Source organism: Physella acuta, unplaced genomic scaffold, assembly GCF_028476545.2.
Source record: "Physella acuta isolate Inbredline_101_S28 unplaced genomic scaffold, ASM2847654v3 ptg001368l, whole genome shotgun sequence".
Lineage (NCBI taxonomy): Eukaryota > Metazoa > Mollusca > Gastropoda > Physidae > Physella > Physella acuta.
In genome coordinates, this window is record NW_026732883.1 from 4,824 (window position 1) to 76,912 (window position 72,089).

At 35.7% G+C, this 72,089-nt stretch overlaps 5 protein-coding genes across 7 annotated transcripts in view; 1 reads left to right on the plus strand and 4 right to left on the minus strand.

Moving 5' to 3' along the window:
* The window catches only part of LOC131927059 (selenoprotein Pb-like), a 7,077-nt gene extending 3,189 nt beyond the window's left edge, over positions 1-3,888 (minus strand). Inside the window, exons 1-3 of the mRNA XM_059282717.1 lie at positions 3,737-3,888; positions 915-1,137; positions 1-99 (exon numbers count right to left, since the gene is read on the minus strand). The exon at positions 1-99 is cut by the window's left edge and continues 108 nt beyond it. Coding sequence (XP_059138700.1) covers positions 1-99; positions 915-1,111 — 296 coding nt within the window. The 5' untranslated portion in view covers positions 1,112-1,137; positions 3,737-3,888. The remainder of the gene's footprint in view (positions 100-914; positions 1,138-3,736) is intronic.
* Positions 3,889-5,226: 1,338 nt separating this feature from the next.
* Positions 5,227-9,074, minus strand: LOC131927051 (trafficking protein particle complex subunit 5). Its single transcript, XM_059282707.1, has 7 exons — positions 8,969-9,074; positions 7,405-7,493; positions 7,042-7,168; positions 6,661-6,718; positions 6,195-6,254; positions 5,941-6,005; positions 5,227-5,679 (listed from the first exon to the last, which is right to left on the minus strand). The coding sequence occupies exons 1-7, from the start codon at positions 9,032-9,034 to the stop codon at positions 5,581-5,583; spliced, it is 564 nt and encodes a 187-aa protein (XP_059138690.1). The 5' UTR covers positions 9,035-9,074; the 3' UTR covers positions 5,227-5,580.
* A 226-nt stretch (positions 9,075-9,300) lies between these two features.
* LOC131927052 (protein EFR3 homolog B) lies at positions 9,301-28,264 on the plus strand. Of its 3 annotated transcripts, none has more exons than XM_059282708.1 (23): positions 9,301-9,426; positions 11,365-11,441; positions 11,614-11,744; positions 12,063-12,213; positions 12,664-12,785; positions 15,729-15,866; positions 16,271-16,408; positions 16,923-17,001; positions 17,657-17,792; positions 18,450-18,578; positions 18,759-18,855; positions 19,192-19,240; positions 19,350-19,522; positions 19,693-19,768; positions 19,991-20,152; positions 21,319-21,444; positions 21,805-21,881; positions 22,891-22,917; positions 25,099-25,235; positions 25,651-25,739; positions 26,381-26,426; positions 27,138-27,241; positions 27,413-28,264. In XM_059282708.1, the coding sequence occupies exons 1-23, from the start codon at positions 9,420-9,422 to the stop codon at positions 27,521-27,523; spliced, it is 2,382 nt and encodes a 793-aa protein (XP_059138691.1). In that variant the 5' UTR covers positions 9,301-9,419; the 3' UTR covers positions 27,524-28,264. The 3 variants fall into 3 exon arrangements, with proteins under 3 accessions (XP_059138691.1, XP_059138692.1, XP_059138693.1); XM_059282709.1 differs by having other exon boundaries at positions 25,654-25,739; XM_059282710.1 differs by lacking the exon at positions 22,891-22,917.
* A 1,851-nt stretch (positions 28,265-30,115) lies between these two features.
* On the minus strand, positions 30,116-37,390 carry LOC131927038 (ornithine decarboxylase). The gene is made up of 11 exons (XM_059282695.1): positions 37,229-37,390; positions 35,106-35,240; positions 34,823-34,990; positions 34,441-34,537; positions 32,635-32,711; positions 32,348-32,520; positions 31,926-32,229; positions 31,657-31,816; positions 31,429-31,571; positions 31,105-31,310; positions 30,116-30,888 (listed from the first exon to the last, which is right to left on the minus strand). Exons 3-11 carry the CDS (start codon positions 34,925-34,927, stop codon positions 30,726-30,728), a joined length of 1,428 nt encoding a protein of 475 aa, XP_059138678.1. The 5' UTR covers positions 34,928-34,990; positions 35,106-35,240; positions 37,229-37,390; the 3' UTR covers positions 30,116-30,725.
* Positions 37,391-69,949: 32,559 nt separating this feature from the next.
* Positions 69,950-72,089, minus strand: part of LOC131927058 (ornithine decarboxylase-like) — a 16,851-nt gene continuing 14,711 nt past the window's right edge. Inside the window, exons 10-11 of the mRNA XM_059282716.1 lie at positions 70,839-71,074; positions 69,950-70,381 (exon numbers count right to left, since the gene is read on the minus strand). Of these exons, the coding sequence (XP_059138699.1) occupies positions 70,129-70,381; positions 70,839-71,074 (489 nt within the window). The 3' untranslated portion in view covers positions 69,950-70,128. The remainder of the gene's footprint in view (positions 70,382-70,838; positions 71,075-72,089) is intronic.

Below are 72,089 nucleotides of genomic sequence, written 5' to 3' on the forward strand. Positions count from 1 at the left end.
GAGATCTGGCTGCGGGAGATCTCCTCCCCCCCGTTCACGATGTACATGGCAATGTCCGGCATGTTGATGCTGGCCAGACGGGTTTTTAGAGCCTCCAGTCTAGGGGAAAAAAACACGAAACGTTTGTATACAACCAGTGTTTCTTTCAGGTATCTTTTCAAAGGGCTACAGCTAAATTGCCAACCCCCCCCCCCCTCCATCCCAAAGCACTTTACCACACCCCTCCCCCGAAAGAAATGTATTTAGAAAATATTTACTTTAACCGGTTTCGTCGTCGTCGTCCCCCCCCCCCCCCACACACACACTGAAAGTTTCAAGTCCTCCCCCCCCCCTCCTTCCGCCTTTTTCGGAGAAAAATATATGAAAAAAAACTACAAATTTCCACCCTCACATAACTATACAACATCACTAAACAAAAAATTACGATCGAGCCAAAAGTTTTTTTTTTAATCAGGGATACCAAAACATGACATGGAAGTTAAAGGATAAAAACAATATCATGACCTGTGATGTAGAGTGTATATGAAAATGTAGTTACTGTCCTGTTCTCAATAGAGTTGAGATTTTAAAGGATCCAACAAAGAAAAGTTTTTTTAGTACATTAAAACGCTAAGTGTTCATTAAAATTTGAGCAAAAATAGACACTAAAAATTTGGTTTGAACCATATCTTCGACCTAGGGGAGGTTACACGCTTTCATCATTAGTTTTTTTAGTACATTAAAACGCTAAGTGTTCATTGAAATTTGAGCAAAAATAGACACTAAAAATTTGGTTTGAACCATCTCTTCGACTTAGGGGAGGTTACACGCTTTCATCATTAGAGTGACACGCTTTCATCATTAGAGTTACACGCTTTCATCATTAGACGATCTTGTAGTCGTCTTTTATTATGGCTACTAACACATCCACTTACTTTCTGGCCTGGCTGACGCAGTAGCTACAGTAGCCTTTCATCAGGGCTACCAGCACAACCTTGCCCCTGTTGGCAGCCACGGGGTTCTCCCCCAGCCCCTCGCCCTGCCAGGTTGGAGGGCTACATCTTTGGGACCAGGCTACCGGTGCCAGGAGCGTCAACCCCAGGCAAAGCCAAGCCAAGAGGCCAGCCGCCATCTTCAAATTTGGTTGTTAAACGAGATCTGAAAGGAAGAAAAGGCAGTTGTCTTTACATCTTGGGCTAAGACATAATCCCCGGACATTACACCCTGTCATTCTCCCTTGAGAATGCATACTATACCCTTGACAATCGTTAATGTAATATTCAGTTCAGTCCCGCTATTCCTAACCCTATACGTATCTATTCCCCCTAACCAGATTCTTAGCCCTATCCCTAACGTATCCTTAACCTATCCTTAACCATTCTTAACGTAACCCTTAACCAAATCGTAAACTTATCCATCATAACAGTTATCTATATTATATAAAGGCAGTGTTTCTTCCAGACTTTTTTCTCCGGGGGGGGGGGGGGGGGGGGGGGCACTTGAAACTTTCGGAGGGGGGGGGGGGGTGGGGGGGGGGGGGTGGCGGTAGACTTTCTACGGAGGGGGGGGGGCTGTGCCCCCCCCCCCCCCCCCCCCCCGAAGAGATGCCTAGAAGAAACTCTATATAAAGGGTCGATTAGTAATGTACAAACTACACCACACACACACACACACACACATATATATATATATATATATATATATATATATATATATATATATATATATATATATATTCACATTACATTCATAATTTGATAGTTTGGATTGTTTTCCCCCGCATAACTTCCAAATGCCCTGTGGCAGACCTCGATGCCCTTGTGTGGTACGCATCCAGACGGTCCACTCAGATGCCTAGGACGACATCCACCGATAACCGACTGACTACAACGGTCCGCTTACAATCAGCTGACTGGAGGTCAGGCCAGGACGTCACCGGATGGCTTGTCAACACGGTCAGCTGACACCAGTGACGGCGGCCATTGTTGTTTATCAGCCGTTGACCTGACCGGAGATAAACGGGCCTGTCTCCGTGTCCTGACATCGTTTCACGGCGTTAGTACAGGAGGTGGAGTCACACATTGGCGCGACACTAGAGTTTCTTTTAGGCATCTATCTCTTCTGCCGCCCCCCCCCCCCCCCCCCCGATTGAAATAGAATGTATATAGAAAATAAATACCTTTATTGGTGTCCGTCGTCCCCCCCCCCTCCGGAAAATTACCCCCCCTATCGAAAGTTTCAAGTGCCCCCCCCCCCCCCAATTATATCCCTAGTTAATATATACCCCCGTCCTCCCGCTATCACCCACATTCCAATGTGCCAAGGACTGTCTAAGCTCCCCCCCCCCTCCACACACACACAATTTCTCCCCCCCCCCCACCCCCTCCCCCATCGTGTTAAACTATTTTGAAACGCGTGATTTAATTAACAAAAATATTCAGCTTCACAATTAATACATTAGGGCTCATTAAGGGTCCATAAATATTTGTTGCACATCTATGGTATGAGGAAGTTTAGACTAAAAGCGAGTAGGGGGTGGGTGACTAATGAAAAGAGAATAATTGTTTGTTTTGATTGTGTGTGTGTGTGTGTTTTTTTAAAGAACAATAAACCGGGAGTGATCTCCCCTAAACTTTCTCGAATATTTTTATATAAAATAACACAACAGGGGATGGGAATTCGGGCTATAGACATGATTTTTAATCCATTTTAAATAAAGTTTTAAAAATAGAATAAAATCTCGTAGACAAAAGAATTGCACACCAAGTGAACGCTAAATAAAAAAGTGCATAATAGTGCGCAATATTATTAGTACTTTAAAAATTTACATTACTTTTTTGAGAAATCGGAAGTAGCGTAAATTACTACTTCCGGTCAACGGAAATGACTCAAAATTTAACAAAAGGTAGAGAATTAGATCTTTTACTTACATGTGAAATTTCGTTTATCTATCTGAAATAGTACTCAAGTTATAGGCTTTTGAAAATTTCAAAGTAGGAAAAGTACCACTTCCGGTTATCGGAAATCGCTCAAAAGTTGATACGGATCTACGATTTTGATAAAATACTTATATATGAAATTTCATCAACCTAGCTGTAACGGTACTCAAGTTATCGTGTTTACACACACACACACACACACACAGACATACGGACATACGGACAGAATTGCAAAGTCCAGTTTTTCAGACTGGATTACGCATAAAACCTCTTAACTTTGATAAATCTGGATTGATAATTTTTGCCCGATTAAAATAAGTCCTTTATACATCGGATGTGATGAAGGACTGAGGTGTAATACGGTGAAAATTGTTAAAATTTCAAGTGATTTTTGTGCACGATTACAATACTTTCTCTATTCTTCGTATATACGAGAAAGTAAAAAATGAAAAACTTGTTAAAAACGAAGAGTTAAAATATGTAAATAATGTAAGACATTTGGGGTTGATGAAACTTTGAGAAGAAAAGTCAACGGGGGATTTTTAGTCATATGAAACAATATCCTTGTTTAGTGTGTAGGGGGGGGGGGGGGTCCTACTAAAATAGCGAGCAAAATTATTTATGGTCTTTACGGCCTTTAGACTAATTCATACGATAACCACGAAGACCGAGCTTGGAGAGAAAACGATGTAAAAATAAACACAAGAGTTTATAACACAAATATAATTAATGTGTTAATACTAATTAAAACATTAATTGTTCTATTAAACTTTTGTTTTTTGGTGTGAGTTGTTACAATTTAAAAAAAAAAAACTCACCAGATTATCTGATCTTTCGCTTGCACTTCAAAACGTTTACCTTCTATTTGAGTCGACGACTAGCAAGAACGTCCATTAAATACTATCAGCTGTACTGTAGACATCTTAAAAATGCGTGCTTTGTTTTGCTTTTTGGAATGCATGTTCTACATGATAACAAGGTGACGGGCTATAAATAGGTTAAACGTGTAACAGCTTATTATTTTTAGCATTTTTATATTATTATACAAATTAGATCATGGACAGATCAATTGTTTTCCCTCTTTATTATTTATCATCATTGACTAGAATTTTTTTTTTAAGTAAAAAATAAATTAGGTTTTGGTGCAGTCTTACTAAAGCTACATGCTGGTACGACTAAAGATAAAAGTCGAGGCGCTCAGTAATGATGAAACTTGGTCTTATGTTATGTTACTCATCGTAAACCTATCAATGAACATGTGTTGGGATAGGATTGAAGAGAATGTTTTTGTTTTCTCTCTTTTTGGGTTATGTGATTTGAAATCAACGTATGTGAGTGCACCAACACTTTGTATTATTCCTGAACATCGGAGACACTAGGCTAATCCGCCACTGCATTTTCCGAGGCAGCTCATTTTTTGGTTAGCCTTGAACCTATATCATTCAAAAGAACAAGTGTCGAATGTTTGTTGTTATATATTCCAGCTTATTTTAAAAATAGCTCGGTTGTTTCCCTCTAACAAAGGGAAATAACAAGCAGTTGCGGTTTTCTGGTTAGGCTGTTTTTACTGAAGACACCGCTAATAACCACTATTTAATACAGAGAATGTTAGCGGGTTCGAGTCAGTATTCGGTACACGCATCAATTAGTATTACAAGTTCACCCAGATCAGATAGGCACTTGATATATACGGAAACCATGGCGGCTGGGCATTGTGCTGACCCCACTATCCTTCTGTATGCGGTGGTCGTTGAAATAGATAAACTCTAGATCTGCCAGTGTCTTGGGCACGAAAAATATTATAAAAGACTAAATCAAAGATTGTATCTGTATTGCTCTAGTTCTGTCCAGGCGTGCAGTGCCCCGCCCCCCACTCCCCCGTTTATAATGTTTTATGAACTTTTCACAGAGTTCTTTAATTTTACTCAGTAGCAAATAAACTACATTGCAAATCATGTGTCAATCTAAGAGTGGCTACCACATATTTGTATGCATAAATTCAGTCTACAACACAACACATCAGCCTAGAATTGTCACTAAGTAAGATCATCAGTGTGAAATATGGTCCTTTTATAGGAACAAAAATGTATGAATCAGAATCTTGTTTAGATACAAAAAAAAAATATTTAGCTGGTATGTTTCAGGATGGATTTGGAATGATCTTTTAACTTAAATTTTAAGTAAATTAAGGAATTTTTCAAATAAGTTACAAAATAAAATAGGAATAGTGCAATAATTTTATAAAAAACAAATGCACAGAAAATCAATTCATTTATATAATTAAAATAAATCATCAGAACCAAATAAACTGTTTGTGAAATTTGTGAGTATTTAATAACAAACGAAATGTGATTTCACACATAATTTTACAATAAATAATACAATAAAATGTATATTGTTCAAACTCACACACCAACCTACATGAGTTTATATTAAACAAATAATTTGATAGTTAACAAAATGTCTTTTCAAACAAGGGAAACAATGAGACCTTCAAATCATGTCACTTAATCATATCGATGAATGCTTTTATCATCACAATAACTGAATTTTTTTTAAACACATGTTGATTCAACAAAAAAATGTAATTCATTGCACATACATACATAATGATAATGTAAACAAAACAACATTCATAAAGTGAAGAAAAAATGCCAAGCACTCATCGACTGTCAACAGTTTTATCCCTTGAGATGACTGACTCATCAAACTTGATCATGAATGTTGTCCCCTTGTGCCAGTGGACAGTTACTTTAGCAGGCTGAAACAAGAGCTCAACAATAAAACAATCATTCACCCCTTATCTAACACATTTTTATTTTAATTAAGTGCATTTTAATTTGATTTAAATTAATTACACTGGTGACCTTATACTTTTGCCTATTTGTGATAACATTTGCAGCACTTAGGAACTACTATAAAGATTGTGAGAGAACTATTACATAAACTGTGTAATGAAATGAACATCAGCACTGATTAAACACACAACTGTGAAACTAATAAATTTACATGTGCTACTTACAAAGTTAGAACCATTAAGAACAGATTCCAAGATACCAGCTGTGAATGCTGCACAATTTAAGCTTCCTGCAACAAATGATATACCCAAATTTTAACAAATTCAAGTGCAACTTTTAAGAACAATTTAACACTGCACTCAAAAATCAAAAGTAACATGTAATGATGTACTTTTAAAGCTGCATCTTAATATTAAAAGCAATGTTATTGATGCTAATAGTTATGAATGTGTATGAATGTGTCACATGAGAAACCTACCTTTGTCTTTAGGAACAGAGATAAATTTATTTACAAGGGGCTCTTTTTCAATGATGTAATCTTTGGGTTTAGTTAAGAGATTTAATCACACACAAACAAAGAATTTTTTATTTAAAAACATTTAGTGCAACTTGAATGACAACACCTGCACTCTGTCACTTGCTCACTCGCCTATAATTTTTCCTGCAGGTTTATTCAGCATAACAAAAAGATCTTAAGCCCACTCAAATCAAAGGTGTATATGGTTGGATATATTTCACATAACATTTCAAGCTTGCAGAGAGAATAGCAAGGTGAAATGAAAAAGTTGTTAGTACTAATTTAATTAGCAGATAATACTAGCATGAATGTTCTGAAACTAAAAAAAAAAACTGGCTGAAACAGTCCCAGAAAGGTGGAAATATTGAACTGGGCAGTGGTGAATTAGACAACTCTCACAAGATGGAGGTACCAAAACAAAGGATACAAGTTCTATCATCATCATTTGCCTGCTCAAGTTTATCTGCTTCTTTACCAAAGACAATCTGCAAATAAGAACATACATTTTACATTTAAAAAACCCATTTACTTCTTCATTCTTAATTGTAATGTTGGAAGAGATTTCTTCCAACACAAGTATTTTGTGTAAACTGACTCTAATTTCAGCCTGCTTTTCTCTCTGGATTTGCTTCCATAGCTTTTGTCTAACCAAAAACAAACTGCAAGTCGTCCCCAGTTATTGAGCCTTATCAGCCCGAGGGTTCGAACTCTGGATTGTTTGGCTCAGCAACCACTAATTTTATTGACTCGACCACGCCCAACCCAACACATCTAATACATGATACATTGATATTTATAATAAATGTACCTTCCAGAAAGTAGACTTTATGAAAATCAGCATGCTTAGTAATTTAATCTCTCTTTTGTATCCCTTCTCTCTGAGGAACAAGACATCCAGCATGTGAGATCCAACATGTTGACCAAGTTCAGATAATCTGAAACAGAGGAAAAACTAACTTTACAAAATGGTGGGGAAAAAAGAAACATGCATAATGCAAGATAAATTTAGTTTTATGTTCCATAATGGTAACAGAGTAGAAATTTACATTCTACTCATAGTAAAATAAGGTAACATAAATATAAAGAAAACCATATTTTCGCTAATTAACCTAATGAATTCTTGCTAATTACAACAAAACAAAATTTTATTAGGATAGAGCTTGTCACTTACTTGTTTTGCAATTCAGGTACTGTGTGTACTCGATTTTGACAATATTGCACAATTTCAGAGAAAAGCAAGGCAAAAGTTGCTATATTTACCTACAAAAAAAGAAAGATTTTGTATTTATTTTGAAATGGAAAAAGTCAAAATAAAACATTGAACAAAAAGTGTATAACTATACAGTTGTATTTAGTAAAAAAAAATGAATGTATAATTTAAAAACTAAAGCCAATGACCTCACTGAGTGTTAAAAACTGACAGCGAGAAATCAACTACTTAGTTCATTATTGCTAATGAAAATAATAAAGATAGTTTAGCTTATAAATTGTTTATTACTTTGTTTTAAGGCCGGCATGACACACAATACTATTTGTGCGTGTGTGGTATGTGGCCTGACCTATTAAAATGAGATTGTTTATATTATTGTTTTGAGTTTATAATTAACTCAATGCAACAAACTCCACTTTGCTAGGGATACAAAGCGTAGACCTTGAATTGCAACCAAACATAAAAACTTCTTATCCACCTCTAGGGTAAGGGTTAAAGGTACCAAAATACAGACCTTATCATGCAAATTAAATAGAAATTATTAATAATTTAATGAAATGTCCTAATTCCCCCCCCCCCCCCTTCTATAAAATCTAAAAGTAAAAGTTTATTTAAGTTTCATAGATCTTAAAAGTCTCTTTTTTTAGAAACATTTTCAGATGATTCTTCTACTTCTAGATATTAGCCCTAAAGGTTATCTATCGTACAGGTACATGAACGAAACCTTGAAACATTTTTGTAACTTTCAAAACCTAAATAAATCCTCTTGATAATGCAAAATAATTACTAAAATTTAGGCCCTCATGAGTCACCTTTTTTAACATTACTAGTCTGGGCCTATTTTACGTACCTAAAATGATAGATTACCGCCCTAAAATATTTAATTAAAAATTTCTTAATTATTTTCAGGCTTTAGAAGTTAAGAGATGTTTCTTTTCCTCCGTTTGTATTTTTTACAGACTGTTTGATAGTAGGCCTAGATCTATAATCTATAGGCTAATCTAAAAATTTAAAATAGACACGAATATTGTCGAATATTAATATGTCAACAATATTATTATTAGATCTAGATTCGGATGATAAAAGATACCTGTGTCCGATAATGGAATCTTCTTTAAAAAAATGGGTGTTGGGTTGTTACTAGTTAGATCTAGTAGTATTGTTACACATTGTAATCTCGACTAATTTCATGGTTAGAAATTAGGGCAATTAGAGGGTTAGGCGTATCACGTGGTAGGACCAGGGTTGGGGTTAGGGATAGGGTTAGCATTGACATTTGCCAGCCATGTGTGTATTTACTAACTTAATTATTTTAATTAATAGGCCTAACCTAACGACAGAACACCCCTTTTTTAAAGAAGATTCCATTCGTATTGAAAAATCACAACCCTCCCAGAACCTGTCTTGTGCTTTCTTAAATTTCAAATCTTTTGTTAAGAAAACTTTATCAACATAGATCTAAATGGTTCGAAAGTTTTAATGCTTTTATCAAAATGAAGGCTTTGTGATTTGCCGACTTAAGTACCTCAGGTTTCCCCTTTCCAAGTGACTTTTCTAGATTTGATGATTTTTGTTTACCCAGAGAAGACATTTTGATATTCCAAAAAACTATCTATTGTGTGCCATTTAAGCACAGAAACATTTGTTTATGGAAATGATCATTAAAATCATTTTCCAAATCAACATACAAAATAACACTAAAAGATTCTTATTGCAAATAGATAAAAACTATTTAAAATTAGTTTGTACAAATTTGGTTTCCTAAAAATAAACTAATTGATATTATTGATAGATCAGGCTGGCTAAAAGAAATCTTATTTTTATTTTAAGTAAAGTTAGAAATCTGGCCAGATAATAAAAAAATATAGTAGCTTATAAATTTGGGAAATGGCAAATAGATTCACAACAAGAGTAATCATGTTTGCGATGAAATAGTGTTTTCATAAGAGATAAACGCGAATTTACGCGTTTACAGAATGGCAGGTATGTCAAGTACACCCCCCAACTAGTCTACATCCAATTGAAATCATATTATTTATTAATAATTAATGATGTGATAGACTAGATCTAGATTCCAGGCGTATTAAAAAAACATGATCAACCCATCTTTTCAATTTTGTTCTGATCGGTGTATTCGGTGTAAGTTACAAATCAGGAACGAAACTATTTTTTATATCCTGAGTAAATAGATATCTTAATACATCTTTAATCTTTAAATTGTTAAACGACACGGGTTCTAGGGGGAATATTGATACTCTATGAATGAATGAGAATAATAATTAATATTAATTAATAATTAAAAATAATTATTTAAGCTAGTCGAATGCTTTGCATTCCACTCTTCACAGATTTCTGCTTTGCTTCAACTCAAGAGAATCTTTTGATTGACAGTTTTGACACCACATCTTACATCTAATAGATAGGCCTACTTACTTGATATAGAATCCTCAATCAAGATCTAAAATAGCTAGGCAATTTACGTCTACCCAATTCAATTAGGCCTAGACCTATATATTTAAATAATAGATCTAGTAGGCTAGGCCTAATAATTAAATAATACAATGATTAGTTATTATGAGGTCCTAGGCCTACAAAGATTAGCCTATATTATTAAGGTCCAGATACTAGATCTAATTGTGTGGTCAAATGTAAAATACTTAATTCTTAAAATCGGGGTCTATGGCATGGTCACACCCATCATTTATTCTAATCTTAGAATCTAGTTCAAATAGTTAACTCCACCTCATACCCACATAACTAATGATTTATTGATACTTCCAATTTAAAGAATAATTTGTCATGCCTACAGGGCCTATATGTTATTAAATATTTTTCACCTACCATGCCCTATAAAATGGCTTATTAAATTTGTCTGAAAAATAAGTTGCAAAGTTTTAACAAGCCGTTGATGTATTTGTATTCATCCAATCATTCAAAATACCGACATTTTGCAAATAAAGTATAGGACACAATAACAATGATACTCCCCCCCCCCCCCCCGTTGTACATAATAAATTAAATCAAAGGGCTGTCCTTGAATTGTGTTAAATACATGTGGTAATTTTTATTTTAATGGTGGTAAACTATGTTGAGGATCATCACTTAATTTTTGGACAATCCCCAATAAAATAAACCGGGATTGATCTCCCCTAAACTTTCTCGAATATTCTTATATAACACAACGTGGGATGGCAACTCGGAATATAGACATGATTTTTAATTACTTAAACTTTTGAAAATAGAATAAAATCGCATAGAAAAAAAGAATTGCGCACCAAGCGTACGCCAAATAAAGATGTTCATAATAGTGTGCAATATTATTAGTACTTTATAAATTTACATGCATTTTCTTTTAGAAATCGGAAATAGCGTAAATTACTACTTCTATTCAACAGAAATTACTCAAAATTTGGTAGAAGGTAGAGGATTTAATCTTTTACTTACATGTGAAACTTCATTTATCTATCTGAAATAGTACTCAAGTTATAGGCTTTTGAAAAATTCAAAGTAGAAAAAGTACCACTTCCGGTTATCGGAAATTGCTCAAAAGTTGTACGGATCTACGATTTTGATAAAATACTTATATATGAAATTTCAACAACCTAGCTGTAACGGTACTCAAGTTATCGTGTTTACACACACACACAGACATACGGACAAGATTGCAAAATTATGTTTTTCCGTATCAGTGCGGAGTAAAACATTGAGATTTGTAAAAATCTCGAATTTTTTTTTTTTGCACAATTACAAGACTTTCTCTATACTTTGTATATACGAGAAAGTAAAAAGGAAGTTGTAATGTTTTTATTGTTTCATTAAAAAGCAAGATTTAGTAACTTGTATTTCAGTGGTAATTTAATTATTGCTATTTTATTATTTGATAAAATATAAAAACTCTTCCCTATTGAAACAATATTTTAGGCTTTTGTGTGTGTTGTACTGCATTGAAGCCTCGGTACAAAAGATTAGTGGATAACATTTTCCCTGCTAATCCTAATGTAAGTATTGCTGTGTTATTTATACCTTTTCATACCTATTCTTTAAATTATTCTTACTACTTTGAGTTTCAGTTAGTGAAGTATTTTACTTATAAGCTAATTTTGTTTATCAACATAGCATTCTTTCACCTTTAATTTTAACCAATTTTATTAAACTGTTACTTCCCAACAGGATGGGCTTGTCAAAAGTAATATGGAGAAGCTGACCTTTTATGCATTGTCTTCAAGGCCAGAGAAGCTGGATAGGATTGGTCAGTATTTGGAAAGAAAATTGAGCGCAGATATCAATCGTCATAGATCGCAGTAAGTATTGGATAGATGGGCTTCAATTTCATATTAATGCTTTTATTTTATGTCATATCATAAAATACTGGTTAGAAGCATATTTGGATATAATACAATGAGTACAACTTATGTTATACGGTAAAGCCAAAAAAAATATTGGCTTTGTGATTTAAATTGCATTAAATTTTGTGGATTGAAAAGTATCATTCAGAGACAAGCAGTAGATCTGGTCCTAGCATTATAATCTTCATTTGCTGTAAAAACTCTCATTCATTTGTCCTTTTAACAACTTTAATGAATGACAGCTTATAGTATCATCTTTTTCTTCAAATGCAGATATGTTTTTATATCGATGGAAATACTGGACCAACTGCTCGTTTCCTGCCATGCTCACTCACTAAACTTGTTTGTTGAAAGTTTTCTGAAAATGGTGCAAAAATTACTTGAATGTGGTGATCCGAAAATGCAAATAAGAGCAACACAATCGGTTAGATACATTTTTTTAAAGGCTTTTGTTGTTGTCTAAATAATTTCATTCTAACCATTTTTATAAAATACAAGTCTAGTTAAAAACAAAGGGTACATCTTAACTAAAGCTGGAGATACATCAAGACATTAACTTTGCTGAATGAAACAGGTACCATAGTATTTAAGTCAGAGAAAGTAAAAGCAGATGGGAGTTGTTCTAGTATCCAAATACATTTTTTTTTCTGACAAGATTCCTATTAAACCAGAGGTATATTTGTTGTTTGCTTTTTAAATTGATGATTTCATGCTTTAAACATGATCTATACTCATATACTCAAATTTTCTGTCATAAGTACTAACTTTATAAATGGATATTTTGTTAAAAACATGTAATGGCTCTGTAGTTCTCTTTTTTTTTTCTTTAAACTTTTGCAAATGTCAACTCATTCTAGTCTGTTTTACTGTTCAGTTTGTGAAATTTGCCAATGTTGAAGAAGATGCCCCATCCTACCACAGACGATACGACTTCTTTGTTTCCAAGTTCAGCTCTCTCTGTCATAATAATAACAGCGACCCACCAACTAGAAGAAAGTAAGTTCAAAATGAACATAAACTGTTTTATTTTAAACGCATTGAAATTTCTAACAAACAGCTGGTCCTGCGATAATTCAGTCACCTTTTTGTATAAGTTTACATAACATTTAAATATTTTGTAATTTAACAGTTAAAAAAAGACATTCCTGCCCTAAAAATGTTTTAACTAAATTTACTTTTTGATTGGTTGACATGATTTTTATGAAGCAAGTCTTAAAAAAATATTTCTGATTTACTATTAAGAAAGGTTACACAAAATTTTATGATAATTAGTGTCTTGCAGATAAGTGAATTAATCATACCTAAAAAATAGGTTCTGGGGTATAGTGTATTTACATTACAGGTAGTTTTATTTTTATGTGACATTTAAAATGCTAAATTTTACAAATGTAATTTCTGTTTAGATATAATTTTATTATATTATTAAAATTTGTCTGGCAATCTATAGATAACCTGTGCATTTATAAATTTATGGTTTTTTTTTTTTACATAACACATACAATAGTTATTAGCAAGAATAGGTTATCTAGCTAATGTTCCAAACCCATTTACTAGATGCAGCCTATTGATTTAAAAAAAGTTAAATTTAGAAAAAGAGGGAAGGTCATAGCTTTGTGTTTGTTGTATCTAAAGTAGAGCTGACTATTGATTGAGGCTTAAAAATAGAGTATCAATAAGTCAATTCTTTTATGAGTCACACACAGCTCATTAATGTTATTTATGAACTAATTGAGTGGTTCAGTATTTACTTGCGTAATGTCAGTCCTTAATAGTCTTGGAATTATTTTCTTGTAAAATTTAATTGGAATAATTATAACTAACAAGTTCTAGTATGAAGTCTTATTTTTTTACTTTAGTTTGTCAAGTTCCATTTTCCCACAAATTACAAGTAAATCTTGACATGACAGCAGCTGAAAAATGTTTTACAGCTTTTTCTTATTAGGCCTATTACATGTTTTTCATTCTGCCTTTTAGAAGGGTTTTTGTTTTACCTGATCATAAAAGGTTGAGCTATTCTGTCTACCTATGTTTTTTATTGCTGGTTGTGGTGTTTTCACTGAATGTTTCCCCTACCACCTGTTGCCCCAATACAAGCATCTCCTACACAAAGTTTGTCAATCAAAAAGCCCATCTGTAACCTTGAGTTTTGATTAACATTACTGCTCATACAAATGACTTTTATGTACTTGTTTTTTTTTGTTACGGTGTCTTAACAGTAGTTTAGTATACTCTTTATGTATACCCTCAACTTTTAATCCATATAGTTTGAAATGTTTTGTTAGGTCACCAAAATAAAATAAGCTAAAATGTATTCAAGTACCTCATGCAAATGATTACATTTTAATTAGAAATTATTCTTCTGTTTCCATTATAAGTAATGAAATAAGAAAATAAATTTATAAATATATTCTCTAGTGTTAAATCTATTTAATTGATACTGTAGGTTTGATGACCCTATCTTTTCATTATTTTTGACATTTTATGAAGTAAATTTGACCTATTATATCGACAAGTATTGCACTTATTTCTTTTTGACTTTATGATTGCAATTGATTTCTCTTCAGCAGAGCTGTCAGAAATGTCTTATAAAAATGTAATGTTAATGGTAGGCCTGTACAGTTTGAGAAAATGGTTGTCCTTGTTAACCTTAAAGCTTACTTCACAAGAATTTAGATTTTCCTGTTGTTGTTTTTTTGTTTTTTTCACCTTCTCATATATAATCTCTTGCCCGGGTATTTTATCTTCAGCTGTCTTGTTCATGCTAAGACTATGTTAGGGAGGGGAGGGGGCTGGGAGTGATCAATAAAATCAATGAGGTACTTGCTGTGTCTAGAAAAACTGGCTTGCAGGCATTGTGAGTGAGAGGTGACCACCAGTGGAGAATCATGTTGTTTGTGATGGGTTTCTCTTGCTTTTGTTTAATGTGTTGTTGGCTCCTATTGGTGCACAGATTGTTATTAATAAGTGCAGTTAATATTTACATAGTATTCTATCTTACTGAAGTGTGCTGTTATTTACAGTGTACTCTATCTTATTGACTTGTGCATTATTTACTTGGGATTAGAACCTATTGAAGTATTCCATTTTTTTTTTGGCATTAGGTCTTATTGAAAGATACAGATTTCTGTTTAGCATTAGTACTTATTAAGTGTGCATTTATTGATTTGGCATTAGATCTAGCTCTTTTTGCCGGGTTTAGTTATTTACTCTTAATTCATCTAGGTGTTTAAGTTATTTTTAGTTACATGGATTGTGTTCAAGGGTTAAAACAGTAATTTAAAAAAAAAATGATAATTTTGAATCTAAGTCATAGTGATAATTGTTCTTTTATTTAATCTAATACCTTACTGTAGGGTAGTAAATTTAATTATATTATATCTGATATTAGAAGTTTTACCTGATTTAGCATAAACAATTAATCTACAAATTAAAATATACTTTGTTTTAAATAAAAATACAGTTATTTGCGGCTTGCTAGAGACATGTTAACGATTACAAGAGATAGAATCCTATTGGTGTTTGGGATTATTGATTAGAAGATTAAATTTTAATCCTCTAAGGTATTCGTTGTGTGATTCAACTTTTGCTGGCCAAAAGATTGATTAGATGTTTTTGTACAACTGATCTAAAGTGTTAATACTAAGCTTGGTTCTATAGAAATAGTTTTCACTTGTGAATATGTTCTTGGCTTTATGTAACAGTTACTTTTGTAAAATGGAGACTAAAAACTGAAACAAGTTTCAAAAACAGAAAAATAACTTTTCAGGATGACAAAAGGGATATTTTTATATATTAAGAAAGAATATATTCAAGTAGGCCCCTAGGTTTAAAAAAAAACAAAACAAGAAATTGGATCTAGGGGTTAAGTGTTAAGATGGTTGTCACAAAGAAAGCTACCATTGTGGAGAAAGTATTAAGTGCATTTTGCTGTCGCCGCAGACTCCGCCAGGCTGGACTGAAGGGTCTACAAGGTGTTGTCAGGAAGACCATTAGTGATGACTTGCAGGTCAACATCTGGGAGGCCGTGCACATGGACAAAATTGTTCCCTCACTTCTGTACAACATGCAAGAACACGGGTTAGTATTTTTAGTTTAGTTGATGCAAAATGCTTTTATTCACCGTTTAGAAACTTAGTAGCTTGATATTTATTCACCCATATTTTAATTGATTTTCTACTTTATTCTTTAAATAATTAAAACTCATGTTAATATTAATTCTGTACTTTATCATTCATATAATTAAAATTCATCTATTTTTTTTAATATATAACCTAACTGTTTCCATTGGAATTTTTTTTTAAGTGGATCAATCCCAATGTAATTTAAATAACTTTAAGTACATCCTTTGTAATCATGGATTAATTTTTCATATTCATCAAAGTAGGTAGCACTATTTTATTTGAAGTCAATGTAAATAGGGTATGTCTAATCTGTTATTTCGGTGTAGAAAGTCATTTTAAATCCCTGTCTCCTGTGGTCAGACCAGCAGATGAAGATGGAGACGCTGAAAGTCCTAGAGAAGAAGATAACCCAGCCCATCTAGCCGAGGTCGTGTTCCGAGATCTTATTTGCCGTGCTTCCTATGGAAACATCAAGTCTGTTTTATCACCAGTATTAATGTAAGTACAGCATCATACCTTCTCAGAAGAACTAATTAATCTTGTAAGCATTAATTTTTTATATAATGATAAAATAATTAAAGCATTTTTGTCTGAATCAGTTAAGAACATCATCCTTCACATTCTTTCTTAAATGTAACATAGGAGGAGGGTAATAAAACATGTCCAACGTTGCTGAAGAACAAGCAGTGGTTTTGCAATCAGCAATCCTTTCTACACAAAATTTCTTTCAGTGGTGTTCTTTGGGGGCAGAGTCTAGATCCTTGTCTGTTGGTGCAAAATGCTTTCTTGTCGCACATATTCCATATTATCAGAAGCCAACCACAAGAGTATTTTGCTAGAACCAACTTCATGTTCCAGAAACATAATGTTGCCGTACCTATTGTATGGCTTGTCTGAGGTTTACTCATTGTTCCTTTCCCTCGAGAGAACAAATTGCAGTATTTGATGTATTATTTATTCAATCAACATTTTAAGTATCAGTTGTTGTTAGGAGCATTATTTTTATATACAGTCACCTAGACAACCATAACCTGTGGGTACCAAATGACTTTGCCATTCGAGTCTTCAAGATCATCATGTTCTCTGTACAGGTTGGTACAGCTTTTTTTTTCTCAATGTCTCTATACAGTGAAATGTATCATAAATACAGAAGCCACAAAAAATTTAAGCTAAACATTTGAAGCTGGATTATTCTTTATATTAATGTCTCATCAGCCTGAAGTCTTGTGTGTCACAAATTTGATTTAAACTGTAGGAATATACCATTTTGAGGACTTGGCAATCCATAAGCAGAGTTTGTGTGACCTCTTAAAATTCCAAGAGAACCTGGAGTTCTCATGACATTAAAATAATTGTTAAAACCTGTAATTTTCCTGAAATAAAAAAAAAATCTAAAATTGTATGAACTCCGCAAATCTGACTGAAATTTTTTTTTTGTTCCATTTTTTTGGCAAGTTATACTTAGATCTAGAAATATGTTTCTGTTACTACATCATATATAAATCTAGGGATTGTGTGGCATGTACATTACCCAGCCCTCTTTGCTCTCTCTGTCTTAAGTTAGGCAATTAGTGTAATTTGAACCCAATACTTATCAAGTATTCAATCATGTCATACCCTTAAAATTTGTTCTTGATTATTGGTAGTTTGTGTTGTTTGTAATTTAGTGTTTAGCAATTTGAACTAGGAAAAATACTTTGCAGTATTCAAAGTGGTCATAACACAAAGCTGTTAATTTCCCCCCAGAGCCAGTATGGTTATTTGGTTGTACAAATGCTGCTTACCCATGTAGACAAACATGCAAAGAGTGATCCTCGTATCAAGACATGCATTGTTACTGTTCTCTATGAGGCTGTACTTATATCCGCAGGAAATTCTACTGGTCAGTTATCATTTTATTTTCTCTTCAATCAAACACAGCAGCTTTTTTTCTTTCTACCTAAAATCCAAATTAAGAATACCATGTCAGTCCTTTGTAAGTAAAGTTCCCATTCAAACCTGTTCCCATTGGGCAGCTGAAATAGAGTGCATCTGTTTCTGTGACCTCGCCATATGAAGGGATAGTGTAGTCAGTCCGATGCCCAGCCGCCTTTACTTTCCCTGGGTTGACTCAGGGATGTGCTATGACTCTAGTCAGGGACCCAAACTCAAGACTTTTGGGTTAGAAAACAAATGCTCTACCATTCGACCACACCATCCATTAGAGCTGGGTAAACTCAGGTAGTTCTAATACAGGTAGGACAATGTCCTGCGCCTGGTGGGGGGAAGGCAAGCCTGGTGCGAGCCCACGGATAAGAAGCGACCAAACCAATTTCTTCGTGAGGCTCCCAAGCCCACACATTTGCCAGTTAATTGGAGTTCGCTACGTCGAGTCCTGCCTGGCTAATGGTAGTCTAACTCCTGAGACAGTATTCTGTGCTATTTGAGTCCTAATACTAGACCCAAGACTTTCCTGGTTAGAGATTGTGTGCCTTACCATTTTACCATGCTGACTTGTAAATTAACTAAATAATATAAAAATTTTATTTTTTGCCTGCAGGCCCATCTGTGTTGGAAGTGTTCAACAACCTGCTCCGCCACCTTAGGATCTCCATTGACAGGAAGAGCTCAGAGGAGCACCAGCGCAATGAAGAGATTAAGTTTGAGGAAGTGGTTGTCAACACTATTGGTGATTTCAGTTCTACATCCATTCCCAAACATCATCTAGCTGATATCAAATCCTAGTATTGTAATACTGCCTAAATGTACTAGATATGATACAATCATTTCTTACCCTCATCTTCCATACAATAGCATCTCATATTGAATGTGAAGGGTGTGTGGTAATGATTTTCTTTTGATTTGCCAGGTGAATTTGCCAACAACTTGCCAGATTACCAGAAAATTGAGATTATGATGTTTATAATGGGCAAGTTCCCACAGTTTACAAATGAAGAGGAAATCGGGTTCGTTTTGCTTTCATTCATGATTTGTTTTTAAACTAAAAATATAGTTTATGATTGGACATATTTTTATTTGAACATAAAATACACCTGAATGTTTCATTTGAGTGATAAATTGCATTCAAACCAGATATTTACTTAGCCAGCCTTATAATAATATTTAAATTGTTTTCTCTGTAAAAATATCACTGGTGGGAGCTACAGGGTCAGGAATTGGATAATGGTAGTGATCTAGGGAAAGCATAGCTATGGGTCAAATAACTCTTTAAAAAAATGTTACATTAAAGTTAAATATAACCTAAGAAATGCTAAATTCATGTTTTACTTTTTTTAAATTAGAAAAATGGACAAGCAGTTATCTGTGAACTTGCTTAGGACTCTTCTCAAGGTGAAGGAAGAATAATTTCATGTCTTCAAATGTTTCTAATTTATCATGTGTTTTAAATTTCTCCCTGATTTGTTTTGTCCTCTAAAGTCTTTCTTACATGTTGACGCAGGTGGCCACTAAATACAAGACAGTTGGCCTCTCCCAAGCCTTCCCACCAGAATTTCTTCATCCGTTGTTGCGCATCTCATTAATTGATGACCCAGGCATGCGCATAATTGTTCAAGAGATTCTACATACACTATTTGACCGCCATGGCAATGCATTTAAGTTAAAACACATCACGTAAGTTACAGTGTTTTATGTCCCCATCATAGTTATTGTTCGCCTTTTTAAAAATTAACACATTTTATTAGACTGTATATTTCATATAATTTTTTTAGATATAATTTGACTGATCTATTGTGACTGCTGTTATTCAGGATATTTTTCAAAAAGTTTTTTAATGTTTTTAGTTTACCAAAGGACATAGCTACTTTACACCTGACTATCAAAATTAACAACCGTCATGATTTACTCTTCATGAAAAAGGTAAGTTATCAAGCTGCATACATCTATGGCAAGATTGATATTGTAATTAATCTTTAGCTGTAGTAGCTAATGTATTTTTAAAATCTACTAAAATGATAGATTTGTACTGTCATAATCTGAGATAAAGTTTTAAAATATTTTTTAAATTCGTAAATGAATTTACTTAAAAATTTAATTTAAAAAATTATTTTTGATTGATCGCTTAAATTTCAAAATGGCCAGAGTGGGATGCAGCTGTACTGGCACATTCTGGAGAACCTGCAGCTGGAGTCAAATCGTGTGGACAACTTTGAGGCCATCTACTGCACCATGTGTCTGATATGCCTGGAGGTTGGTCAAGATGAGGTTATCATTGAACTGGTGCGGCTAGCACTAGACATCCAGGTGACCCTCAAACTTTACTCACATTTCTCTAATCATAATTTTTATATTCTTGATAAGCTCCTTATGAGCTCTTTAATTTTATAATGGTTTAAAAAAGTATTTTTTAGCGCAATTTCCATTCTGGAGAATTGCGTTTATTAACTCGTCTTTTCTGGGAATGGATGGATGTGTGTCCGCAGCTTTAAGTCGTATCTCCTCCTCAACGAAGCAATATCGATGACTAGTTCCAAAAGCAATTATGTTAAGCAAGTTACCAGGATGAACATAGGCCAAAAAAATTCCGGGTTTCTTTCATGGATTTCCCGGAAAAGTCAAAAAACATAGAAAAAATGGGGGGTCGGCGTGGTCGAGTCGGTAAAGCTCATGGTTGCTAAACCGAAAAGTCTCGAGTTCGAACCCTCGGGCAGATAAGGCTCGTTAGCTGGGGACAGCCACTCTTCTAGGAGAGACAACTCCAAAATTAAACAACTACTGCCTTGTAGTTTGTTCTTGGTTGGACAAAGGCTATGGAAGCAAATCCAAAAAAAAGAAAAGCAGGCTAAAATCGGAGTCAATGGCCTCGATGGCGCATAAACAGTTGACACGTAACGCTTAATTGTGTTGGAGGCGTGGTCGAGTCAGCAAAAAGCTCATGGTTGATAAATTCGAACAAAGTCTCGAGTTCAAACCCACTGGCAGATAAATCTCGATCCCCCTCAAACACTGATAATTAAGAACGAAGAAGAAGAAGATAGAAAAAATGCAGTTTTTGGCCCATATCTCGGCAACCAGACCACTTAGCGACTTGAAACATTTACCAATCGATTCCTGCCATAATTTAGAACAATATTGCCGAAGAAAGTTTTCAAAAATATCCTTTCGTTCGGTCACAACATTTTTTTTTAATTAATTAAAAGTAGGCATTTTTTCCAACCACACCACACGCGTCATCACGTTCAATAGCTGCGCCATCACGTTCAATGGCTGCGTCATCACGTTCAGTAGCTAGGCGCGCAATGGTTTTTTCTCATGTAACTCTATTGTAAATAAAACATGTATTTTAACCAATGGTTTTACTAACCCTGCTCTTGATTTACGCTACGACAGAGCTATTTTTAGATAACATAAGGAAATTGCGCTAAAATTGTCACTAGACTTTTTAATTACCTTGTTTGTTTTTATCGCAGCAAATGGCCTTAAACAGTTCTCTTCCAGTCACCCATTTGTGTGCCATTCATAGTCTTGTTGCAGCATTCTTAAATGTTCTCGGACAATTGACAAGCGCCGGCTCCTTGTATCATAATGTTTTGAGGGTGAGCATTTTTTCAAATTACTGATGGATGTACTTAAATTTGAAACATTATTCATTTCTCTTAATAAAGAATGTCACATGTTAACCTTCTAGTTGACCAACCCCCAACCAGTTTATTTATTATAATTATACCCAATATATGATTTATATTACGTGCAAGTCAGTATTTTCTTTTAAATTTGAAATCACTACTTTAGTTTGCTTCCCCCTGCTTTAAGCTCGAGAAATATAAACCATGCTATTAAAATCATATTGTGAAAAATGAACATCCACAATTTTAGTGGAGCAATTGCAACTTGTCAATGGAAATTGATAGCAGTTAGCTAACAAACATTTTGCATTTATTATTTTTTGTCCGCAGGTTGTAGAGAACAGAGAAAATGATGCGCCATACTTATTGCCAGATTTTGCCTTTAACCGCAACAATCGACCTCACAGGTTTGTTTTGTTTTTGGATTTGTTGTCAGCTGATGTATGAATGATCCAACCCATTTTATTTTAATTTTACACAGCTAATATATACAGAATTATGATTTTTTTGGGGGGTTCTTCTGTGGCCTAATATTTATTCACGGGTGTTATTTTTTGTTACAATAAATTTAGAAATAATTTCAAATTATAAAGCATGTAAAGTTTCACTCATAAAAAAATAATTTAGAATTAAATTGATCCAACCAAATGTATATTATATTAAAAGAACGAACTCTAAATCTTTTAATAAGCTTTATGATTTCCAAATAGCCTAACTCTGGGAAGGAGCAGTACTACTTACCTTTTGACTTTGTAAAGTGCTTCAAAGTTTTGTAAGATAACAAAAATATAAGAATTGAAAGAATTTCTTTCTGCATAACGGCTAGATTTGTATGTTGTAGAACGAAACAGTAAGAACTATTGATAATAAAATTTAATCATGGTAATTAAAATAATTAAACAATTCCCATGTATATATTTCTGCTAAAGTTGTGCTGGCTTTGCTCTGTTATTCTTTAGCTTTGTTTACCTTGCCTTCACTGTACCTTGTGTGTTTTTTGGGTAACAATTTGATTTACAGTATATATGGTTATCCAACATTTGAAATTTTTAAAAAAATCACATTAGAATTTGAGTCCTGCAAGTGTGTTTTAAAAACTCATGGTCCTCATCTGTTTTATTATTCATTTTGACCTTTATTTATCATTTTTGCATAGGTTATATAAATATATATTTAATTGGTTATGGTAATTTAAATTAATTTTATTGTATTTTTATATAAACTTTTATATTTTGCATTTAAGTGATGGTCTTCATCTATTTTTATTTAAAACAAATTTTTTAACCTTTTTGCATTAGGATAGGTTATGGTTATTTAATAAAATGGTTAGTGACTGGGGTAAACCACAGTAGAAAATGTGATAAAACTGTGGCTGGGGCTAACTTATAACCCATCTCCTGACCACTCTCTCTACAGCTGGTCAGACCTCGAAGAGTCCGAGCTGTAAGTACACTGCCCATGCTGCATGCTTATTCTTGCTGTCTTTCAACAAATCCATCCACGCAACCATTTTTTTTTTAACTTGACTAAAACAAAATTTCTTTGAATAGACAACGAAAACTTACAGGAAAGTTTCTCTTTCCTAATGTTTTGCATTTCTAACAGTTGTTTTGTTAAATGTTGCATTTTTAAATTGTTTTTTTTTTTTCATTTGTACTTTTTTCAAAAACAAATACAAATATAATCTTGTGCTGAGTATTAGTTAAAGGAGCACCACTATTTTAGTAAAAACAGAAACACTTATTTAAAAAATATAAATAAAACCACAATCTTGCATAAGCAATATAACAGTTACACTTTTGAAAATGTTAAAAAAAAACTCATTTTAGTTCCCGTGTATAGCTGCATTTGATTGGTCTGACTCTAAAATCTTCACATTAACAACGGCACTCTTTACAGCACATGATGTTGCCACAGCCACAATATCTTCCATATTAGTGAATTCTAAGTAAACAACTATCTGCTTTTCAGCGCACAGAGAGCTTCATCCTATTTAGCTGTTCTTACATATAAAATCTCAATTTAGTGGATATATAATTTAGTTGCAGCTAGTTTACTCATCCGTTTTGATTATAATTATTACTGCTAAAAAAAAAATTTCATGCATTTTGCTTACATTAAAAACAAATTATTTACAGGTACAGTTATATAGTTTCTAAGGCTTTTTTAGTTCATCATTAATAAGGAAAATTATAACTGATTATCCAGTAATACTTTATTTAACGCTTTTTAAGACTTGTTTTGTCTAGTAATTAGTGAATGAATCTAGGGTGGTTGAATTTTCTTTCAGATTGTCGAAATTATTTCAGTGGTGTTCATTCTATACAACACAAAATCTTCATCTAATTTTATTTTATTTTTTTATTCGACATCATCCATTTAGGTTAAAAAAAGGTGTTGTCAACTTGCTATCTTGAAATTTATTTTTTGTGTTATTAGTTAAATGGTATGAATGTTTGTGTCATTAGTTCATCTGGATGATTAGCATGAGACGTGCCATACTCTGAAACTCATCCATAGTTTTGGAGCTTTGTGCTACATCAAACCTGAGATATTAACAAGTTCTGTGTTTTGTGTTTATTTTGTTTACAGGTTACTTTTTGTTTTGTTTTTATTAACATGTCCTAATCCGAGCTCTTCTAGTTGTGGGCAAAAAAAACATCTCTTAAAAATTGTGAAAATGTTTTTAAAATAAGTAAATAATCTTATCTACATATTTACCTTTATGCTGATTATATAAATACTATTAAGTTTTTATTTTAAAGTTTTTAATTAGAGAAAAAAAAGTGTATTTTTCACCTTAAATGATCTTGCAGTATAGATTATAAATTTTCTTTTTTCCTTTTTTTTCATATTGATTGGGCATATATTATGTAACACTATGGGGGGCGGGTAGTGGTTTATACCTTTGTTAGATGGAGTTGGGTTCTGATCATGGGAAATATAATAGTTACATAGCACATAAGATGAATTCAATTATTTCAAAATCTCTGTTCATGTATAATGATTAAACAAATATTTTTTTAGTCAAAACACAGTAACAGTAATTTTTAAAAAGCATACCAAATGCCTTTTGTAATTCATTGTTCTGTGAAGAAAGGGGTTGTTATCCCCCTTTTTTACATTTGTATGGGTTTTGTAGACATAAAATATTTTATGGGGGGGGGGGGGGGGGTCCAAGTTGTTATATAATATGTGCATCATCTCCTATGCTTTATATCTTGTAAAATTTGAATACTTAAAACTTAATTCACTTTCTTATATGTGATGCATACTACAGCAGTATTTTTTTTTTTAATTAATTAAAAAAGAACATTAGCCCATAGCAAATTGAATTTTTTTTTTCTACCATCAATTGCTTGCTCAATATTTGTCCACCTTTCAATTTAACATTTTTAGAAGTTTTACTGTAGTTGAATATAAAGTAAGTTTAATGTATCTGTATCATGATTTGATAAAAGATAGGTAGACTCAAGTATTTAAATGGCATTATCTTTAAAATCATTTATATTATACATTTTTGTATTAGAATTACTAAAATAATATTCTGTTGTTTTTTTCAAAGGTGTCTCTGTCATGTATATACTAGATAAATGTTTTGTTTTTATTCAAATGTTTTGACAGCTACCCCAAAAACTTTGAAGTTAAAGAGAGTTGCTTGTTTCATCAAGATAAGTTGGCTGAATGCCTGCGTAGCTCTGGCTTAGATGTTACAAGACTAAGCACACCATTCTCGGCTAGACCAAACTTAGGCTTTGGGGGTAAGTCAAGTCAGACTGTTTTGTTGGTCTATTAAAAATGTGTTAAAAATCTCAATTTTATTTCATTCAAAACTGCTTCCTTTTACTACTTTTACTATTTATGTTGATTAAGTTAAATACTGAACCACCTAAATCTTTTCATGGATTGGATTCTCATTGAGTGTGATAATAGTGAAGCTGGACTGAAGTTCAGGGAATCAAACTATGAAAGTAGAAAATAAGCAACCCAAGACTGATTGCGTTTAACATAAGAAAACTCACTATTCTAAACAAATCTTGTTTAGCTATCTACTAAAGACTCTTGCAATTTTTTTTCCATAATTTTCCGTTTATTTATGCTGATAGAGAAGTTTTAAGTTATAACATCCTCTCATTGTTTCCAGAGGTGTTTACGATGTGTCTTTATTCTTGATAGTAGGCTCTGGTGAAGGGGGAACTAGTGTTAGTGATGTTGGTTCCATTAATATTGAAATGGAAGGAACTGATGGTTCTCCGCATGTATCTGTAAGTAACCTGACCATTTGCAGAATTTTGCTTAAGATTTACGTGTTTCTAATATTTAATGAAAAAATTACTTAAAAAATAGTTATATGAATTAAACTTTTTGCTGATTTATTTTCATGTAATGCAACCAAATTTCTATGTAATTTATGTATATAGATTGTATATTTTTTTTGACAAAAATTTTCAGATTTTTCCCTTGTCTTTTATCAATAGAGTCTTCTTTTTCTTCTTCGTTCTTAATTTTTAGTGTTGTAAGGAATCCCCCTCCAACACAATTAAGGATATGTGTCAACTGGTTATGCGCCATTGAGGCCATTGACTCCGATTTCAGCCTGCTTTTCTTTTTGGATTTGCTTCCATAGCCTTTGTCCAACTAAGAACAAACTACAAGGCAGCAGTTGTTTGATTTTGGAGTTGTCTCTCTAGAAGACATGTGACTAATTCTTTAGTCCCCAGCTAACGAGCCTCATCTGCCCGAAGGTTCGAACTCGAGACTTTTCGGTTTAGCAACCATGAGCTTTACCGACTCAACCACACCGATGGAGTAATTAATGTCATTTGTGAAATCAATTTGTTGCATATGTTTTAGATGAGAAAGGGTTATGCTTCTAAAAGTGTTTTGTTTCTATCTTTCGCTACAGAAAAAGACGGAGGAAATAACTGTGGAGTCTTTGAAGAAAATGTTGGGTAAAATGTTTATTTTTTTTTACTTACATCTCCTAGCCTATGTAATCAAAAGTGCTCAAAAACTTTTAAATGACTTCTTCTCTGTGTGTTATTGTAATGTTGTAAAGGAATTTCTCTCCAATTTAATAATTACTTGTTAACATGCTATGCGCCATATTGCATGTTGACTTAGACTTCAGCCTGCATTTCATTCTGGATTTGTTTCTGTAGCCTTTGTCCATCTAAGAACATGTGATGTGCTTCTATAGCCTTTATCATACCCAAGAATAATCTTCAATGCAGTATTTGTTTAATTTTGGTTTCTCTCCAAAATTAAAACATTAACTTAAGCTATTGGGTTTTATTTTACATTGTATTGAATCTGTCCCTTTAAAGCTATAAATTCTGTTAGTAAAGGGTTGTTTTTTAAATTATTTTTTACAATTTGTCTGTTTTAAAGCTGAAGATAATTCTGTTGGTAAAGGGTTGTTTTTTAAATTATTTTTTTATAATTTGTCTGTTTTAAAGCTGAAGATAATTCTGTTGGTAAAAGGTTGTTTTTAAAATTATTTTTTTATAATTTGTCTGTTTTAAAGCTGAAGATAATTCTGTTGGTAAAGGGTTGTTTTTTAAATTATTTTTTTATAATTTGTCTGTTTTAAAGCTGAAGATAATTCTGTTGGTAAAGGGTTGTTTTTTAAATTATTTTTTTATAATTTGTCTGTTTTAAAGCTGAAGATAATTCTGTTGGTAAAGCTGAAGAAGAAAAACACAGGAGAGAAGTTGTTAACATGTTCCGTTCTGCCCCATTTGAAGACATTGTTGCTCATTCAAAGGTAAGCAACTATCTTATTGCCAGTAGAGTTTGTGAGAAAAACATTGTTATTCTTAATTTGATCCTAGTCACTACTTCAGCCACTCTGTCCTTGTCAGATAAAATACAGTGGTTTTTCTATAACATGAGCATTTGTTTTTCTGATAAAAATTATATTGCTGTTCCCTTTCAGTCAACCCATTTTCATAACAAACTGAATGAGATTTTGGACATGGTCTCCCAGGATAGACTGACCTCTGAACCTCAGCAGGAAATGGTTTTTCCTAAACTTTTTGTGTATTAAGATGCTGAAAAGATATTACAGAGTAGCACACGTATGAAGACATTGTAAATAATTATGTAATGAAATTATGTTGATGGGGAGTATTGTAATGGATTAGTCATTTTTAAAATTGTCAATGCTCAATTATTATCGATGCATCTTAGGTACCAAATATTTAAGTCTTGTAATTCAATTACTATTTAAGAGAACACTCATTTTTACAATGTATATATAGTTTTTAATAATTTTGTTACATTTGGACCTTGATAATGTTGGTAGTGAGTAGATGATATATGACAATAGTGTACTTAGTTTTCACTATAATTTTGTGTATATAAGAATCATTTGATAAAGTAATTAAAATCTAGAAATCAATATGATTTTCATTGCTGATGTTTAAAAATCCTAATCCCCTAAAATTATATATGGACACAAATTTCATCTTAATTTCCAGTATTTAAAGAACTAGTCTCTAAAGAATTAGTCACATGTCTTTGTTTATGTCTTTTTAGATACAAATAGCATTAGAGTAACTGTAAATTGAAATTGATCTCGGATCTTTGTCACATTTTTATTTATCAGCTACACATCAAAAAAACATGACTAATTTGCTACAACGAAGTTCATTTGTAATAATTTTGTTTGATCAGCATTTGAAGGATATTGATGAATTGTGTACAATAACGGTATGCTATTAATATATTTACAATGTGCAATCCTAGTTTGTGATACCAGTTTTTTTTTGTTTGATTAAAATTGAAAAAATACAAACTGTTTCATTTTATTTTCAAAAGGGCACTTCAGGTTGTTGCCAGAATTTTAGCTTTTTTTGTATACATTTGGTCTGCTAAACTAACCTCTTTGTTTCTTATTTTGATTGAAATTTTTACTTGGCTTTTCCCCTGAAAGTGAAAGGCTTAAGCATCTTTCTTATAACTTCTTAATGTGTAGATTAAATCTTACCAATACAACCCAATAGTGGTTGGTGTTGAGGTAAGTATTCCTGCTGAAAGTTTTTACAGGACAGTTGTGCCTTATTTAAAATAGAGAGTTAAAAAGCTTTTACTGTCAATAATAACAACAATAAAGAACCTTTTAAAATAATCAACACACAAGTAGAGGAAGTAAAAGATTTCACATATTTAGGCAGCAGTCTCAATGATGAAGGTGACTGCTAGCTGAAATTAAATCAGGCATCTATAAAGTCAAACAAGCCTTTGCAGCCATGCAAAAAACCTGATGAACAAGAATATCTCTAAGAACGAATGTAGACTTTTAAAAGTAATGTCCTTAGCGTCCTACTAGCGAATCCTGGAAAGTAACAACCGAAACCATCAGATCACTGGACTCTTTCCAAACTAAGTGCTTGTGAAGGATAAAAGCGAGTACACTGGCCTAACACCATCTCAAATGATAAATTGGAGAGATGGAAATGGAAGCAGTTTCTAAATTAATTGAAAAAAGAAGATGGTGATGGATGGGACACATCCTAAGAACGAATCCAGAAGACATCGCAGGAATGGCACTAAACTGGATGCCTCATGGAAAAAGAAAGCAATGAAGGCCAAGGAAGACATTAGGCATTAGGTGTACAGCAGGGAAGCAGAGACAGGACTGTCATGGGGGACTGCCAAGAAAATTGCTGGTGGTGGCCCAATGTGTCTATGAAGAGGAAAAGATGAATAATTAATAACAATGAAAAGACCGTCTTAAGTCAGCATCTGTACACATATCTGGTTTACATTATGCACCATTAATGAAGGCATCAAGAAAAAAAAACTCCTTAATATTTTGACAAGGGACAAAATTGTTGAGTGGGTGGACATTGAATTGAGTGAAGCCTTTGTTGTGATAGGGCAACAGAATTTGTTTGCTCAAGAGGATAATCCACTGAGAGGCAAGAAAGGTGTCCATTATTTAAATTATACTCCATTTTTAGCCTACCATCACTGGTGCCGCTATAACTTTTAAAAAGGTTATTTTAAAAATGTTTCATGATCACTCACTGATGTACATTATCTGCTCACTCGGGAATTTTGAGGGTTCACGTTTAAGTCTATAACACTTTAACAGGTGCTAATTAAAAAAATTGCTGCTTCCTTAGTGGTTTTTTCACTTAGCATCAGTTGTCATACATTTTGTCCCTTTTTCTCAACAGCCCATTGTCCCATTTTATTGATGTAGGCATTTTGCTGAAAGGCGATTGATGGCTTTCAACTTTCATCCAGTACTTCATACACAGAAATCTTGTAAAGAATGTCAACACAATTTACGGTCTCATGTGAAAATTCTTTTAGACTAAACTTGGTCATATTTTGGATGTTAAGGATATGTACTAGTTTGGTTAGATTTACAACACATGGCATAGGGAAAGTAATTAAAGTTTATTAGTTAGGATTTTGTTTTGTCAAGTAGCAAATTTTTTTCAAGTGATGGATGGATTGTTTAGCTTGAATCTAACTTCTTGGTGGCCACCATACATTGTACTCACATAATGGGGATTTGTGAGAAAAGACAGTTACATTAGACTTCCTGTGACTTCACAACTGTTAGTAAAATTCCCTATAGCAACAAGAAATTCAAGTCTAGACCATACAATAAACAAACATACTCTGAAAAATATAGCCCCAAATTTTATTGACAACACAGCATATACATTACAATACAATGGCCAAAAAAAAAAAAAGATATGTCTGCAGGCGTTCCCCAACTGCTTGTACAGCCCCAACTTGTTACAACTAGAATGATATACCCAATGATATTTAAGCGAATGACTTAACTCCCAAATAACCAAAACCTAAGTGCTATCTAAGGATCTTGCATGCAACAATAGCTGGCACTTACAAATACAAACACTTAAATTTAAGCTACAAATTAAGACTAACATCAAAAGGGACCACATGAAATGTTCAAATCTAAAACCCAACCTCAAAAAAGTTAAATAGTAAAAATTCAAACAAAAAAAATCTCAAAAAGCTCAATGTTTCTACGCAAGTCAGGACCATCTCTGGTGCCTAACATTGTCTTTTCAACACAGGTCAAATCTATAGCTTTTGCTTTCATCTGTAATGAACTTCTGATTAACACCTTGTTTGAGCAGTTAAGAAAAAATAAAGAACATACAAAAGTGGTACAAATAAAATTGAAAAATTAGACAAGTTTTGAAACAAAAACAACCCGAATGAAATGAAAATCATAAACAGCTGACATTAGCACAAGAAATTCAAGCTAGGACTAATTCATCTTCAATGCAGGAGATGGAATTGGCTGCCTCACGCAAAGACATCACATCTGGACCAGCTGCCATCATGCATGGGTATTCAGCTTCAGAAGAAACGCTTTCGCAGCGGCGCTTAGCACTGGTACTGTCCGGATACAGTTCATTCCTGAAGAAAAGTGATATAGAACACTGATTTAGACAGGCCACACAAGGATAAAAAATTTACAGCATTAGACACATGTCTAGAGGTATGCGCTCAACTATTTTATAGAATCACAGAGTGAGGGAGAAAATGATTTGTTAATTAAGATCTATAGGTACTTAACCAGTGACATTAAAAATACACTATTGACTAGATAAATTTAGAAGACTAAATGCCTACCAGGTATCTCTGCTACAGATATAATGGATGGTTGGGCGGGGCATCCCATTGAAAGTAGACCCTGCAGCTATTGTGTAGGCCCCCATGTCAGGGAAGTACATCCATTGGCCCACTTCCATCTCTGGCAAACGGCACTCCTTAATAATGCAATCTAATCCATCACAAGTTGGTCCCCAAACAGATGAGGTAAATCTTAAGGGGGAATCCTGGGGAACAAAAGTACACAATGAAAAACAACGCAGATACCTGATCAGTCTGCACAAAAATAACCTGTGCAAGGTCTGAATAAGTTTCTAGTTTAGGAAAGATATATTAAATACTCACTGAGAACACATGAGCCTCTGCAGTGGCATGATCGTACATGATGCAGTTGAATGAACCATACACACCATCATTCACGTAATACATGTGGGACGGCTCGTCATTGTTGGTCACTTCCTGCTGGTTGTGACCATCTGGGGGGCCGTCTGAAATTAACAATTAGTTTGTTTAACACCACTACAAACTATTACAGCCAAACTCAGTATCAAAGCCAACAGGAGAATGACATACCAGCATCAGAAATGTCCCGAGCAACTGTTCTCTTGGCAATGATGTTCACAGCAAGAGTGTAGGCTGATGCAACAAAGTACCTGCCAGGTTCAGCAATGATTCTCACACCCATGTCAGCGGGGAAATAGGTGTCCAACGCATCATTCAGTAGAGCAGCAATCTGATGAATAATCAGAATAGGAATTTTATAATCCATGCAAACTAAATTAACATCCAGACAAACTAAGAATTTGATAAATATCCAAACTAAGGTCTTAATGTGTGCGCACCTCAGGAAAAGTGATGGGTGCAGACTTTTGGCCTGGGAATCCACCACCAATGTCAAGAAAGGTCATATTGAATCCCAGATCACATGCAATTTTCCAGGCATCGTGAGCTTGTTTCACAGCCAGGGAAAATGCTTTAGCTTCCTGTACACCACTTCCACAATGGAAACTGATTCCCATGATGTTGAGGTTTAGCTGCTTGGCTTTGTTCAGCAATTTGTAGACATTGCTGGGGTGACATCCGAACTTGTTGCCCAACTGACACTGAACTTTGATTTGAGAAGTTGGTAGGATGCGAAGAACAAGCCTGAAAAAGTAAAACTACATTGAAATCTGAGCACTACATTAACACTGAGTATTTGTATGCACTGAGTATTTGTATGCAATTACTAATTAAAGAAACTATTTAAATTAGAGGTTATTACCTGGCAGAAGGATAAATATCCTTGATCTTGATCAGCTCTGCCTCATTGTCAAATGTCATCATGTCAATATTGTGCTTAGCTGCATATTTGATGAAGGATTTCTGCTTGCATGGGTTAGCATAAATAATGCGCGAGGTAGGTACACCTTGCTTGAGAATCAGTGAAATCTCACCCTGAAATAATTATAGAATTTGTTAGAAAAAATCTTATGGTAAACACAGACATCTGCATACAGAAATATTTCTAAGATTGCTACATGATTAGAAACATTTAAAGTTAAGACCAACCTTGCTGGCACAGTCAAAACCTGCACCCAGGTCGGCAAGCGTCTTTACAACAACCTCATCAGTGTTACATTTGCAAGCTGAAATACAAATAATTTAAAATGTCAAAACACTGGTGAATAAACACCCAGAAATTTGTTAATTACATTTCTAGAAAGAAAAAGATGAACAAGTTGATTTGTGTATCATCTGGTGTTTTATTTACTTTTAGAGAAACATTTTTAATTAGCCATAGAATGAGCAGGTCATGCTGACAAAGACTGCTACAGCTGTTAAAAATAACCTGGTAATGTGATAAAAATGCACATAAAAAATGAAATGAACATCTATCAATTCAACATTCATTCATGAAATGAAATAGATAAAAAAGAAAAGATGAGAAAGAGGATAGATGGTAAACCTGATGTGATTCTTTGGTCCGCATAGGTCGGTAAACTGGATACTTTGAAATAGCATGGCTATAAGCTCCTTAGCCGTGAGCAAACATCAAGTTATGGTAGGTTAAACCTTACAAGCACTGGCCAACTGGACTGGTCAACAACTGGCCATGTATAAAAAGAATTGTAAATATAAAAAAAAAAAAAAAAATTAAGGAGGGCCTACCAACCGAACAGAATGTTAAGCTGGTCAAATTTAAAAAGCCTTTAACAACCAAATGAGTGTGACCAAGAGGAAATGATAGCAAACCAATCTGGACAGTAAGCACTGGTATTAGCAAAACTCAGACTGAGAAGTGCTAACATATTAAGTTAGACAATCTAAAATTAAGTGAGGATGCTTCAAAATAGCTTGATTGTATAATCAAGAAAAATATTTTTAATCCTTGTTGATTTCTGTAGCAAGCGGTACGATTTAGGTTGAGCCACAACTAAAGATCAGGAAATTAAGCATGGACCATTACTAGTTCGTTTGATGAGGATGTATAGAACATTGAGAAGCAAAATTCACAGAACCCAAATTCCATATTTTAATAGCAACCACATTAAGTCAAGAAAGCTAAAAAAATTAAAAACTGAACAGATTTTGCAACATGAAACTGCAACATAGCACAACAGTTCATTAAATATAGGACATCCATAAAAGAAAAAAGATTCGAGCACCAACAGAGCAGATGACCAACTGAAAAAAAAAATGTCAAAAGACCAATTTACAAATTCAGGAGGCGGTTCACTGAAGCGATGTACTCCGATAAAATCCAGTTAGTGAAGTAATCAGCTGGCTCTTTTGGGAAAATGATAAGGGTAGGATGCCATATAACATTAGATAAACATTCATAACTAATTGAGAAAATGTATATTACAGTAATAATACACTAAGCCAGTCAACAAGAAATATTCAAGTATTAAATCCGTGCATGAAGTAATTTAACTGCAGATGAAATAAAAGATAGATTTTATTCAAAGATTAAAAGATTCATGCCTTAAGATCTATTATTACAGGATAATTTTTATCAATGAGGGGAAACCCTGATTGATTATAAATAATTCTAAATAAAAAGAACAGGTTCAAGAATTCCAGAAAGAAAAGGAATGCAGCACTGGACAGAAAGTGAATACAAGATCTGGTAGCCTATCAAACAAATCATTGAGGGACTTTTTTCAAGATTGTTTTAGGTAGGAATGGCTGCATATTTATCAGCTTACTATGATTTTGTTTTGTATACAAATAATACAGTTAGTAGGAGACTCAGCCATATGGAAGTTAAAGGGGAAAACTTGACCAAATTAAAATCAGCATTGGTAAGCCCTTTAAAAAAATGGGTGATTATGTGTTATAGTTAAGTGCGAAAATCTGCCACCAAATACTTACCGTAGAATGGCTCCACTCTTGGTACTAGCTCTTTCCAGGTCTTAAACTTATTGACAACATCGCCAATATCGCACACGCAGAATGCGTCATCAGAACCCTGTCATTGTAAGTTCAAAATTAGTTTTGTTTAAATTTTAAAGTACACTTGCACAAAAACAATTTGTCAAGAATTCAATAAACTGAGCACACATCTATAGTACTGTTAGCAGACATGCTTATAGTTTAACTTGACAAGTGTAAGCATGAAAATTTTAGATTTTGTAACTGATGTACCTATGAAAGGTAAATCAGCTTAATTTGAACTTTTGTGCCAACATGTCATAATGTAGTTTTTATGATAACTCACTTTTTCACCATTTGTGGAAAGATTAAAATAGCATACCCTATTTTCAAGCTCATCAATCTTGTCTTGAATTAGCTGTGTCATGCAGGGCATGGGATCAGCAATGATTTCAACAGATGTAATGGAGGAATACTTATGCTTCATGGTGAATATTTTTAAGTGTAAGTCTATAAATTAAAATTAACAAGTCGGGGTTGTACAAGCAATCTGTAAAATTAGAAAAAAATAAAACAAAGGGTAAGCAAAGGACTTTGCTAATTGATTGTTAGACAACTAAAAATTAATGCAAATCACTTTGACTGATAGTTAAACTTAAACTTGCCTGGCCCAAGGAAACGCCTGCCTTTAATAGATACTAGCTTGGATCCCACGGCGGTTCAGCGTTGAAATTGAATCTCCTCCTTATTCCACAAGCGGCCTCTGGACTTTGGCTGAAGAAGACAGTCGAGCTACTGCCCTGTTGAGTAAAATAAATGTATTAGCATTTGCTTTCCAGACATGGTGGTTGATAATATGAATTTATTTTAAAAATTCAGGTCTCTCCACTAACAATGTAAGTCTTCGACTCAAAAATAGCAGACTTGTGAAGGTGTGTTAGGTGTTTATAGAGGAGTTTACACTTTTCGGACACACACCAAAAATTACGTAGGAGCGAACACTTCGTCGGTTTTTGGCTCATAGAAACTTTAATTAGCATGTCTCACGCGAAACCACGGCGCCTGCACGTAAACTGTTCATTTATGAACACTTCCGTGTCAAGTACTTCCGTTTCCTTTCTCAAGAATTATTTTTAGAAATTTTTTAACGTTGCATGGTACGCACATTTCTATTTTTACACCAGCCGGATGAAGTGACCTAGGGTTGGACTTAGGGGCAAAACTTGAACCAATCAATGCTTAGCTAAAAGGTTACACTATAAATAGCTTCTATATATGTATGGAACATCGTAAATGTCAAGGTTAATGGGTTTTTTTGTGCTTGAACAATAAAAAAGGGGTGTTCGCTAACTTATTTGGCCTTACATGGGACCGGACAGCAACACAAAAATATTACTAATTAAGAATTTAGAGCATAAAAGGGGCTGGTTATTGAAGGGAAAGGGTCAAAATAAGGTCAAGAAGGCAGTGGAATGCGAAAGAGGAGGGGGAATCATGTGACCTGGCTGGCTTAGCAGCGTACTGCGCGAGCCGCAATGGCTGAATGGGATGAACTTTGGGAGTGTGGGAAAAAGGTTTTATACTATTAAAATTACCTCACAAACAATCAATAACACAATATAAATGCATATATGTTTTTATTCATTAAATTGACTTTAAATTATTCTAAATGAATAAAAAGTGCTATGTCCGATGACAGGTAAAGGTGTCCGAACACATGTAAAACTGTATTACATGTGTTCGAACACACGTTAAGACCCCCCAGTCACTATAACAAGAATAGCTTAAGTTCTATGCGTATGAATACAAAATGACACACACATTATTAAAGTAGAATGGTTGTGGATAGATATGATACTTTTTTTTGTTTTCTATGTTAAGCGGTTACTGAATGAGACCGCATGGAATTTTTACGTTGCGTTTTTTCGCTATGTGTGTCCGAAAAGTGTAAGCTCCTCTAGTAATCTCTTCTAGAATCTAGTTCTTGGTTAGAAATTAGTTAGGTTTAAAGCTATGGGAAAACTTGGGATAAATTTTGGGTTTAGTCAGGGCTTGACATTAAATTAAGTCTTATTCATATAACAGTAGGCCTAACACTAAACACTTAAGATTTAATATAAGTAGCATTTGAACACTGGTACACAACATACTAAACAAGATCACTAGATCTAGACTATATCAAGTAACACAGCCTAGTAAACACTAACTAACTTTTATTTAGAGTTCAATATTCATAGCAAAAAGCCTTTAAAAAATAAAGAGAAAAATTAGGCCAACCAATTTTGTTTAACTTAAACTTTGTTAATATGGAAATGAAGATAAAATTTATCTGATCAGTTGGTAACAGACTAAACTACATCTAGATCTAGTGTATGTGGCAAGTCAAACGTGAAGATTTATTCTAGATCTAGAATCTAGATGTCTAAATATAAAGATCTTGATTTTTGACTTCCTCATGGTCATGGACATTGTGGCATGGCCTTTTTTGTAATGCAAATTCCGTTCATTTCTGAATCATTACCATTGTGATATTTCAATAGATCTAGATCTATCAAAGACGCGATTATGCTACATAGTCATTCGATGAGAGTGTAGATGTATTAAGTGACGTGTAAAGTAATCTGTTAGCTGAAACGAGAAGGGCGTCTGCTGAGCTTACCGAGCTCAAGCTGTTGAGCAGTTGTCTTTGAGACATCAAATGCGTTTTACATCGAGTTTAGAATTAACCGTTATTGCGTTTTCAAAATAGTTATTCCTACAATTAAATTAAGTTAACACATATTCCTACCTCCACAGAAGCTTCAGACTGAGCTTCTTTATTTTTTATGGACGTAATTTTTGCAGCTTGATGAATTAGACAGAGAGAAAAACAGATCACAGTGTGTCGACTCCAGCGCGCCTGATTTATGTTGAACGATCTCTACACGGAAAAACACAACGATGTTGGCGAATGTTCCCCCTTTTATATGGAAGTGACTGGCCAGATTTTACCAGTTTCTAAACCAAATAGGCCTGAAAACCTCTGTTCACAATGCTGTCACGCGCTGAAGGTGTGGTTAGTGTTAATGAGAAAATAATCGTATGTTTAATACGGTTCTCAATAATTTAAGCTTGTTGATTTGAAGGAAAAAAAATTAAATCGCTCTAGTTCTTTGTTATAAATATAACTTAATATATTAACTTTAAGAACTCTCATTAAAATTTTAACTTAATGATACAGTGGTATAATGGAGTAATCTTATTTAAAATAATTAATTTATTGAAAACACCCTCAAACATTTATTTTCTCTCCTGTTTCAATGATGATTTGAATAGAAAAAAAGTTAATTTTTTCATATCAGTATTTAGCCGAGGAGTTGTCAAAAAGTAGTGGTTTGTAATTCATACAGTATTCTAAAAGCATCATAAAAATAACGGCGACATAACATGTTCTAAAAAATTTTTTTTGCCTAAGTTAAATTATACTTAATACTTGCTTTTCAATTTCTTAGAGAAAAATTGTGCAGTTTGTTTTTTAATTGTTCTACTAATCAAACTGTGCGTCATATACTTCATTCGTTGTAAAAAGTAAAATCTTAACTAAATCCTAATTTATAAAAGGCCATGTGCGCTCTTCTCTCTCTCTCTCTCTTTCTCTGTCCGCAAAAATTTTTCGCCGGACATCACGTCAGAATCGGCAGCGATATATCGAGAACTTTTTACGGACTTTTGTTGAAAATAATATGTTAGATGTTTTAAATGTATAACCACAATTTTACTTAAAGAAGAAAAATAAAAATTAAAGGCGTATTCGAATGTAGAGAAACAGTATTATTTATGCAACCGGAAAAGCATTAATACATGTGAAAAAGAACGCATAAAACTGTGACGTCGCTATTGCTTATACATTAACTAATGACGTCATCTGCTGTGTTTTGAATAAAAAGAAATGAACTATTTCATTCAAATTTGATTTAGATCTACGTACACTATGAAATGTATACAATACAGTTTTTCCGGCCTAAACTCATAAAATTTATTTTATTTATTTGGATTCTAGATCTAGAGATTCTAGATCTAGACTAAATCTAAATCTACGCAATAACTAGATCTATAATCTAGACGTAGACGCTAAGATCTAGATTTAGACTCTAACTTCTCTAAAATCTATTCCAAAAATAAATTTCTATATTAGGACTAAACTATTTCAAGACTTATTTATTTTATACAAAATCTTTGTTATGAACTGGCTAATTTGGGATAAAAAAATAATTTGAAAGAATAAGCATATTCGTGTAAGTTAAGATTTTAAAATACGTGTTTCATTCTCCGTATTTTATAAGGTGCCTAAATAGCGGAGATGTTAGTGTACATTAAACCACGCAGGTGGTGCGGGTTCGAGACACAGCAAGTCAACTTGGTTAATGTATTCTTTTTTATTATGCTCGGGCTAAACTTTAAAAAAAAATTCTTTTAGGAATCTAGATCTAGATTCTAGATTGTCGGGTGTCCGATAGGGCACTTCCCGGCGCCGCAGGCGCTTCAAATTTGGCATGATCTTGCCTTGGTGCGACAGAACACGGGGGCCGGTTGGCCGAAAAGTCTACGATGTGGGGGTCAAAACTGACCTCGACTGACCGGTACCTTATATGAGCTATAAATCGAAAAAAAAATGTCCACGGAGGAACCTCTTCATAACTCTTGAGGTCGTAGACCGACCTTCGGGCGAATTAATTAAGCATTCAAATTCTCAATGTTTTCGAAAGCCTAAGCGAAGCTGGGCAGCATGCCTAGTATATAATAAAAAAGAAGCAACAATTTTCAAGCATATGATTGTTTATTTTTAGTTATAATATGTAGGAAAATAATGCAGTGTGTGTGCATTGCTTAGCAGTAACACATATTTTATTTATATTTAATTGATAGCCTTTAAATGTTCAGGTTTTAACTTTTGGCTTCAGTTTTAAAACATTTTAAAGCCAAACTGGTCTTCATTGAGGGTATACGTCATCTTGTCGATAAAATCGTTGGGCGGAGTTGGCTTTTTAAAGAAAAAGATAAAATACATTTTGCGCAGTAATTTTAATCATTGATTTAACAACTTCGTTGGAAAATCATATGAATCTTAAATATAATATTATTTATTTAGACTAATAAGATGGATTGTCGATGGCCTATTCTGTGCATGAGCTACTGAGCCGGTCGTTGCTAAAAATAGAACCAGTCACTAAATAAAAGGGGCGGAGATTAAAGCTAGTTTTCTCCGGTCAGGACTAAGCGTCATTTTCATAATAAATTCGCAAAATTACTGTAAGCCTGTTTCTTATTATTATTCTAAAATGCTAAATAGTTTTGTGTCGCGTGTTAATTATATTTTTATTGCATAATTATTATGATAGAAAGATCTTTCTATTTTTAAATATACTTCAATTGGTTCATATGTGTAATTTGAAATTAAAGGCAAAATCAAAGAAAAGTATGACTTTTACGGTAAATTGCCTTACTGAACACGTCATCCGGATGTTGTAACCATTCCGAATGGTTTTTACGTTTGTTTACTAGTGTAGTTGAGAAGAAATATGTGATAGAACCCATAATCTTTTTAAAATGTATATATATAACAATAAATTATTTTTGTAATTGTAAACAAGTTATTTTTTTTAGTTCGTCATACTGTGGCAACCATTTTGTCTGAACTGGTAGCCTATCTGCAAAGTTCAAAGGGATTGCAGTCCGACCTTGCCCTTGACTTCTCCCCGTAACCTCCCCCTCAAACAAACAATATTAGATCTATCCTAAGGAGAAAAAAAAGCCGGTTACGCCCCAAGTCTCAGCGGTGCATTCTAGGCTACAGGAAAGGGATATTTTTTGTTTGGGTGGGAATTTAGTGATAGATTTAAAATCTCGATTTTAACCTCTGTTCCATTTTTCTAATTTGCGCATTACCGTTAAATAATAAGAATTATTATTTCGCTAAAATTGATTATAAATTTCATGACTAACCATTTAATCACATATTAAAACTAGATCTAGGCCTACACCTTTTAAAAAGGGTGGACCTAGGCCCAGTTTAACTGTTGGTTAGCAGGTTAGAATTAACAGGTTCGGCTTTGGGATTCCCTAACATGTGTTGGTGGGAGAAATATACGTGCATCGCAAAACGGACGAAACAAAAACAGACTAGATTTACAAGCTTAATTTAAAAGTGTGTTAATAATAAGTTTTCATAGATGTGTTTATTATCAAACTGTTTTCAAAAGTTATGCTACAGTGCCAATTTTTTTCTACAGCGGATTCATTGTAAATGACAGAAAAGTTTTTGGAATATAGATCTACTTGAAAAACGTTACAATTAAAGAAATGCTTAGAAAGAGGATTTTTTAATTGTAAAAGCAGTAAAAATTCTGAAGTTAATCTTCTGAAAACGTAATTGCTCCCCTTGTTATTGCAGTAAAATAAATCAGGTGCCCAACATTCAATTGAAGTCCATGATTTGAGTTGATTGAATATTGTAAATTAACTAATTTAGTTACTTTATGGGGTTTTTTTTTAAATTATAATAACCAAAATTTCCGGTTAGCTTAATTAAACTAATTCAAGAGCACATAAAATATAATCAAATAACCTACATAAAGTATTGTGCTATAATTTATAAGCCGAAAATATATTTTTTAAATAAGTGATAGAAAATGCATGTAAATTTCTTATTATTGAAAAAGCGAAATAATTTGTTTACAAGTTTGAGCTTGTCTAAAAGCAAATAATTGTTTTTTTTTCCCGGAAAGTTAATCACTCTTGGACTTTTTCACTATGGCAATCAACTATCTGCCCAGTTGGCCGATTAGAACCAAATCAGCATTGTTGAGACGTTGGCCCATTTCGTCTTCTAGACTTTCACCTAATGAAAATATTTTGAAGCCTAATTAAAATAGAAATTTTATAATTACGCTTTGGAGCTTTTTAATTCAGACAACTTGAGATGAGCATTGAAAATAAATTTACGGCAAATAGTTTTTAGTGCGAAATGAGATGAGCTTTGAAAAGGTATTCACGCCAATTAGTTTGATGAGATAAACATTGAATTGTCTTAACACTTCGTTTTTTCGCGTTCATTGGAAATATATTCGTAGCATTTCATTTAGGTTTTTTAGTGTAAGGGTAGTTGAATGAAAACCAGTGAAAATTAGAAGGAACGTACAATTCACTGTTTTTAAATCTGCACATGGGTGGGGGGGGGGGGGGGTTAAGATCCACCCCCTAACCAGCTTCAAACAACTGGCGTCCACGTGCTGGCTAGTCTACACAGTGGTGGTTGATCTTTTAAAACAACTGCTGACATTCAGTGACACATGTGACGTTTGACCTTTCACCCTCAGACACTCGAGCTGAAAATTCGCCATAGATACCCTGGTGTCCAACTCAAGCTACACAACCCCCCCCCCCTCCTCCCCCCCCCCCCACACACCCCAATGGCCGTTAGCATTGTCGAACTGCCATAATTAAATTTAGAAAGACATAAAGTTTGAAAAAAAAAATTCCCTTGTGTTTTTGAATTCCTGCACAGGAAACTTAACTTCAAAGTGACAGGGCTGACTGCTGGCTCCAAGGTGGACAACCGAATATTTGTACATCAATTGGTACTATGTTAACTTTACAGAACAGGAAGAGTGTTGGGGTGGTACCGTGGTTTATCATTTTTATAAAACTACCGCGTGTTATACGTTGTGACGCACAACAATGCTTTATAATACCGAATGTAAAGCTCTGATTTACTCTGAATTAGTTTTAAAAAATTTCTACTTTAAAAAAAAAATTATAACTGTATAACACGGTGTCTTTGCGCAATTTTATTGAAGATATATGAAAGTAAAGTACCCTTTCAAATCTTAGGGTCCATGGGGCAGGTGAAGTAGAGCTCATTTGTTTTGTTTACGTAAATTTACATTATCTTATCATATACAACATAAACTACACACACACACACACATATATATATATATATATATATATATATATATATATATATATATATATATATATATATATATATATATATATATATATTTAATGAGTCAAAGAAAAAACGATTTACTACAGCGCGTCTTAGGTTACATGTTATGACTAGTTATGAGAATTTGGTGTGTCACTAAATCTATTCACAAACAGTAAAGAAAACCCCATGATCTGTTAGTGCAAATCAATCCGCTAGTCGTAGCACAGCAACGCGTCATGACAATCTATTTTTAGCAAGGTTTTGGAGTGCCGCTTTTTCCCCCCTTCGTTTTTCTAATGTCTGTATACAGTAGCCACCGTGTACCTCTCGGAATTACCGGGAACTTCGAATTGCCATTTAAATAAATGCGCGCTGTTTAAACTGTTTGCTGATGGCGGGTTTGGATCATTTTTATCTGGCAAATCCGATCTCTGTTCTTATAATTAGCATTGACTAATGTTCCTATTTTTAAGTTTCACTTTCCCTATTGCGTGATCGCCGGTAAGCGGTTGAAATCAATACCTTAGTCACGATCGGTTTTTTTTTTGTTTGAACTTCTTAACCAAAGCACTGATGCACTTGTCTGGATAATTTCTGATCACTTACGTAAAACTGTCTAGGAAAAAAAAAATGAAATGTTATGAATGTTTTAGTCAAACTGAAAAATTTATGTTTGTATTTCGTTAATATTCGCGCGTGATCTGCCTTGGACACACCACGGCTAGGCTACATTCATAAAAACAAACACAAGCCCGCATTGAATGAAACAAACTCCTAGACAGCGCGTCAATTTTTTTTTTCAATGGGACCTTGAGCCGGCTTGTCATTAACCTACTAGATTCAACGTGTCAATAGTCCCGTGCGCACCCCAACCCCCAACACAAAGCATTGTACCACCATTTGATCCGATTCGAACTGGTTAATACCGGTTTATTCCGCATAGCAGGAAAAAAAAAATTTCACAGGGGCATACACACAAAGTTAAACAGCGTTAGCCTAAGCTCAGTGCTGGGGCGACGGGCGTGGGAAAAAGGTGGTCGTGGCGGGAAAAAATACTATTTGAAAACAACTATAGACTTTCATTCACTAGCTTAAGATGGTGTTTACAAACGTCTTTGTCGATATATATATATATATATATATATATATATATATATATATATATATATATGAATGTATAGATAGATAGATAGATAGATAGATAGATAGATAGATAGATAGATAGATAGATAGATAGATAGATAGATAGATAGATAGATAGATAGATAGATAGATAGATAGATAGATAGATAGATAGATAGATAGATAGATAGATAGATAGATAGATAGATAGATAGATAGATAAATAGATAGATAGATAGATAGATAAATAGATAGATAAATAGATAGATGGATAAATAGATACATAGATAGACTTGTACACACAAATGTATATACACACATAAAAGTGACATATCTATAACTGAATCTAAGCATTGTGCATTACACAATAACATAGCCAAGTCTTGCGCTGAACTGACAGATTTTATCTGTGTGCTTAATGCGCGAATTAAAAGATTTATTGGTGTTACATGCTTGACTTCACCCTTTAAAAAGCGATGTAAGAATCTATCTTCGTCTAGTCGTTCTTTGTCGTCTAGAGCTGGGGTAACGTACCTTCATTCAGTAACAGCTTGTGCATAGCCAGGGAACTTTGGTTGAAGTTGAAGCAAAACTTATTGCGAGTTATTGTTTCATAATTATAAATCTGTGTCAGTTGTTGTTGTTTGTTTTTTTTTTTTTTTTTTTTGACATAGGTGTATTCATATTATCAAGCTCGATCTAATAACCTACATAGATAAAATAATATGACCCTTCTGAACTTGTCCCTAGCTTTCCACAAAAATTTAGTTGAAGGAGACCTACGCCTCTGACATAGATAATCCATTGTTATTGTTATGACAAGTTATTTCCCTTTGCTGAAATTTTTTCCCTTCTTTCTTTGACACAATGAAAATACAATCGGTAATTCTTTTTTCACCCAGTCATCCAGAACGTGTCACAAGTACTTCACTCTGTTTAGATACAGAGAGGACAGGACACAAGTTGATAGAGGGGAACTTAGTGTAGACCGCTAGTAGAGGAGATTGGATACAAGTTTTTTAGGGGAACTTTGTGTAGTCCGCTGATAGAAAAGACAGGACACTTCTGTTAGGGGAACTTTGTGTAGGCTGCTGATAGAGGTAACAGGACATTTCTGTTAGGGAAACTTTGTGTAGGCCGCTAATCAGTGTTTCTTCCAGACATTTTTCTCCGTGGGGCACTTGAAATTTTTCCACCCCCAAGAGATGCCTGGAAGAAACTCTGCCGCTAATAGATAGGTCGGGACTTCAGATAGGGAACTTTGTGTAGGCCTCTGATACAAGCGCATACATTGTATCAGTTTCTTAGGACTAACACAGTTTAAGGTAGACAGTAGAAAACTGGTTGAACCGCCACTTCTTGTACGTACGCAACTAACGCATTCACCGCCTAAAGCCCCCGGGTGATTTCGCAATGAGCGGGTCGGGTTACTAATGCCGCAGGGTTCGAATGCCACCCCGGGAACCAGACACAGTGGTGCAGGAATTGTAGCGTCAGTGGTGCGTGACCATAAGGACAAGTTGTAACTGGTTGTCCATAAATGACGTGTGTGGTTACCAAAACAAACCAATCAAATTGTTGCTGGTTGTCCGTAAATGACGTCATCCAATTTTAGAACTATACCCCCCCCCCCCCCCCCCACCACACATACGTCACATGTGATCTCAGTATGCTAAACTCCACACACTTTACTTACAATAATATTAATTTTCGAAATTTTCGAAAAAGTAATGCAATTTTTTTAAAACTTAAAATAAATGCTTTAACCAAGTCAAATGACTGCAATGTGTTTTCAACCAATCCTCTTAGCATCTGAATACTTGCTTGAGGATTTTTCCCCATGGCTGTTTTCTAATGTGTTTATCTTGTGACTTTTCCGTCTGGAATTTTCCCTGTACTTTCCTTTTCTGGAATGTTCCTTATTTTCTTGATTCTGTTTTCTGAAAAATTCATATTTTCTTAGATACTTTACTTTAATTTGTTTCCTCGTATTTTGCTACTATTTAAAAAAAAAATAATCTGGTATCCTGACTCTATGGAACGACGTGGCCTAGCAGTAGAGAGCTAGACTGCTTACTCGAAAGTCTCGAGTTCGAATCCGGGTTCGAGTCATTAGATTGTCCCTGAGCCCACCCACGTTAGGGAAATTTAAGTCAGCTGGGCATAGTGTTGACCATAATAATCCCTTCTTATGCAAAGCTCTCTGAAACAGCTGAACTCTTCTTCATCTGGCTCATGTGTCTTAGGCACGAACGGAAAAGACGATGAACACCAAAAGTATCACATCACCATTACGTTATCTCTTCATATGCCGAGCTCTCTGAAGCAATTGGACTCTACTTCATCTGCCCCATGTGTCTTGGTCACGAACTGGAGTAGAAAAAAAATCGTGACGCTTATTCTAACCCTGGTCCAGTCGTTACACACCCCAGTCCTCCAAGATCTTTATGGTACTTTGCTTTGACCATCTACCAGATGACCATGACCAAACTTCTACCGCTTATCTCCAGGCATACATAGATAGTTTCACCCGTTAATCCTATTAGAGCTGTGGACGGAGTGGTAGAGCGTACGAGTTCGTATCTCTTAGCACGTCCATGAGAACACTAAACTCAGATGGGTACCTGACCCACGTTAGGGAAAGTAAAGGAGGCTGGACATAGTGCTGACCACGCTATCCCTTTAAAACAGATAAACTCTACCTCATTTGCTTCGTGATCCGCCAGGTTCGAAACGGTATCTAGTTAGAGCTACAGGCTTGATTTCGACTTGATTTCGGCGTGGTCGAAAGCTCATGGTTGCTAAACCGAAAAGTCTCGAGTTCGAACCCTCGGGCAAATGAGGCTCGTTAGCTGGGGACAGCAACTCTTCTAAGAGAGACAACTCCAAAATAGTTTTGGAGTTTGTTCTTGGTTGGACAAAGGCTATGGAAGCAAATCCATAAAAGAAAAGCAGGCTGAAATCGGAGTCAATGGCCTCAATGGCGCATAACCAGTTGACACGTAATCCTTAATTGTGATGGAAGCATGGTCGAGTCGGCAAAAGCTCATGGATGATAAATTCGAAAAAAAGTCTCGAGTTCAAACCTTCTGGCAGATAAGGCTCGATCCCTCCCAACACTAAAAATTAAGAACGAAGAAGATGAAGACTTGCTAGACATCGAGAATGGCTGCCGAAAATCGAAACCCTATACATCGTTAGAGTTAACTAAAATATATTTAAAATTAATAAAATATATCTACCCCTTCTTATTTTCATTTTCAAAGATATTCATATTTTATGAATAACTAAAAATTACTAATCATCGTAAACCAACATCCGAAAATAATTAAATACAAGTACAGTACATAAATAATACATTCCAATTGTTGTACAGAACACGATTATCTCCCATATGAGAGTAGAGTCCCCATGTCGCCTACTTGTACAATGCGCATGAATTATCGCGCGACCAGCTGACCAGCGTTGAATGACCTTGTACTATAAAGATGATAGTGAGATAGATATTCACGCGCTCACCCGGTTCATCACGTGATAGGCCCTAGGCTACTTGACAATGGCCTGTAAGTGGACTCGAAAAATCGAGTGTTAATTAATTAAATTCTGATGGTCATGATCTGATTACAAACCTCATTGTTAAAAAAATAATGCTTATCAGTAATTGATACTGGTCACTAATATTATTTTCACTTCAGACAGTCTCACATTTGGCCAAGTGGGACAGTATGTTCCTGGCCAAGTGGCCAGGTGTTGTGTGGCTTTATTCTGCCACGTCAGCAGTTGTCACGGTTCGCTGGCCAGCTATATTTACTGTTGGACAGAGACACAGGTTTTAAGGCGCTGTTGGCAAGCGATATGTCGTAATGACCCGTTTAATGACCTAGGTAGTGGTTTATACTGGGTAGCCGAGCAGATTTCTTTCATTTCTTTCAGACAATTTTTTCCAAGGGGGGGGGGGGTGTTGAAAGAGAACTTGAAACTTTCCATTTAGGGGTAGACTTCAATTTCCGAGGGGGAAGGGGTGGGTAATGGGTAAAAGTATATATTTAGTATATAATTTATAGTTCGTTCTGTGGGGAGAGGGGGTGTAGACGTACGCCCCCCCCCCCCCCCCCAAGGAAAAGCATGTTTATTCTGCCATGTCAGCCGTTTTCACGGTTCGCTGGTCAGCTATATTTACCATGGACAGGGACAAAGGTTTTAAGTCGGTGTTGGCAAGCGATATGTCGTAATGACCCGTTTAACGACAAAGGCACTGGCTTATACTGGGTAGCCGAGCAGATTTCTTTCATTTCTTTCAGACCTATTTTCCAAGGTAAACGGAAAAAAAGTCACAGGAAAAAAAACACAGAAAAAAAGTCACAGTTTTTGCTAGGAAAAAAAGTCACAGTGGAAAAATTTTATCGGAAAAAAAGTCACAGAAATAAAGTCACAGAAAAAAAGTCACAAAAATCTTTTTAGAAATATTTTTATTAATTTGTTAAGAATTGTAAAATTTAGTATATTTATTGTTGTGGGTTGTATTTTTTGATAGCATAAATTATTTATAGACGTTAAAAGCATTATGATTCATAACAATTGTAAGTAAAAATACTCTAAGATAATTAACACAACAATCTCAACTTTTGTTACGTATTTAGTTAAATACGCGGTAGAAAAGTTAATTATAAAAGAAATTTAGGCACATTTTGTCGTAGGCTATTCTCTGGTCGGCCTCTCCGCAGTAGGCATTGTCCGAACATATTTTGTGTTGTTGACGTTATGCGTCAATGACAGCCTTTGAACCTTGTCGGCTTTCTGTTTTGATCTTAAGTTTTGTTATGTAATGAGCGTGATAAATGTGGGCAGTAAAGGTGGTTGAACTAAACATAACTATTGTTGCCATGAATTGAGGGCAGCAAGCCAGATGAACTTACCATTTCACGGTAATTTAATCTTGGTATTTTAAAAAAAGAACACGATGAAAAACGTGGCTTTAGAGCATTCTATTAAATCCTACTAATCTTAAGTTTAAAATAATTACAATCTACATACTTCATAATAAATATTTTTAGATGAATTATAAAAATTCCTATGCGTATACAGCCTACACACATTACATTACATTTAATTAATCCTAAGTTAATTTGCAATCTCTAAATATTTAATACATAAAAGTATTAACAAATTTCATGCAAATATATATATTTGTGACTTTTTTTCCTGTGACTTTTTTTCCTGTGACTTTTTTTTCAGTGACTTTTTTTCTGTTTTTTTTCCTGTGTTTTTTTCCCTGTGACTTTTTTTCCTACAATCATTTTCCAAGGGGGAGGGGGGGGGGGGGTTGAAAGAGAGAGAACTTGAAACTTTCCGGGTGGGAAGTATATTCAAATTTCCGAGGGAAAGGGGTGGGAAATGGATAAAAGTATATATTTAGTATATAATTTATCGTTCGTTATGTGGGGAGAGGGGGTGTAGACGTACGCCCCCCCCCCCCCAAGGAAAAGCATGTTTATTCTGCCATGTCAGGAGTTTTCACGGTTCGCTGGACAGCTATATTTACTGTTGGACAGAGACAAAAGTTTTAAGTCGCTGTTGGCAAGCGACGTGTCGTAATGACCCGTTTAACGACCTAGGCACTGGCTTATACTGGAACGCCGAGCACTGTTTCTTTCAGGCAATTTTTTTCCCTGGGGAGGACACTACGAACTTTCCCGGGTGGGGGGGGGGGGGAGGAGGGGCAGACATAAATTTACAATGGGGAATTGTGGGAAATGGGTTAAACTATATAATATTGTATACAATTGCTATTTGGTTCTGTGGAGATAGGGGAGGGGTGGTGCACTTCAACACCTCCCCACCCCCTCGAAGAAATGCCTGAAAGAAACTCTACCGCCGAGACACCGGCTAGGCAGAATTCCAGTGGGCCGGTCAGGAATGGTGCGATACTATCAGAAAATTAAAACCGGTTATGGCCGCTTTCGATTTATTTCTCTAGTTAGTTTAGACGCCTCAAGGAGTCAACCCCTGACCAAACAAAGATCTACTTCAAGTTTTGATGCCAATTTGGTTTACAAAACTTTTGGACTGTGCAGTGGCGTTTAGGCCAATTATTTACTGTCAACAAATTTTAAGCTTTTCCCTTTTTGTTCGGACAACTTGCGGCAACTTAATATATATATATATATATATATATATATATATATATATATATATATATATATATATATATATATATATATATATATATATATATATATATATATATATATATATATATATATATATATATATATATTCTTCTGGGGAGGGGGGGGTGACACCATCAGGTGCCGCATCGGGTGACACCCGACCTCGCTACGCCACTGGGTTTAGGGTTTGCGTTATCGTCAAGGCATCACACTAGACCTACCTACAGATCAGTGATACAGTTTTACTCGTGGGATGAGCATAACATCTTTAAAAAAAATCATTTTCTGGGGAACCTCAATTAATTACATTTTACAAACCACTAAAAAAAAAAGTTTATTTTTAGTTATAAACAATGTTCTTTCTAAGTTGCGCGGTCGCGCAGTAGTTTTGAACCTGCGCAGAGTTGTTTTGTTAAATACATATATCCTTGTAAAAGACTTTTAGAACATCGCTCAAACAAAATAAACGTTGCACACTGGCTTTTCCCCCTTAGATGGAACATTGGTGATAAAGTTCCACCTCTGTCAAGTAGTGCTTCTTTCAGACATTTTATTCGGTTGTATGGGGCAGGCAGTTAAAGGATATATTTTCTATTTAAATACTCTTTTTTCTATTTCGTTGTAAAGAAGTGTGTGTGTGGGGGGGGGGGTATATGTGCTCCGATGTAATTGCCACCCCCCCCCCCCCCCCTTCCCGGAGTGATGCCTAACGAATTACTGCTGTCAGTGCATGAAACAACAGATACTTACGCTTGTACAAATTACTCACAACCTTATTAAACGCCTACAAAAATTGGACGTAACAGTACTTCAGATAACGTAGGTCTGCCTGTAAAAAACTTGTTTTTAAAATGTACTTTAACCAGCACTTTTAGCGTATACTGTGTTTCTTTTTTTCTTTTCCTTTTTTTTTAAATTTTAAAACTCACAAAAAAATGAAAAAAAAAAAAAAAGAAAAAAATTAGCGCCTTAGCTGCTGATTATGTACTGAACCATGAGTAGGTTCCTCGAAGCTAACAGTGCATCCATGACATATCCATATCCACGAGCTTACAGTTGTTTGTTGTTTTATAGAGCTGCTAAATACAAAAACATCCAGGCCTATGCAAGAGTCGAGAGATATGGAAAACATGTAATTTACACCCACGAAAGTGAGTCTTTTTGAATGAAGTTATCCTCTATTCCAGGGGTCTCCAAACTTTTCAGTCCGAGGGCCGCATTTACTATAAAATTTCAGTTCGGGGGCCAGTTTCTTCCAGGCATGTCTTTGATTTTTCTGGGCTAAGTTCCTCAGCCATCAACAACAAACGTTTTTTTCCGTGGACAAAATGATCTCCGCGGGCCGGATGAGAGGACCTCGCGGGCCGCATCCGGCCCGCGGGCCGTAGTTTGGAGACCCCTGCTCTATTCATTCAACACAAACCATCTCAGATACATCTTTTTATAAGAATTCATAGGGATTGATCGTTCTTTAGAGAAGATGATAAGGGTTTATGGTTTGTCGTGGACTTGTGCAACAAATGGTCGTAGCTCTCATTGAAAGTATTCATAACATTTTTTTGTCAATTCCGAGATCAATTCGGTGTAATGGAGTGGTAGAGTACTCGACTGCTAACCCGAAAGTCTCGAGTTTGGATCTTGAGTTTACAGGACGTTAGTGAGTTCACCCAGCTCTGTTGGTTCATGATTCATGTTAGGAAAAGTAAAGGCAGCTGGGCATATTGCAGACCATAACATAACTTCATCTGCCGGAGTAAAGAACATATTAACTCTACTTCACCTGCCATATGGATCGTTAGGTTTTTAAACGTGAACCTTCACTAGCTCAATCAATAAATTAAAGTTTCTTTTATATAGGACGACAAGATGCTTTTAAAAAGGACGTTACAAACAGAAGTTTTAGCAAAACTGACAGTATTTTATCCCTTATTTTTGTTCTAAATAATTACAAAATAGATGGTATGTAACCTTCACTCACCGTAGGTTATTTTTAAAAAACCTAACCTGCACCCATCCACCGTAGTGTCATTTATGGACGATCCCTTATGGACGACCGCTTATAGTCGACCCCTTATAAACGATCGCTTATGGTCGACCCCTTGTATGCGACCGCTTATGGCCGACCCCTTATAAACGATCGCTTATGGTCGACCCCTTGTATGCGACCCCTTATTGTCGACCGCTTATAGTCGACCCCTTATAAACGATCGCTTATGGTCGATCCCTTGTATGCGACCCCTTATGGTCGACCCCTTGTATGCGACCGCTTATGGCCGACCCCTTATAAACGATCGCGTATGGTCGCCCCCTTGTATGCGACCCCTTATGGTCGACCCCTAAACACAAAGATTCAGCACACTAGGAAGTTGGCTGGCAGTGACGCCCTGTTGCTATGACAACCATGTATGTTGTCTAAAATACGCTTCAATGGAATCAGTCGATCTACAACAGACCAGTCAAACATCACAGATGTGTACTTAGTACATGGCAATACTTGTGTGAGTGTACGTAAGAAATAGATGGCGCATCCTGGATTCGAACCCGCTATTCCTGATGTCAAACTAAAAAAAAAAAAAAAAAAAACCGAGTCTAACCAGATCTGCAGTGGTAAAAGTGTCTAGATGTATCCGTGTATTAAAAAAACCATGCATTGGCACTGCTGACATAAGGTATGTTTACAAAGTCTGACACTTATTAGTACATGAACCTAATTGGCTTTGGTTTCATTATTACCGTAACTTAAACATTTCCAATTTCCGCCGCGTTAAAGATTTCAACTACCTTGACAATTAGTCAAGGCATCTTGCACCGTTCGTTTAATTAACATTTCTCAGGTAAGGCGAATCACGTGGTTTCCGGTGAATTTAAAAATAAAAATGTGCTCGAAAACTGGAACCCGATCATCGTTAAAATTCAGAGTGCGCTTGGCTAATATAAACACCGCTCTCCTCTCCCCCACCCCAATCGTGCTTGTTTTACCTAAATCTGCACCAATCGTACTTCAGGCGAACCTGTTGAGTTAAAAACTGAACATTTTAGCAGGGGATTAATATCCTTGATAAAATGTTCAACAGCCATAAAAAAAAAAGGTAATCTCCTGTATATAGCTGAAAATTCCTTGAATCGTAACTATTGTTTTGTCTAGGATAATCCTCCCCCCACCACACACACACACACACAATCACTCCCACAATCCCACCCCCACACTAACATCGCCTTTCTACGATGTCTACACTGGGTGCTGTTTAAAACCGAAATTACCATTACGTATTAATTCTCATAACGAACCTTATAAAATAAGATCACTAAATAGTAAGGTAATTAGGTCTACGAGTGTCCCATCTAAATAGAAAAGTAATTAGGTCAATTTGTATCTTATTAAAATAGAAAGGATTAACGTGGATTTAGTAAGATAATTATTTTAGTCCTATGGAAGTAGTAAGGTAACTACGACTTAAGTGTCTCTAGTTAACATAGTAAGATAAAAGCGTGTGTTTTGTCTTAATCAGAGTTTCTTCCAGGCATCTCTTCCAGGCCCCCCCCCCCCCCCCGAACGAAATGAAATTTATATAATTTATATAGAAAATATATACTTTTAACAGTGTCCGCCCCCCCGAAGAAAGTTTACCGCCCCCCCCCCCCGAAGATTTCAAGTGCCCCCCCGGAGAAAAAAGTCTGGAAGAAACACTGGTCTTAATTGTAATGTAATTATATATGTCCTCTTGAAACTATAAGGTGCAAGCGCTTGTTTAAAAGTAGACCTTGTAGTAGGCGTTTGGGAAGCCAAACATTGTTGGAATTTTTTAAAACTGACTTTTGTAACCAGAAGAACAGGAAATTCTATTTCTAGAAGGTAGGACGTATCGTGGAACATTTTGGTCTGGTAATCCCACGTTAATCCTAATCAGTGGCGTAGCGAGGTCGGGTGTCACCCTGTGCGGCACTTAATGGTGTCACCCCCCCCCCCCCAGAGGCATAGAGACCCTTCCCAAGGGACAAACTTTCAAATTTTCGATTTGCACCCCCCCCCTCTCAAACTTTCGATTTGCACCCCACCTCAAGTTTTCGATTTGCACCCCCCCCCCTCAACCTTTCGATTTGCACCCCCCTCGAGTTTTTCTCTATATTTTTTGCTATTTTTTGCCTTGGTGTCACCCCCCTAAATGGTGTCACCCGGTGCGGTCCGCACCCCCAGCCCCCCCCCCCCCCTCGCTACGCCCCTGATCCTAATCATTACCGTAGTCGTCTAGGTCTAAAATTCCTTAGCTTTTTAAAATAATCAGATTTAGTAGAAAATATTGGAGCCCATTTGACTCAATTACATAAAGCTCCTGAATATCTAAACGCCTGCTTGACTATTACTGGCTGTTAGGGTTTTTCAACATGCAATAGTCTATGTTTGATTCGTTTTTATCATAAACATGAAATAGCCTTTATTTATTCGTCTTTATCATAAACATGCAATAGTCTATGTTTGATTCGTTTCTATCATAAACATGCAATAGCCTTTATTTATTCGTCTTTATCAGAAACATGCAATAGCCTATGTTTGATTCTTTTTTATCATATGCATGCAATAGCCTACATTGATTATTATCACAAACAGGCATGTTAGCCTACATTTATCATCACAAACATGCAAATGTTAGCCTACATTTATCATTACAAACATGCAATATCCTGCATTAATTTTCATCATCAGTCAATATCCTACATTTGTTATAACTATCCGTCAATTTATTATCAGAAACATCCAATAACATACTTTTACTCATATTGGCTGTCGGGATTGTCATCTGGAGATACCACAACATTCGATAGGTTGTATGCATATATATATATATATATATATATATATATATATATATATATATATATTCTGTACAATGCACGTAACATTTTACACGCTATCTTTTGTTTTACACCAAGTGTTGAGGATATGAGTGCATGTTCAGTTATTATAACATTACATGTGTACTTCTCATTTATTTTTAAAGTTTCATAACCAACAACAGTGAAATAAAATTCTTTTGATTAGCCAAACGGCATCAATGTTTTCGCTTCACGCATTTGCCGAGACAAGAAAAGTAATAACGACACAGTTCCTACTCTATAAAGAACTCACACAACAGTCACTGAGAAAGAACATAAGTTGATGTAGTGTGGGATGGCTATGGCATAATAGCTTGGAAAATCGTTTGTTCCGGGGAAAATAAGCTTCACAAAATGTATTTCTAGAGAGTCAAGTAAACTAGTAGAAAACTGTACTGCTAATTGAGAGTGGGGAAAATAACATTGGAGGTGTTTTAGACATGGCATAGCATTGGATAGGGACGGCGTGGTCGGGGGGTAGAGCGTAAATGCTAATCCGAAAATTTCTAGTTCGGATCCTGGGCTTGAGTCTGTAGAATTTCTCAATGTCCACTCTGGTTCAATGAGTACCTGACTCACATTAGGTGATATACATGATGCTGGTTGGGACGGAGTGGCCTAGCGGTAGAGCGCTAGACTTCTAACCCAGCTCTGATGGGTACCTGAGTCCACCCAGCTCTGATGAGTACCTGACTCAAATTAGGTAATGTACATGATGCTGGTTGGGACGAAGTGGCCTAGCGGTAGAGCGCTAGACTGCTAACCCAGCTCTGATGGGTACCTGAGTCCACCCAGCTCTGATGGGTACCTGAGTCCACCTAACTCTGATGAGTAATTGACTCAAATTAGGTAATGTACATATGGCTGATTGGAACGGAGTGGCCTAGCGGAATATGCTGATGATAATGCAAACGTTTATTACACTTCTATAGAACATTCAGGTTAAAAATGGACTGTGTACAATGAAAATGTACACGTACAAGTGTATAGTTACATATTGATCATACGACATGCGACTTCTATTTCAAACGAAAACTTGGAGTTTGCTCATGAAATAGGTGAGTACTGGGAACGGTGTGGTCGGGAAAGAGATCTTTGATTGCTAACTCCAGAAGTCCCGAGTACGGTCCCCGAGCTGATAAGGCTCGTTAGGTGTGGAGTGCAAGACATCTAGGAGAAAAAAAAATATCAAACTCAAACAACTACTGCCTTACAGGTAGGCCTTGTATGGATAAAGACAATGATAGAAAAGCCTATAAGAAAAGCAGGACACGTAGAAGTCAATAGGCTGTATATTGACACGTAATACTTAGTTGCGTTGGAGAGAATCACCACCCTAACCATAACCCAACACTGAAGTTAAGTAGGAAGAAAAAAGGCTAGTGTTAATCTCATAAGATATTTAAAATTATGGGATATCTTTTATACTCGCTCTTAGAAGAGTTACATCGAACCTGGAGACGAGGTGAAATTAAATTACCTGCCCAGGGAAATTTCAGAAAGTTAATAGCCTGGGCAAGAAATCAGCCAAACAATCTGCGCCTCTTTTGTCAGTCTGGACGAACCAGGGCAGACGACACTTTCTTTTGTAAGCTACGGCTGTACTATGTCAACACTAAGCAAGGTTTCTTTCAGACATTTCTAAATTATGCATACCGCCCTTGAAAATAAAATAAATACTAGAAGGTTATAGGTGTTCCACTTGATACGGAGCCAATACAGACACAGCAATATATATATATATATATATATATATATATATATATATATATATATATATATATACATACATGTGTATGTGTTAATATATAGGGCCTATAAACAGCATGTCTTTAGTGTACTTGCACCTACTTATTTTTTTCCACCGGTGCCCATATATATATTAAGCTTATGTTTTTAATTAAAAGATTAAACTCATTTTAAAGCTGGAGCCTTATTATGTCGTAATGCACTGACCGACACTGTTGTCAAAAGACGGCCCTAGTGATCAACCTAAGCAACAGACCTTCATACACCAGTTAATGTTTATCAACCCAGAACAGGTCTATTGAAGTAATCATAACGCACCGTGCCAATAATACAAGACGCTTCGGTTTACTCAATCAGGGGATTTAACCCGAGCTTTTCTATTCGTTGCGTAAGGAAATACATTTATGTAAATCTAATGTCTGCAGGGCTTGGATATAAAATACGATTTTGACACGCTGCCAAAATTAAAATAAAGCCCTTATTCAAGGCAGTCATAGGACGAACTCGATTAAATTAAAATTATGTGTAAATAACGTATTGATTGAAATCAATCATCTGGATTGGCCCTGTATTTTTCAATAGCTCTTCATGTGGTAGTATGTGGGTTGCGGTTACCAGTAAAAACTTGTTTGAAGATTTGAGGTGGGGTTGTTGCACCTAAATGTATAGCCTCTCTGTATATATATATGTATATATATATATATATATATATATATATATATATATATATATATATATATATATATATATATATATATATATCTATACATATATTCTGCCAATTGTTAGTGGGTGTGCAAATACTCTAAAAACTTTGTGTGTGTGCGTGTGTGAAAACATTCAGCACTTATGTGTGTGTGCAAATATTTTAACAATTGTTTGTGTGTGTGTGCAATGTCGCATCAATGTTGAGTAAGTGCTAATGTCTTACCAATTGTGTGTGTGTGTGTGTGCGCGCAATGTCGCACAAACTTTGTATGTAAATGTGTGAAAATTGTATATCAATGGTGTGTTTTTCTGAACATATTCAACCAATTGTGTATAGATGCAAGTGTTCTGTTAAGACTGTCTCTACTGAAAGCCTTTTTCAAATGAATTTTCTTCCTTGTCTTAGTGTAATTTATTTTCTTAATATATATTACAGTAGGGCTGTTTTATGTAGAGATGTAGCTGCAGTCCTTTGCTCCTTAAAGGCTTTTAAGGAGTAAAAACAATTCAATATTCAAGATGCTGGTCCGACGGTGTTGCAGCTCACTTTTGTGGCACAGCTAAAATGTGTACCCGGCAGTAGTTGGGAAACACGGTGGAACTGGTTCCGCAAAAAAAGCTCGTACGTCGGGGTCACCGTGACAGGCAGGATCTACTTCATCTACAGAAAGTCGATTTAGCTTCTAGCTTTTTTTTAAAAAGTATCCATCCATCTTGTTTCAAAAACACGAACAAAATAAGAGAGTACAAAAATAAAGCTTAAATTATCACTAGATCCTGCTTGGGAAAAAAAATAAACCTATTTCAATTTTATTAAAATGGTTTTACGGTCTACCATAAAAAGTGTACTCTCAACACGAAGTACACGCCTATTTTACCTCGCCAACATTTTGTCAACATTTTGTTAGAATTGCGATATTTGTAAACAAAAAAAGTGCACTGCACTCCTAAGTACGAACAGTGTTTACACAAACAAGGACTAGAGTGACAGGCGTAGAGTGAACAATTTGGTAAACATTTTTTTACGGGAAAACATAACACATCAATTAGAATCACTGAGGCAATGAACACGTGTCATAGCCCACGAGAAGGCTACACATGCGCATAATGAAATAAAAAAATATATTTCAGAATTATATTAATTAATGTCTAAATTAGAAATTTTAAAATTTAACAAAAAAAAAATAAAACATATTTTAAAAATATAAGTAATAAATTTAAAAATAGGTATGGTTTGTTTAAAAATATCAGAGTTAGAACTTCCGCGTAGCCTACCCGGGGCTCACAACAATAAGGAATTGAGTGGTCAGTATAATGACCACCTGGCCTATTTGTCCACAAGAGTTAGCGCCCTGATATCTGTTACAAGTCGAGGGACTCTATTGGATATTCCTCTCCAATGTGTTTAGAAGAAGAAACGTGTACATTATTTATTCAAGAAAGTTGCCAGATCGTCTCACACATGACAACTGGAAAATGCGGGTGAGCGCACTACAACTCAACCATACACTTCCTCCACTTTGTTTTACTCTTATTTGCCAGCGCATGTTTCCGCAGAAATGTAGTAATTACCTGTGACATCATTATTTTTTTCAAAGGGGGGAGGGGGTCTGGTTTTTAACGATTAGCAGGCTGGAAGTAAAATTGGCGTAAATAGTTTAAAATTTACATTTGTCATATATGGACGAACTTTTGTAGACCAAAGCATATTCCAAAGTTTGGGTTATGTTTTAGGGTACGATATATATATATATATATATATATATATATATATATATATATATATATATATATATATATATATATATATATATATATATATATATATATATATATATATATATATATATATATATATATATATATATATATATATATATATATATATATAGTGTATATATAGTATAGTATAAAATATAGACTACTAGAGTACTTTTTTAAGGTGTTTATGATCATGTTAAGCTAGCATGTCCGTCCATGTGTTACAAAAATAATTTCCAACACAGCACTAGTCTTCTTTTGTTTTAATTTCTTACTGAAGAAAAAGGAAATTAAATATTACCCACTCGTAACATTGTAAATAAGGAAAATCCCATGATAACCGGTTTATTTTTAGTAACAAATTGTGACGATTTGATTTTGATCACGTGATTCCGGGATGGGACTGTCTTTCTCCTTCACTCAAACAACAGGATGGGCCCATAACGAATGGGAGAAAAGGATGGTGAGTGTGTGTGTGGGGGGGGGGGAAGGGGGGGGGAGGAAGTGGATGACTGTCATATATCTTTGTTTTTTCCGTAAACCGTATCTAACATAGTTCAACATATTCTTACCCCTTTTTCGCAACATAGCGCTAAAAATATAAAATGACGTCGTCAGCTATTTTTAGCCGTGTCACGAGGAAGGAAACGCAACAAGTACATAGAAAGATAACAAACACGTTACGAACAGAGATAACAAATCTACCTCCGTGCGATCAGCTGTTGCTGACTGACCTAGATTTTATTCCATGTAAATTAGTTTTAAAAATGTTAACAGCTGGACAATCGACATTAAAAGCGGCTGTAATATTAATTTGACTGGGGGAATAAAAGGAGGGCTGTCACGGCGACACTCAAAGGCCCCCAATTAAAGCAGTTGGAACAGTGGCGGAACTAGAAAAAAAGGGCCACCCCGCAAAAAAATTTTTTGGGCCCCCCATATATAGGCCTATATATGTATATATATATATATATATATATATATATACAAACACAAAACACAACCATATGCTACTCATTGCTGACCTGTTCGGGTTTTGATTTTAAAAACAATTCTATTAAAACAAAATACCACATCATGTCATGTGTGTAAGTGCTTCCGTGTGTTTTGTGAAAATCAGGCAAACTTTATCTGTGCTAGGCAACAGGAGCTACTAACATCTAGTCGGCCAAAAGAATATAAAACATGAAAGCTTTGTAGAAGAAATGGTGTCTCGCGTTATGATTATTTTTATGTTTTTTGGTATTTATTTTATTAATTTTAAATACATTTTCTTTTTATACACTGTCATTCTTTAGTAAGTATTTTATAAAAAAAAATAATAATTAAGAGAAGTAATTGCTTTTTAATTTGTTTAGTACAAATCTATTAAAAGGAGCTTATGAGCACTCCGATTTGACTATTTAAAAAAGGGAAATAAGTCATGAAAGTGGTTTGAACGTTTGCTGATCTTTGCTAAGTTAAATTGTAAGAGAAAGAGGACTCGGCTTTCACAGTGGTTTAAAAACTAAGGGAAAAAGAATATACAAGCGCGTGGGGGTGATGTCTATAGAATAAAGATAATCCAACCGCCGCTACGGTAATCATTTTGCAAAACAACCATCAAGTCAAAAATGCAAGAAAGTTAATTTTTTTTAACTTTAAAAAAATTATTATGGTCGGCTTTGGGCCCCTAAATGGCGTGCCCCCCCCCCCCCCCCCCCGCATTGCGGGGTCTGGCGGCACTGTAGTTCCGCCCCTGAGTTGGAACTGCTCTTATTGAGAGGTGAATGTTGGATTGACTTCATATTGGGGGTGGGGGATGGGAGTGTTGGATTGACTGCTGTTATTGGGGGGTGGGGGTTGAATTGACTGCTTTTGTTTTGAAGTGGGATGCGATTTATTGATAATTATAATTGTCTTTAGTGTTTCATGCTGTTTAGACTAGTGTGACGGTGTTACGCAGGTTAGAGGGGAGGTCTGTGTTAAAAACACATAGAATGTTGAAAACAAAATTTTGCTAAAAATAAGGCTGGTTATACAGGGGAGAAAAATAAAAAAAGGGGGGGGGGGGTGGTAAAGGACCTATGCGGCTTTATTCGGGCGAATGTCTAGATTTTTGTAAAGATCTGAGTGGGTGGGTGGGTGGGATGGGGAGAATCGGTCTGTTAAATGACGTCATTAAAGGGCGGCAACCTTAAAACAAAAGTCGCTTTATTAATAACGACCATCATGTCCCCCCTCCTCTCTTCCCAATATCCCATACACCCCTACATACAATTCCATGCACAAGTTTAGACTTTCAGACCTTAAAACTTTCGACTCTCTGTGTTTGTTGAGTAGTCCCAAAGTATAAATAAACATGTCTAGTGTTTAGAGACGAGGCGGAGAATATATTACCTCTACGACGTTCGCTTCTAGTTTGAGCTTTTGTCATTTCACAATATGCGAATAGCTAATGTAACGCTTATGTTGTGTAGATATTGATTGTATGTTGCGGTCTCATATGTATATTTCTGTATAATGCCAGTCGACAAGAAATTGTATGTTAATATTTTTTGTTAGTATGGAATGTAAATTAATATATAACATGTTGGTAAGGGTTGTGAAATTGGATGGCTTACTTTAAAAATGTAAATTCAATATTGCATGACGATATTGCGTCTATGTTGATACAGAAATATATTGAAGGGGAATGGTTGTTGCTATGGTGTGTATGTTCATATGGTATATATGTTATTTGATTTTGTTTTAGTATAGCCTGTATGTTGAACAAATCTGTTGATATGGTGTATGTTGATAAAGTCTGGATGTGGAAACAGTCTGAACGTTGAAACGGTTAGAATGTTAATTTGATCTATATGTTGAAATGTTCTATCTGTAGGTATGTATGCTGAAATGGGCTTTATATTGTGATGGTCTGTATTTCGAAATGGTCTGTATGTATGTTGATATGGTTTGTATGTTCAAATATTCATATTTTGAAACTATATATATGTTGACATGATGTTTTATGTTTTATTTGTGTTTTTTAAAACTTAGACAACCAAATCTGACCTACTTGAATGGCTAGCGCCATGTCATAACTCAGATTTGGCACATTGCCCGTCGATGTCCGACTGACTACACATCGGAGAGCCAGTTAAAAGAAACACGCAATATGGGTATAAGAAGATGTGTGTTGATACACATCATGAACTTTGACCTTTGAAAGATTTTTAAAAGGGGTGGAGTTAAGAATTCTAATAAGCTTATTAGGTGTTTTTTATTTGGAGGGTGGGGGTGGTGTGGGAGGATTAAACGAGTAAATACTTGAGATTTAAGATTATGTCAGTTGGCTGTGTAAGTAAGTAAGTGTGCCGGGGTTTTGTGCGTCTCTAAGTAACATCTTGCGTGTCTGTCTGAGTATTATGTGTCTTACAGTAAGAGTATTCGAGCTTATGCTTGTAAGAGACAGAGTGCGTCTGCGTGTATCTGTGTGTGTCCGCGTGTATGTGTGTGTCTGCGTGTATGTGTGTGTCTGCGCGTATGTGTGTGTCCGCGTGTATGTGTGAGTGTGTCTGCGTGTATGTGTGGTGTGTTTCTGCGTGTATGTGTGAGTGTTTTCTGCGTGTATGTGGGAGTGTTTCTGCGTGTATGTGTGAGTGTGTCTGCGTGTATGTGTGTGTCCGCGTGTAAATGTGTCTGCGCGTAAGCGTCTTTCTAGAAGTAAACGTTGTATATTTGATCAAATTCAAGTTAAACTATGCTGATAACACTTTTATTTATGACTTGACCTCTGTTTCAAGGCGTGGCTACAGAAATATATGTTTAGAATTGTATGGGGGGGGGGGGGTGTAGGGGTTTTCCTTAGTAACTGTAGTAAGAGTCGCCGAACGATGCACCAATGTCGTCAACGGTCTCCTTCACGCTTCGTTGCACTTCAACAGTGACAAGAACCTCTCAGTTAAAACTTCATTTAAATCTTTGTTAGGTATTGTTCCAGTTAGGACCAGTGCTTCTTCCAGGCATCTCTTCGCCCAACCCCCCCCCCCCCCCCGAACGAAACGGAATTTATATAGAAAATAGCTTACTTTTAATTGTCCCCCCCCCCCCCTCCTGAAATTATTATGTCCCCCCCTCCTACCCCCCGGAGAAAAATAGTCTGGAAGAAACATTGGTTAGGACACCGCTTTTTGTAGCACCATTTTCAACTGTAGCACCATCTTCTGTTGTCGCCAAACGTGCACTTTAATTGACTCCACTGCAGCACGTAATCTGAAAAAAATGTAATAAAAACTGTGATGTATTTTGAAAAAATGGGATCAACAGTATATAAAGCTTTTGTTTACAATTTGACCGTGTTGTATGACGCAATGGGTGTCACTTCTTCCTACACGCGTGGTTTGTTATTGTTGACAATATTTTCAAGAATGTAAGTTGTAAGGGTGTGGGGAGGGTCAGTGGGGCCTATTTGTTTTTCAAGTATGTCAGGTATTTATTGATGTTGGAAGGGTGTGTGTGTTTTCTTTCATGTTTTGTAACTTGATTCTAAAAGTATATACTGAAGAGTATAGTGAAAGCTGCCTGTCTTGTATATACATTACAGGCTTATTGTTGAATTGTGTATTTTGTCGGGCGAGCTGTCAGTTGTAATTACTTTGTGTATGTTTTATACACTTTTTTTGTGTAGTGCGACTTGTGTGTCCTACAAACACATTGTTGGATGAATTGTCTATCATGTAGGACGACTTGTATGTCCTACAAACACTTTGTTGGATGAATAGTCTATCATGTAGGACGACTTGTATGTCCTACAAACACTTTGTTGGATGAATTGTTTGTCATGTAGGACGATTGTTGGATGGATTGTCTTTCATGTAGGACGACTTGTCTGTCATACAAGCACACTGTTGGATGAATTGTCTGCCATGTAGGACGACTTGTATGTCCTACAAACACATTGTTGGATGAATTGTCTGTCATGTAGGACGAACTGACTGCCCTCTAGACTGAATGTAGACCAAACGAGTCGTCTTGTCGACAGCAGTGTAACATGTAAACACACCTTTAGAGAGTTGTGTAGGTGAGGGGGTAGGAGGGGGTGTGGTGGGGCAATACATTTACTCTTATCAAAAGGGAAGCGACAAAGTTGTTTCGCTTTAACAATCATTTATCTATTTAGATAAAGAGCGAATTTTAAAAAAATAGCACTAATTAAATATTTTTAATACTTTCTTTGTAGACAATCGAACCACTGTACTTAAAATTAATCATGCGACCATCTTCACAATGAACAAACATCATTTTAATCAGCTCTGATATTTATCAAACAAGAACAAAAATCGTCTTGAATTTTTAAAGACAATTCATTAATTACAAGTCTTCTTTGTTTAGGTACTTTGTCAAGGTCTTGGAGGTATAATCAGTTATTGACACAACAAAAGGTGACCCCATGTCCTCATACCTACAACAGCCAATAGAAAGGGGGCTCTTATGCAAAGATCACTGATCTAATCGCAATTTTTAAGTTATCTTTGATACCATTGGCTAGTCCTATCTACCTTTCGCCGGACTTACATTTTCTTATATAATAAGATGATACAAAGGGGGTTAAGGGTGGAGTGGCAAAGGTAACAGATTAGGTCCAACTCAAGGCTGATCACTCTGTTTGGTCATGAAAAAAAAAATTTCGAGCAAGGTTATCGGCCTTGGCTTGTTGCTGTATTATTATCACGACCGAGCGGGCCGAAAAAGAATGGGAAGTAGGTCACCGCTGTCAAGGGAGGTAACTAGGTATTGGTGAAAGGCGCTCGTTCATAATTCAAACATTCGTATCTCAGCATCAGCAGTTTTAAATCGTTGCCTCGTATTTGAAGTTACGTACGGTTGGGTTGTAGTATACAATGAAAAACTTATTCTTTCTCTCTCGAATTCCTTAGAAACGATACAAAATTTAACGCTATGTTTAGGTTCAAAATGGGTTCAAATGATAAGGCGCTTGACATCTTTTATTTTATTTATAAACTTTAATTATATTTTTACCCAACACTGCACTCAAAAAACTTTACGCCATCTTAAAATTTAAGGACGAGATCCCGCCACTAAAAAAGTTAATTAGCACGTCACGAGTGCTGTATTTTCCCCCCGTTTTTTTTTCTTTCTACGTCTTGCCCTCTGTTCGTCCATGAGTTAAAAAAAAATAGTCACCAGTTACTTCCCCTTCATAGTATGTGACCGATTCTGTCCCCTTTACCGAATATGGTTAGCCCGGCTCGACAGACGTCAAAAATCACGTGACACGTCTGACCCGCTAAATAGCGCGGGTTCGCGTCACGCGTGCGTCTAACGCCACTGGTTTGGTTAAAATAAAAATTTAAAAATCGGACAAGCTCATTCCACCCTCTTTTTTTTTTGGGACTATCCAGGGGTCATGGGGTCAGATTTGTTGACCCTCTTTGTTTCATTCACTCGGACGTCTTTGTTACACGTTAAAATTTGAAGAAGGTCACAGTAAGGACCGACCCATTTCGAAAAATCTCGAGCCAGCGATTCTCTCATTGTGAAAGATTAGACGTAGTTATAAAAACATTAGAAAAAAAGTATATCCTAATGCCTAAGTGGAGATTATTTATTTCTTCTACAACCGCCAAAGTTGGGATTAGAGTTTAGGATAGCTTTATGATTAACCTGATATAAATTTTAATGTGTATGGACGAAGTAAAGTATAAGTTAACGACACTTGTGAAAAAATGAACACCGTCCTACATAAGCTCACACAAGACAGGCTAGAGATTGCAGTACACAGGGGCAAAGGTCACAGGTTAAGAAGGCGCCCACGTGGTGTTGCAGAAGACGAAGCAGACGTAACACATGTGTAGCCGGATCGATGGTGTGAACACACCTGCCTGTACCGGGTCACCTACATGAAGAAGTCTGGGGGGAGGGGGGGGGGTATCTGAGCCACGTGCGCCGTGTGAGTGCTGTGAGCGTGTAATCAAGGTGTTATATAAGGCACCAACTACAGGAGCTGTTGAGTAGGAAAAATAGTGAGTTGTGTTCACTAAACGGGGTAAACACGGTTCAACAACATGGCTAACGGCTGGTGATAAAAGGGAGAGAGAGAGAGAGAGGGGGAGGGGTGGAAACCAATTTAAGTAGTCCACATGCTCCATTAATTTTAAAGAATACAAAGAACGAATAGTGGAGTTCACTCGAGATTTTTAACAGGAAATTTTAATTAAAACGTAGTAAAGAAATAATGCAAGGGAAGTAACTCATGAAATTTAGAAATGTGTATTCCAATCTGAGTTGTCTTACAATGTCTACTGTAAGAAAAAAATTATTATATTTGTGATTAAGCAAATAACTGCTCAGTATATTAAAAAAGGTTATTAAAATACAATTTTATTTAAAATCAAATTCTGACTACAACAAAGACAAAAGAAAAAAACCCACTAATGGCGTAGTTGCATATAAATTTTAACGATAGTGTTACATGGTTTGGTAGACACATTATGTAACACGCAATGGCAGGGTGGGTGTCTATCATTTCGTTTTATCGTATGGTGTAGATCAGAGAAGTAATCAGTGGCGTTGCTAGGTTGGGTGTCACCCGGTGCGGCACTTCGCGGTGTCATCCTCCCCCCCCAAAAAAAGTATATATATAATATATATATATATATATATATATATATATATATATATATATATATATATATATATATATATATATATATTTGTTTATTTATTTATTTATTTATATAAATCATTAATGGAATGGCAACAAAGCATTTGTCTTTTGTATATTTTTGCAATTTATTGCCTTGGTGTCACCCCCCCCCCCCCCAATTTGTGTCACCCGATGCGGTCCGCACCCCCACCCCGCCCTCGCTACGACTCTGGGGGTAATGGTGCAAATTTAAAAGAAAACTGATGGTCAATATAGCAGATGGGGATGGAGTGGTCTAGCGGTAGAGAGCTAGACTGCTAACCCGAAAGTTTCGAGTTTGAATCCGGGTTCTAGTCAGTAGACCGTCCCTGAGTTCACTTAACTCTGATGGGTAACTAACTAACGTTAGGGAAAGTAAAGAGCATAGTGCTGACCACACTATCTCTTCATATGCCGAGGTCACAGAAACAAGTGAACTCTACTTCACTTGCCCTATAGACCGCCAGATTTGTAAAGGGAGCTTTATTTTGTACGTTACAATATAACAGATGTAGTAGAGTTCCTTGTTTCAGGCATCTACTATACTTTTACCAGTGTCCCCCCCCCCCCCCCCCATCCCGGAAAATTTAGTCCGCTCCCCCGAAAATATCCAGTGCCTTTACGGATCACTGAACTCTACCAAACCTAAAACTGTTATAAATTAGATTAGCGGCATCATCTCTAGACAGACATTAACGTTGACAACAGCGTTGAAATTTGAATTGTTTTTACATAGCGTTGTCACCCTTGAACAAAAACAACGATGCTAACATGAAATTCAGTGTCTAAAACACTACCATAAGTAAAGTTCCCTTTTCAAACCTGAAGGTCTATAGGGCAAGTGAAGTAGAGTGCACTTGTTTCTGTGACCTCGGCATATGAAGAGATAGTGTGGTCAGCACTACGCCCAGCCGCCTTTACTTTCCCTAACGCGAGTGTGGTGGACTCAGAGACGGTCTACTGACTTGAATCCGGATTCGAACTAGCAGTCCAGCTCTCTACCGCTAGACCACTCCGTCCCAAATACTACCATAGATGTAATATAAAACAAAAAATTATGATACTTCATTTTATTTATTTTTGTAAAACTTTGGAAATAAGTAAAGAAATTGTAAAGACATTTTTAAAGATGTTGATTTTACCGCTTAGTCATTAGTCGATGTATTTTTAGAAGCAACCTGTCTCAAACTTAGAACGATTTTGATCTTTTGAGTTATAAACGATATTTAAAGATAAAAAAATAATGCATTAGGCAAAAAAAGGTTCGCCGAAATATAACAGATCTATAAAAGTAAAGCTCATCAAGCCGTACATTTCGAGATCAAACTGTTTCTATGAAAATATCGCAATCAAATATATTTTATCATTTGTCTCAAAATTAATTCTTGGAACTCGAGAATTCAACTTATGGGAAACACTGCTCTAATTGATGGGACTCTGTTCACAAGACAATGTTTACGGTATCTATTGTGTTGTGGCTTGTGTGTCGGGGGAGGTAGGGGTCGCAGTTCATTAGTCTTATTAATTAAATAAACATTAAAAAAAACCCTCTTGAATAATTAAATAATAAGCTTTTAAATGCACTGAAATCAGTGTTTCTTCCAGACTTTTTTCTCCCATGAGGGGGGTGGGGTGGGGTGGGGGGGGGGGGGGGGGGGAAGGCACGATATTTTCGGGGGGGGGGGGAGGCGGGTAGACTTTCTTCGCCCCCCCCCCCCCCCCCCCCCCGAAGAGATGTCTAGAAGAAACTCTGAAATTACTTAAAAAATAAAATTCTTTCAGTAATAAAAGTTCAGCACTGTTAATAAAATTACCGCACCGTGTGACCCCTAACCTAGTGACCCTACATCCCTGAGGATATGTTGTGTAATGTAAAATTTGGTTGTGGATTGGAAGGAAGGGGGCGGGGGAAGGTCACATTGTACTGTTTTGTTTACAACCCCTAACGTATTCCATTGCGCCATGTTTGTTAGCGTCCCCTACCCAGAGGGCGGGTCATTAACATGTCTGCCGTTTGATGTGAAAATATGTTCTGATGTTCAGCAAATACCGTGTTTAATCAAGCTTAATTGGTTCGTTAATTACCCACTGTTCTAATCGTGGGTGCATTATGAGGAATTGTTGAATCTATTTGGTTTCATTTTAGATGCTGTACAGAGGAGGAAAAGGGGAGGGTGAGGTGTAAAAATGTTACATGTGTACTGCGCATTATGTGGGGTATCTCCAATATGTCACACCTCGTCAGAGCCCCATATCCACTTTAGCCTTACCTCATCCCCGCAAGTCCTCACACCCTCCTTACCCTCATCGACACTAACCACCCTCCTCATTCTTACCTTACCTCATAGCCACGTTAATTCATCTCATCCCCACTGTACCTGGACCCACCCTCCTCATTCTTAACTCACCTCACCCCTCTCACTCCACCACCCACCCTCCTCATTCTTAGCTCACCTCACCACCACATGAACTCACCCCACCCCCTCTCACTCTACCACCCACCCTCCTCATTCTTAGCTCACCTCACCACCACATGAACTCACCCCACCTCACTCCATCCCCCACCCTCCTCATGCGTACCTCACCCGGACCCACCCTCCTCCTTCTCGCACCATACCCAGCTCACGCAGACCCATGCATACTGTGCCGTTGTTTTAAGCTATGCTAGGTAGGGCCTAACTTACATAAAGCTAACTACTGTCTCTGTGTCGTTGTTTTAAGCTATGCTGTGTAACTTACATAAAGCTAACTACTGTCTCTGTTCCATTTTTTAAAGCTATGCTGTGTAACTTACATAAAGCTAACGGCTGTCTCTGTGTCGTTTTGTGGCGAGGTAGGGAGGGGGAGCTATGAAAGTTTGTGTTATTGACACTTTTCCGTTATTAAATGTTATTTTAGTTGTTCAACATTCCGTCGAAAGTTCTAGTTTTTAACAAAACGGGAACACGCGCCAGCACGAGTACTCACTATCTATCCATGATAAATTACGTCATCAATCACGTGACCAAGTCTTTGATAAACATCACATTGGGAAGTTACAAGGAAAATTAATGAAAAAATAAACAAAATCAAAACAAATTCACGTAGGAATGTATTATCCATGTATGAAGTAAGCATAAAAATCACAAAGGAAATAAAAATAAACGTCTCGTTCGAAATAAATTAAATAAATATAACAAGAAACAACGCACACAAAATATCACTAACTTATTAACATCATGAAGTTGATATATACATATACACATAAATCAGCATTTAAATTTATTTCAAATAATTTTAAAGCTATATACTTCCACACATTATTTGAAAAATGGTGATCAAAATAATAATTGAACAACTGCTTAATTGCTTATGTAAAAATCAATAATAATTTTTCTTAGTTATTAATTATTCATATTAAATAAAGCATTTTGATCTATTCAAAGAGAAATACATAAATACATTTAAGCTCCATGCTTTGTAAGAAAATTGCACTGATAATTTGTATCTACAAGTAACTTAGTGATTTATTTACATATAAAACAAATATTATCTACATAATTCTCGCTACAACGGTTCTAAAAATAAAATCGACTAATATACAAATAAATCAAGTCATCGATTAAATTTTGTGCGGTCAAAGTTAGATAACTGCAAAAAAAACTAACTAACAACAAAATTACAGATTACTCTCCCTTTGATAGTACAAGCCTTTCGTTATGTTTTCTGCTAGTTATGAGAGTAATTTTGTTATCCGTCGATTGGATTTGTAGTTCCGCTTGACTAGTCATGCACTCTGGCACCACCTTGTAGGACGTGGCTGCCTGATCAGCATCATCGATATCATCGATATCATCGATATCACAAGGCGCTGATCGTCTGGACAAAGATGTTCTAAAGTTGATGTTTAGGTTATTGGCTAGACGGAAAACTTCCTGCCTGGGAACAGAAAAATCACGCTATAACCAGCTATAACCAGCTATGACCTACTCCCCAGCTATAACCAGCTATGACCTACTCCCCAGCTATGACCTACTCCCCAGCTATAACCAGCTATGACCTACTCCCCAGCTATGACCTACTCCCCAGCTATGACCAGCTATGACCTACTCCCCAACTATAACCAGCTATGACCTACTCCCCAGCTATAACCAGCTATGACCTACTCCCCAGCTATAACCAGCTATAACCAGCTATGACCTACTCCCCAATTATAACCAGCTTTGACCTACTCCCCAGCTATAACCAGCTATGACCTACTCCACAGCTATAACCAGCTATGACCTACTCCCCAGCTATAACCAGCTATGACCTACTCCCCAGCTATAACCAGTTATGACCTACTCCCCAGCTATAACCAGCTATCACCCACTATAACCAGCTATGACCTACTCACCAGCTGCAACCATCACAGACGTAGAACCTGAGCGGCCTTGAGATACCGTTGAAGTCACACGACAAGGTCACGGTGTAGGCCCCCATGTCGGTGAAGTAGAGCCACTGACCAACGTCCAGCTCTGGCAGGGAACATTGCTTGACCACACAGTCCATGCCGTCACACGTCGGTCCCCAGATCACAGACCGGTGGCACCGCACGGACCTGTGGCATCGCAGGCTCCTGGCCGGCTGGAACTGCACGGAGAGATGGAGAGACGTGAACACGGTGGTTACGTTAGTAGAGCTGATATGTTGTATTGTGGGTGGCCTTGGGGCATAGCATTGATGTACACACCAGTTATGATGTGAGCATCTGTACATTGATGTAGCCTACGTACTATACTATGATGATCATACCTACATTGATGTGCACAACATCAGTGATGTATATACATTGGAAAAGATGTACGCATTTACAATAATTTACACACATACAATGATGTAGCCCACACATCTACTGTGATTAACACATCAACATTGATCAAAACAGCATGGATAATACACACATTAGAAAAATGCATACGTTTACAATCATAAACAAATCTAGAAACAATGTATGCACCTTCAGTTATGTACAAACAAAACAGGACACACGTTCCCTACACTAACATACACATCTACAAAGATGTACACATAAATAAAAATATGAACATCTACAACCGTATAAATATCAAAGATGATGTACACTTTGTCTTTGATGGACATTTCCAAGTGTGATCTCCAATCATGTACACATCTTATATATATATATATATATATATATATATATCAGTGGTTCCCAACCTTTTTCGAGTGGCGACCCCCTTTTATAAAAATTAAGTGACCCGCGACCCCCGTAGAATTAAAAAGCCGAAATTAGTATGGGCATTAATAAGCACTCAAATAACATTTTCTAGTAGACTTTCAATATGAACTACTCTTAATAACTGTTTTAATACCATGAGTAAAATTGCATACTATTCACAAAACATTCGCGGTTAATTTTTTTTAAAGTATTTTTTTGTTAACGCCAACCTATGTCATTATCTTAATTTTGTTTTTAATCGAAAAATAGTGTTGAAAATATATTCTCGAAAAGTCAATAAATTTTACGTTCGGGTATGAATGGTGAATACTACACCAAAATTGAGTGTGCAGTTTTTTATCTTACGCGGAATCATTCTACAAATCAAAGAATTCATCTTGTAATTCTCGGGAATGCTGGCAACAT

Bases quoted from the DNA above. Each gene is read 5' to 3' on its own strand.
- LOC131927052 (XM_059282708.1), top strand. The intron at 19,523-19,692 runs GTAAGTTACAGT...TAATGTTTTTAG, and splicing joins TTTAAGTTAAAACACATCAC to TTTACCAAAGGACATAGCTA. The intron at 25,740-26,380 runs GTAAGTAACCTG...CTTTCGCTACAG, and splicing joins ATGGTTCTCCGCATGTATCT to AAAAAGACGGAGGAAATAAC.
- LOC131927038 (XM_059282695.1), bottom strand. From the start codon at position 34,927: ATGAAGCATAAGTATTCCTCCATTACATCTGTTGAAATCATTGCTGAT. The intron at 32,712-34,440 runs GTAAGTATTTGG...TTTGTATTTCAG, and splicing joins AAGAGTGGAGCCATTCTACG to CTTGCAAATGTAACACTGAT. The intron at 32,521-32,634 runs GTTGGTCTTAAC...TAATTATTTCAG, and splicing joins GTTTTGACTGTGCCAGCAAG to GGTGAGATTTCACTGATTCT.
- LOC131927051 (XM_059282707.1), bottom strand. From the start codon at position 9,034: ATGTCTTCTCTGGGTAAACAAAAATCATCAAATCTAGAAAAGTCACTT. The intron at 6,719-7,041 runs GTACATTTATTA...TCTTATTTGCAG, and splicing joins TAAAGTCTACTTTCTGGAAG to ATTGTCTTTGGTAAAGAAGC. The intron at 6,006-6,194 runs GTAGGTTTCTCA...CATTTGTTGCAG, and splicing joins CTCTGTTCCTAAAGACAAAG to GAAGCTTAAATTGTGCAGCA.